The sequence below is a fragment of the Quercus suber genome, unplaced genomic scaffold, assembly GCF_002906115.3.
Source record: "Quercus suber isolate HL8 unplaced genomic scaffold, Cork oak 2.0 scaffold_445, whole genome shotgun sequence".
Lineage (NCBI taxonomy): Eukaryota > Viridiplantae > Streptophyta > Magnoliopsida > Fagales > Fagaceae > Quercus > Quercus suber.
Window position 1 is genome coordinate 564158 of NW_027069896.1, and position 72089 is coordinate 636246.

Genomic DNA, 72089 nt, shown 5'->3' on the forward strand with positions numbered 1-72089 from the left:
TGTGGTTCACATATTAAGAACATATGTCATTCTTTTATGTGATTGGCTAATCCTTTGACAAAACGCACTTTACATGTAATTGAGTAGATGTAGGATGTGTTGAAATACTTCAAGAAACCATATTTCAAGATCAAGTGTTGAAACCTTTAAGTCTGTCCAAGAAAACAAGCTGAAAGTGCAAAGTTACTAAAGCTCGACAGCTAGCATGTGTCGAGGTTTAAAGAAGTTGTTCTGCCCGTGGCTTGATAGCTATCTTGACAGATGCTCGACAGCTTCTATCTGTGGAGGTTTATAAAATCAGAATTTTCGATTTGATTTCTTGGGATCTGTATTTATGTATTTGGGCTTTCTTTTCTCCTAACCCTAGACATATAAAAGGATTGTTTTAAGAGTCGTCAAAAAGTACACAAGTTGTGCAAGTATTGAGTAAAGTCTGTTCAAGCAATTTGTGATTGGAGACAAAGTTTTGCCTAGTTCATCTCTTCTGAAGAAGTTGCTGTGTATATGCACCTTTGGGTTTTATGACCAAGCATCTTGATCTTCATTGCAGATGAACTGAAAAACTTTACAGTCAACAACTCTCTCTAGTTGGTGATTGAAGTCGCGTACTGGGATCCGCGTAATTGGTTAGTCACGTACTTGAGAGCCATGCATCAAAAAGGGGAAATTATCACTACAAAACAAGTTCAATTGGGTATTGGGGTAAGGGTTCAACTGTAGGTTGGTAAGGTACTTGGGATTCCTTTACTTGTAACCGCTTATTGTAATAATAGTGGAATTTCGGGAGTGGTGACCTGAAAATCACCCAGCGGGATTTTTGCCGTTAGGTTTTCACCATTCGTAAATAAATCACTGTGTTATTTATTTTTCCGCTGCATAATTAGTTTATTGGTGATTTGTTTGTGCTACCACACGTTTGCATGTTAATTAACTTAATTAATTCACTTGACTAAATTAATTGGTTAATTTATCACAATGGGTCAATTTGATTTTGGCCTATCAAGATTCATCAGAAGTCACTTTATGAAAAGACTACTATTCATCAATAGTATTCTATAAGTTCCCATCGACAAATTAACTTGAGTTAACTTTATTAACTCAAGTTACTTTTGAAAACTTACCATGGTTCATTTCATCTATAAAAGGACAGACTCTGAAGACAGAAGTTAGGTCCAAAGTTTAGGTTCAAAATAGAGGTTCAATTCTCAAGTTCAGATTTTAGAAGTTTAAGTCCCAGAAAAAAGATAGCCCTCTCCCTCTTAGAAAAACTCTTGTAATTATTCCTCTCTTGTAATCCTGTAACCCTTCCCTTCAGATAGAATCTTGTAACCTTTCAGTTTCAAAAACAGATTTTATTTTGTAATCTTGTAACTCTTCAGATAGAGTTTTATTTTCAAAGCTTGTATCAAAGACAAACATTTTCAATTTTAATCAAAGATAGAAGTTTTTATTCAAGTAAGATTTTATTAGTTTCTGTTTTCATATTCTATATTCTGTTTTAACTTATTTTGAATATATTTATTTTGCTATTTTCTTTTTTATTATCTATTTTATCATTCTTTATGCTTCCATATTACTGTTGTGCTCTCTCCTGGGTAGTTATGGTATGGTATCAAAGCGGGGACCCATAATCCCTTGTACGAAACTCTCACTTCCCATACAAAAGTAAAGGAGAGCTCAATCTAAAACTTACCTAAATAACTGACAACTAATGTAATAAATGACAACTATCCCTTGTAGTTAACAAGTCATGTCAATTAAATTATATTTTATAATATAATGTAATCATATCTTCAAGGTTTTGGATATTTTTTTTAGTATTTGATATTTGAAGATGATTTTTTTTTTATATTGATTTAATCCCTAACATTAAACACAATTTTGTTAAATGTCACACCTCACATAATCTATCTAAAAATGACATACATTTTATTAGGTCAAAACTACATTGTTTTAATCAAATTAAAAAAATAAATAAATAAATAAACTATTGAGTTTGTTTCTTTTCCTCCCAATTTTCCCACACTTATTTTCATCCATCACACAATCTTTCCCAAATTTTTTATCGTACTTTACAAATTACATGTCCACAACAACCCACCACCACATCAAAAATCCATCAAAATAGTATTTTTTTTTTCCCGCTCAGTCAGTTTTGGGCGTAGGTGGAGATTGAACCCTAAATCTCTTATTTAACCATCAAATATTTTACTAGTTGAGCCAATTGGAACCCACTTAAAATAGTATTTTATATATCGTTTGTATGCAACCAACGTCTCATAATATATACGTCTCATCTATACTACTATTTAATGGACTTCCTTTATTTGGGATCCTCATTTTTTTTTTTTTTTTTGGGTTTAAAAATGCCCCAACACTCTTATATTTAAGTAGAGACTAAACTAAATGACAATCCAGTAAAATACTACAACTCTAACTCCCACTAAAATATTGCTTAAAAAATAGGGTCACTCTCCTATTAATTTTCAAATTGTTTTATCCACTTATAAATTAGATTCTCAAAATAAAAATTATATATAAAAAATAAAAACACATGTTTTTTTTTTTTGCCACAAAATAGGACCACTAAGCCCAATGTTTTCAATATTTTCCCCCTTTATCAAGACTTAAACGTTTCTCTCTCTCTCTCTCCTTTTTTGTTTTTTTTTTTTTTTTGGGTTTCCTTTCTTCTAAATTCTAATCTCTTTTTTTTTTTTTTTTTGGTTTTTGTTTTTATTTTTTCAAATATCTTCTTCTTTATTTTTGAATTATTAAAAAGAAATCTCACGTTTTTTTTTTGGGTTTTTGTTTGTATTTTTTTTTTCAAATCTCTTCTTCTTTATTTTTGAATTATTAAAAAAAAAATTCCTCCTAAAACTTCCCATTTACCCACTTATAGCCAATTACTCTCCATCCTTATCATCCCAACATTCCCACTTACAGCAGTTCTACTACGTAATCTCCGAGTACTTATCCACTTTTCCTCTCTCCTTTTCTTCTTAATTAGTATTCCAATCTAAAAAATTAAAATAACTTACAACACTGCTCCATAATCTGATTGAGTATGGGACAAGCCCAGGGCATTTAAACCTCTTCAAAAATATGTGTATAATTCCCACCACAAAAAAGTGTATACATTTTCTTTATTATGAAACTAAACCACAAAAAAAAAAAAAAAAAAAAAAAGCACGTGTGATGATATTAGTAATATATAAAATTCACAAATATGTAATTCTCATGCAATAAAATTTCTAGTCCAAGAAGACCCATTGCGTCTTTCTTTAGAGACCCACAACAAGGCCCAGCCCTAATCGGGCACCACCCGAGATCTTCTTCCATACGAGTCTTCATATAGATCAGGCTGGGCCTTTGGCGGGAAAAACGAAACAGTTGTATTATTAATTTTCCTTCAAAAACTAAAAACTTCATCAAAACTTTACTTTTCTAGTTTCTAACAAATTAGGGTTTCAAAATTTTTTTCTCTCATTTTCTCATCAGAGAAGTTGAAGATGGAGAAGGAGAACGATATCAATAGAGGAAGAAGCAATAAAGGAGGAGGAATTGCAGAGAACATTTTGGCTTTTCTTGACGCTTCCGTGACTAAAGACACTCAGGACGCCAATGATGATAGTATGTACTTTTAAATTCTTTGCTTATTCTCTGTTTGGTTTCCGAGAAAAAACCGCAGGCACTTAAAAAAATAGGAAGTTGGATTTCAATTTTATGTTGGTTTCCCGGAAATGGACTGTTGAAAATTCTACTGAACCTGCTTAGTATGATTAAAGTTGAATTTTCTGAAGTTTATTGTTACGATTTTCTTGCCAACCAAACAGAGGCTAAAGAGTATATTTTGTTGATTGATGATGCATAGGGATTGCTTTTCTTGAAGCTGTTTTTGCTGCTTCGATTGTTCCAGAAAGTGGATTTCCTCCAACCAAGTAATTCTCTCAGAGCAATTTTTTCTTCTTCTTTTGATTGATTGTGATACCAACTAATGATATATATATATATATATAAAATAAAAAATAAAAACCATATTCATTATTGTTCTTTTCAAAATGGAGCCATCATGTTCCTTATTTGCATAAATGCCAATGGATTGGAATGGAAAATTTTCACTTCTTTATAGTAAAATGTGTTTTGTTTCTCTTAGCCCGAGTATATTATATTTATTTTTGAAAATTTTGAATTTGGTTGTGAAGCAAAATGAGCGAGGCGGTGTTTCAGATATTGAGGCTTGGTAAATCCCTAGAACTGATTATGGCAAGTTTTCAGCTTTTGAATGAGTTAGATAAGGTGTATCTTCGATCCCTTAATTTTAATTCAACTTACAGTTTACTTCTCAGATGCCCCATAATTCTAACGAGAACCATTCTTCATCTGGTGTGATTTTTTTTTTTTTTTTTCAATGCAGCGTTACCCTTGGGTGTATTTTCCAAATTCATCCTCTAGCGCTTCACTTGACTTAGTCGTGGTTAAAGAGGTATAAGATTGATTATGGTTGCTTAATGTGTCCCTTATACTTGTGATTAATATATATATATATATGTATATATAATTTTTTTTTAAATTTCTTTTTTTTATAATTCAGTAGTTACAATTGGGAGGGGGAATTTGAACCTGGTTAAAGAGGTATTAGATTGGATATGGCTGCTTAATGTGTCCCTTATACTTGTGATTTATATATATATATATATATTGATAATTCAATAGTTACAATTGGGAGGGGGAATTTGAACCTTGGATGTCTGTTAGAAATACTAGGAGGTGCTAGTTGAGCTAGAGATGGCTGTATTTTTTAAATTTCTATGTTGTGTATTATAATCAATTCTCTCTGTTTGCTTTTAGGCTTGGTTGCCATTTGTTCTTGGCTTGGGTACCAATGATAGTGAGAGAGAAGCAGCACACAAAAAGTCTGGTGCAACACTTGACTCCTCTGTGAGTTTGATTTGCTGTTCTTGGCTTTGTTGTTCTGTTTCCTTTAATTTGTAGTTCATAGACATTAGTAAGTCGTATATTGCTCACTATGACCAATCCACAATAATCTGCACTAGTGTTTCTACTAAGAAAGCTATTTAATTTTTTCTCAAAAACTCTCCTCATCTACAATTTCTAGGACTCCATTTGGATAGCAAGGGAGATAAAGAAAGTAGAAGTACTTAGAGGTGCTTAATAAATTAAGTTTATTGCAATTTTTTACTTTCCCTCTTTCTTTTGTGTTATATATTATGAACTTTTTATCTTAAATATTTCACCTGGTGAATGAAGTTATGAATCGTGTGCTAATGTCTATAAAAAGTAACCTAGTTGTAAATATCAATTGTGCATTTCCATGTGATTCTAAATCAGGTTTTTGCATTCTATGGGCATGTAGACTTTTTTGTTGTGGGGAGGATGTGGGAAGTGGTGGTTTGTGACACATAGGTATAGAGTAATGGATGTTATGTAGGATCTTTAGATATTCAGCACTAAATTAGACTCTTGATGAGATTTTGAATGTGTTGATGGCTGTTTGATATTAAATCAATGAATACAACATGAAATAAAGCAAGATAAAATACCAGGCAATCACACCTAGGATTTCCTAAGAAATCAAACTTAGGTTGGAGAAGGCAATTACACCCTCAAAACTGAGAGTAAGCTCCTGGAATTTTATTGCATTAAAACCTTTATATAGGTTATAGGTTATTGTTAAATCCTTTACTAGAAGGACGGAGACTTCTAAATAACCTATTCCTAGAATGATTAGAATTATTAATAACAAAGGAAAAAGTACATAAGAGCGTCTAAACCAAATAGGAAAAGGGCTCAAAACACAAAATAAGAGTGATTGACCTTTCATACAGCCAGGGACAGCCCATTCTAGAAATATGAATATGACCAGATTGCCCTTATTCTAGTAAAACTTAATTCAAACCTTTATGCAATAAAAGATAAACAGAAACAAACAGTAAAAGAAAACTCAATACTCTAAACTTAATAAGCTAGGTCCTAAGAGAGCTCTCCATCATCCAAAACATCCGAAATAATGCTTGAGCATTAGAACCAGCTTTCCCTCGCCTCTTATAACTTATAAGTCTTTAAAGGGGGCCACCAGTTATGTCCCCCATCAGGCTGACAACCTGAATCATTTTGACAGCAGAGATGCTTCTTTGTTATATGATGGAAATATTAATGATGGATGATGCTGTTAGTTCCTACATCTTACTATTCTGGAGTGTTTGATTGTTGAACACTTGAACTTGATTTTAACTGTCTTAATTGCTGCAATTCCGCCTTCAAATAAGTGTCATTGCTTATCTCAGGGTTTTCATCTTCTGATTCAAGACATTGCTGCAGTGGCTGGTGAAGAAAAATTTCAAGCATTAGACACGAAGGTTGGTTTACTTATTTTCTGGGTTCATTGGAAGGGCATGGCATATTTGATCATAGGTCATAATAGTAAAGAAAAATATGTTAATTGTAGTCACATGAAGGTATGGACCCTTATTTGGTTGTGATTCATTTGTAGAGTGTACATGGATGTTGCTTCTAAACCCTATGTTTACCTTGATAAACTTGGAATGCAAAATGTAAAGATCATTTTTGGGAAATCAAATGCAAAACCCAATTGTATGCATAAATTGAATATAGATGCAAACATGAACTGGTGCTGTGTCTCATTATTATGGTTTTCGTCTCATATTTTCCAATCCAGTAACACTTCTTCCTCATGTTAAGCCTTTTGTAGAGGCACATATTTTAAGTTTGTAAGTTTAAGAGAATAATCTAACTGCCAATTAATATTGAAGCTTTCACATCATTCATTAAATAAAAACAAGTTCCGACCCTAAAGATAAGAATGCCCTTAAATTTGTCAATCTTTTTTTGCTTGTTAAACTAATCATGTGATTTGTTTCTCAAGTCTGGGATATTATTTTCAGGTATTGGATCTTATCGTAATGCTTCCTTCCTCACCTATACTTTATTATTTTAAACTTTTTAAAAAATATTAACTTTTTTGCTTGAAATTGTGTATAGTTTAGAGAGAGGCTCATGCTTTTAGAATTGGGGCGAAAATTACAGATGGGATTGTATGATTGAGATAATAGGCCCATTTGAGAAATAGGTAATTGTGGGATGATCCAACTATGTACAACAATAACAACAACAAATTCTTAGTTCCAAAATTGTCCTTAAATATGAAACTAATTTAAAGGATTTTTTAAAAGAGGGGGTGGTGGGGGGGTGGGGAGCCCTGTCCGTTAGGATATGTTTGATTCGAAGTAAATTATTAAAGATTGGAAAAGGGTGAGGGAATAAGTTTTACCTTGTTTGGTTAGGGAAATTAGGAAGGGGAGGCAAGTCCAAAGGGTTCTTTTTTTTTTTTTTTTTGATAAGTAAGAATGTTATATATACGAATGGCTACTCTATGCATGAAAAACATAGAGCAAACCCAATTTTTTTTTTTTTTTTTGATAAGTAAGAATGTTATATATACGAATGGCTACTCTATGCATGAAAAACATAGAGCAAACCCAGAAAATACAAGAAGAAGAAAAAAAAAAAAACCAAAACAGATTAATTACAAAAGAGAAAGAGAGCTAAGAAAAGAAGAGAGAGAATCACTAGTCGTGAGTCCCCAAGCCCGAGACCAATCAAAAAGAGTCCCACTAAAAGAGGCAACCATCTGAACACCTGAACTATCCAAATCCTCAAAAGTCCTCCGATTCCGTTCTTTCCAAATACACCATAGGATGCACAATAGAACTAGGCTCCAAATCTGAGACAAATGCTTCCCTAACTAATTCCACCAGCCAAAAAACAAATCTGGGATCAATCTAGACATAACCCAAGACAAACCAAAAGTTATTAAGACAAAACTCCACAACTGATAAGCCATCTCACAATGAAGAAGTAAGTGGTCTACTGTCTCTTCACAATGCCAGCACATAATGCACCAGTCTACAAAATCCAATCCCCTCAATCTTCTCAAATTATCACCCATTAGGATCTTATTCCAAGCTACACACCAAAAAAAAAAAAAAACTCGCCTAGGAGCCTTTACTCTCCATATTCCTTTCCAAGGAAAGACAATTGAGGGAGAATCCCGCATTTTGTTATAATACGACCGGATGTCAAACTCTCCATTAGGCTTCAACTTCCATCTCATCCGGTCTCTAACCTCCATAGGAGGAGTATTAGCTCCTAATATATGAAGAAAATGCAGCCCTTCATCCATCTCCCAATCATTAAATTCTCGAATAAAACAAACATCCCAAATTCTTCTATCCTCCAAAGGGTTCTTATCTAGAAAGGTTTTCTATGTTACCTAGCCTCCAAAACTTTCAAATCCAATCTTAAGTCAACTCAAACCCCATCAAAAACTCATAATTTATCCCTAACCAAATCCATCTGAGCGATCGTTAAAAAATTCCCAAACACCATCATCATACTGAGCTTGGCAACACTGAATGATTCCAAACGGTCTAGATCACAACCCAAACAAACCTAGGGCCACCTCTCATCCATTTGGGTTCTCCCAATTGAGCCTGTGACTTTGCCTACAGTAGATTGTGAAGATTGCAATTGTGAGTCCCAAATGCTACCGCCCAAACTTACCCTTCCGTTGTCACTATAAAACCTATCGTAGCCCATGTTGCTGATTTCACCTTAACTGTCATCGAGACCAAAGCAGTATCCATTCATCAATCAAAGTCCTCATGCTTGCTATAACAAGTTTCTACTGACAATCCCACATGCAAAAGCGGGTCCTACATTTCTGTCATCATCACATCATTGCAATATTGCCAATGGCATCTTTATTCCACTAAGACCTCACTGTAAACAATTTCATTCATTGAAGCCGAGCCATGCTGCCCCGATTGCTTGACAGGTTGCTCAGCGGCCATTACTCTGTTGGAAAATATTGACTCATTGCCATTGGAGCTGTGCCAATTCTACCACTGCTTGGGTTGAGGTTCATTATAAAGGATCTTTGTTTTACTTGTTTTGCATGCCTTCAACCAAACAGTGCAGCTTGACCAAAATTAACACACTCCCACCTGGTCTTGTGAATTTCAGACCCAATCCATTGTAAATAAAAATTGAAGGCCTGAAACAAGTAATGATGCGTATGAGTTTGCCCATTAGCCCGTGTAATTAATTTAGCTGAACATCAAGTTGTACATGTCCCTTGACCCATATGTGCTTGTCAATTGCCAATCAAGGTTCAAAGCACAGCAACGTTTAGTCCATAACTAGGTTTTGTCAAGATGAAACTCATTAGTAGAGAAAAAAAAAATATCGGTAGAGTGTGGAGAACATCTCTTTATAAGGAACAAGCATACCATAGCTATTTGGTTAGATATGATTCAAATGAAATAAAACCTCAGAAAAATATGACCTCATTCCTATACTCCTATCAAGAGAAACCTCTACCTCAAATCCTATTTGGGTGACTTTTAGATCAAAAAAATATTTTGAGGCAGGAGAATATAACTTCAGTCCTGCTAAGTACTTAGCACAATTTGAAGAATACAAGATGCTTGTTCATATTCTGAATCCCAATTGGTAATGGAGCCCACTTTGGTATCAATAAAAGCCATACTGAAAGCCATCTAAGACCTGTCTACGAGGATCATGTTAATAAATCCTTCCTTTCTACCGATGACCACTAGCAATTAAATTGTAGCTTCCCACACAAGAGGCAATAGTGTTGGTTTTGAGATTTTGGTGAAGAAACATCTAGACAACTGGAAACTAGTGTTGAAAGAGAAGTATAAGTGCCAAAAGATGTTACTACAATTCTAGACTAGTAGTGAGCAGAGCATTCTGTGGAGTCTAAATAGTGAGTTGGAATACTTGAACTGTGTTTAGTAGATTTAATGCAGCTTGTTAGAGAGTCATATATATTGCTTATCACTGTGAATAGAGATATCACATTGCTCTTAGTATGGACAAAAAAAAAAATAGCAGAAAAAGGTGTTTTGCAAAAACGAGAGTGATGTGACATGAATCAGGAGCGAAAGGGGTTTAATGATCTGATAGCATGTTAAGTAAAGAGAATAAAAGATGGAATTGTACAGAAAATGAGGACCTGTGTTCCCAAGATTCCATCCCCAAAACCATTCGTTCATTCATTATATATGGGAAAGTTTGTTATAAGATGGAGAATATTTTGATGGTGACAGCTGGTAGGGATACCTCATCAGTTGAATCTTCTAGACTTTTATAGAAGAGTACCACTCATATAATACAAGTGTACAACCCAATATTATCTCTATAATTCTCTAATAGTGGTCTTAATTTGTGCTCTCATTCAAAGCCTTTTGATGATGGCATATGCCACAAATCATGTACTAGATAATGGAGATTATTTTCCTAAATGAGTTCACTATTTCTTGGTTGTTTGTGTGCATGTGTAATAACATACTAGTTTGTGATCTCATATGCAACAGATCATGTACTTGACAATGTAGGTTTATTTCCTAAATGAATTCGCTACTTCTTGATTGCATTTTCCTAATTCAAATGTTTGAAAACATTACTAATGAAGTAATTTCCCTAGAGACATGCAATGCACCATTAACAACAATCAAACTGTAGTCCCAAAATTCTGAAGTTGGCTATGGATCTTTAACATGCTAATCAGGGTGGATCACATTCACATGTATTCTTTTCCGTTATTCATTGAAGTCATACTCTATGTTACCTCTTAAACTGACATGTCTTTTTTATTATTATTTCTACTAATGCTATTCTATGACCTTCTTCTAACGTTTATCTCATTCCTTCCCTTTGACTTGAATCAACTCACTCTTCCTTGCAAGTTCCTTGATTACTCTTCTTTGCACAAGACCAAGCCATTACAAGAGACTCTCCCTCATCTTTTCATTAATATGGACCACCCCCTATTTTTAAGTGAATTTCCTCATTTTGAATTCCATCTTTCTTTGTATTTCCACTATCTTGACAATCTCATTTTTGCTACACCCATTTGATGAACATGTTGCTTCTTAATGGCCACATGGAATGCATCATCAATGCCCCTTATTGATATTAACTTTTGTTTCAGATTTTTTGACCTATAATTCCTTGACTTCTTTCAGTATAATTGTATATATTGTATCTGATGCTCTTTTATAATTGAGTGATTTATATCCTGTAGGTATTTTCTATCAATGCCTTGGCTTTATCACTTAAGCACAAATTTTGTTAGGTTCTTATTTGTTACTTCATCTGTTGGCAGTCCCTTGGGAGTATGTTACTGTTCCAGTATCTTGTGAATGTTCTCGAAGCAGATATACTACCTCGTAACAGTGTGTATGAAGGTACGCTGATATTTTTTTCTTTTATGCCATCATATCTTTGGGATGTTGAAGTAGTTCATTGTGTGCTGCAGAAACTATGAACTGGGCCCTACTGAGGGAATCTTTGCTTAATGTGCTTCTGGTATACTCTTGTCCTTAAAGCCATGAACACCGAAGATTTAACTTCACACTCCTGCTTCTTGGAGACACTATTTAATGTTTATTTGAGAGAATGTGAGGTGGTTTAGACTAGATTTCTTTTGCAGGCAAGAAAATTAAAATCTTACAGTACTAATACTTTAATCATCTGTTGATGTTCTACATCATGGCTCTTCTGTTGTCTTTCTTTACAGAGATTTAACTTCAGACTCCTGCTTCTTGGAGACGCTATTTAATGTTTATTTGAGAGAATGTGAGGTTTAGACTAGATTTCTTTTGCAGGGGTCAAGAAAATTAAACTACAAAGGCTTAGTGAGAGATTGCTTGACCATTATATGTGGACTATGTCAAATTCAATCTGCATTCAGTAATGATAAGATATGTCTGGAGAATTACATGGCAAAACCATCTGACAGTTGTGACACTGCTGTGGCAATTGCTTTGCCTGAAATAGGACAGAATACCTGCATTGCCATTCAGAAACTTCTGATACTAGTAAGTTCCAAAATATCCTCTAGTTCAGGATATTTGAATCAGTCTCACCATGGGCTCTAATAATGTTAACTCTTTAGATTATGGAACTTGATATATCAAAGCAGAAAGCAGATATGAAAGGTTTGACTACCAGAGCTGATGGTGTGAGGTTATTGTTTCTTTTCCTCAAATAGTGAAATTTTAGGTATTGGTTTGTGTTCTATAGTTGTTGAAAAATAATTGCATTGCTGGAATATGTGCAGGACCCCACTGGTAGAGGTAATTCTTGATGAACTAACTTACAATAAGGGCCTACTTTCCCCATTTCTCCAGGTATTCATCCAAATATTTTTTCTACTCTCATTTGCAATAAGTGTGCATTTCTGTATTTATATGTACACAAACATGTAAATACGTTGTTTAATGCATTGTAAAAGATGGGGATGCTTCAATAGGCACTTGGCTTTATCCAGAAAATAATGGCATAGGTGTTAGCTGCAACTCTGACCACATACCAAAAAATCCATATCCCTTATCAAATATTGACAGCGGGGGTTCATTAGTGCGTAGTTTTACTTTTTTATTTTTTATTTTTTTATCTAGGAAATTCTTAATCTACTATGATATCAACTTTTTTTTTTTAAAGGAAAAAGGATCTTCCCATTTGAAATATTTCCATTTCATGGTTCTTATTAAATGGTTACAAATCTAAATGTTTATCATGTGCAACATTATTTTAAATCTCCAATTGAAATTGATCCATTTCATGTTTTAAATTAAATATTACAAATCTAAAGGTGTTTGCCACATCATTTGAAATTTTAAATGACATAGCTGGTACATTGTAAGACCTAAGAAGTAAACTCTAAAACATGGAATGGATAGAATCCTATTCCATTGTTTAAATCGTAACGTTATGTCTACTTTTTGGCAAAATATATTTTCTGCATTTTCCAATGTTGGCACAGCTGAAAATCTTGATCAACAGAAAACCTTTTCCGAAGTGAATAAGAAAAACCCAAAAGTGACAAAATATGTTTTCGCCCGTTCTTTTGGGCCCTATCTCCTTGCATTCCTTTGTGCCACCATTACCTCTTCTCCTCTCCCCTCACCTGCATCATTACTGCCATCGCCACACCACCTCCGATGCCACCACTGCCAATGCTACTAACATCATTGTTACCACACTGACACCATCACACCACCATTACTAGGCCTCATGGAGTGAATTTGTGGAAGTCTATTAGGTGTGGTTGGCCATTTTTTGTTCGTCACATCCAATTTGAGGTTGGGGCCAGGTTTACTGTGATTTTGGCAGGACATTTGGTGTGGGGACACTTCTTTGTGTGTGCTCTATCTGAGACTTTTTCCTTTAAGTCGAAATAAGGAGGCCTATGTGGCTGATTTGATGAAGTTTCCAAATGGTGTTCTTTTTTGGGATCTAAATTTTAGAAGATATAGTGAAGATTGGGAATTGGAATCCTTTTACAGTTTAATGTCTAGAATTTATGGAGCTTCTTTGAAAGGAGTTGGGGACGATAAGATGTGTTGGAAACCTGCTATGGGAAGAGGTTTTGCTGTTTGTTCTTATTACTAGGTGCTGACAAAAAGTTTTGATCAGTCTTTCCCTTGGAAGATTGTTTGGAAGTCTAAGGTCCCTTCTAGAGCTGCTTTTTTTGTTTGGACTGCAGTTTTGGGGAATATTTTGACTATTGATAATCTTAGGAAATGACAGATTTTGATTTTGGATTGGTGTTGTGTATGTAAAAGAAATGGGGAATCAGTTGACCACCTCCTTATCCATTGCCCTATTGCTTTTGATTTAAAATCTATGGTGTTTACTTTGTTTGGCATTCATTGGGTTATGCCGAAAACAGTGGTGGAGCTGTTGGCTTGTTGGCAAGAAAAGTCTGGGAGGCATCGGAGTTCTGCTATTTGGATGGTTGTGCCCCATTGTTTGATGTGGTGCATTTGGCAAGAGAGAAATAACCGACATTTTGAGGATTTAGAGAGATCAGTTTCAGATCTTAAACTCTTCTTCCTTAAGACTCTTCTGGATTGGGTTACAATGTTAGGCGTTCGTTCTTTTTCTTCAGTCCATGGTTTCATGGACTTTTGTACTTTATGCACTTGATTTGTTTTTGTCCTTGATGTGTACTTCCTGTATACTTAGGTGACACCCCTCTTCTTTTTAATATATTTTTATTACTTATCAAAATATATATATATATATATATATTGGAAAATGTTTTTAGGATCAATTTCAAGGTACCAACCAAAAATAGAAAAAACAAGTCATTTTCATGTCCCAGAAAATTATTTTTTGTTGAAACAAATGCAGAGTAAGTTGGCTAAGTTTTTCTGATTATATTTGTTTCCTAATTTTTTGCACAATTTGTATTTGCTATTACTTTGTAAAGGTCCATGTTTCCATAGTTTCAAGTGATTCTAGTTTCTTGTTGTGTCTTGGTAAGTTACAATTTTCTAGTAGTTATTTTTATGGGAAAATACATTGTTAGTCTCTAAACTTTAGTGCTTAGCCCTTGAAGATTAAGTGATTGCTTTTAGTTCATAGCAAACTTAAAATGGTTGCTTTAGGTCCTTTCGTTAACATCTGTTAAATCTCTCTATGGAACAATGACGTGCCCTAACTAAAAATTAACACGTCATCATTTCGTTAGACACGTATGGAACTAAAAGCGATCACTTTAAACTATATGGTCTAAAATTGCTCATGGCCCATGGGCTGGAAGTTCAAGGACCGACAACATATTTTGGTCTTGTTTTATTTTTAAGAATGCCAATATTTTTTTTTAGTGCCAATAATGGGAATGGTTTGCAGGTCTTCAATGAACCCAAATGGAAGCTGGATATAATTTTGCAGTATTTCTGGAAGTACATAGCAAAAGTAAGTTGTTAGATTACTGGAACCTCCATTTAAATTGTCCCAAACGATTTATGTCTATGATGTTTGCCCTTATATATCAAGGCTTTTTGACTTGGGGGCAGAACTTTCCTATGTTCATCCAACCTACTAAATGGTGACTTATCTGAGCAATTTTAGTTACATGACATATTAAAGTCATGTGACTAATTTAAATGACTTAATGAATTATCTAAAAAAAAGTACATGTGGATGATCAGTTGAATTGCCACATAATGGGTTATTGGAGATTCCTTTAATCCGGCTTAGAGGAAAACTGCCCTTGACATAATTTTAAAGGTAATACGATATGTTTTTCCTACTATTGTATTATCTTCATATGGTTAATTGCCATCCCATTTTGCACAGCCTTCTATTCGTACTCGAAGATCAACTGATTTTGTAGATGACGAAACTTTCAATGGAGCTTTGAAGTGCTTTTCAAATGGTAGTAGCACAAAAGGCATCATAAAAAGGATTGGTATAAAAGAAATTCAGTTGCTTTTAGCACATGGTTATAAGGTGATTTTTCTTGTAACTCAAGCAACATTTACTTCTTGATTCCCTACAGCTACAGGTTATTGTGTTTTACGACGACTCATTCTTTTAGTATACCTGTCTTTTGATTGACTAATATGAATTATTTTCGTATCTATCTTGACATATGAGGTTAATATATAACACGCTTTAACTTGTTATGCTTCACCTTGTTTATAGTTAATTTCCTTACCTTAGAATATCATTATCTAGAAACATTGGTCAATCTCTTGTTCAGTAGTCATCTGTACCATTTTTGGGATAGAACTCCCTTTCTTGCTGATAAGTTCAGATAAAACTCTCTTTCAGGCTCAATTGTTGCTATTGTCTGAACAATGCCCTGCTGAAGCCATCTCAGATTCCAAGGAAGATGTGAGAGGCAACTCTCTTGTGGAAATAAGCAAGAATATGATCTCTGCTTTCAATAGTTTGAGGAGAACTGATGAGTAAGGCTCATAGGCATTCAGCAGTTAACTTGCTTTTGCTTGTTCTCTTTGCATGAATTCTAGTAAATTACCACTTAACCCAAAAACTTATTCTAGTAGAAAATGGTGAATTTAATCATTTAAACCTTTCTTTTTCTAATACTACTCATGTATGAGCCCTAATCGCCCTCAATTAGTGGGGCTCAACTTGAATTTTTAATTTTAAATGAGAGGTAGAGTGGAGACAAAGTTGGAACCTAGGGTCACATACTCTAATTTACCAATCAATCATTAGAGCCCAAAATTATTGTGTAAGAAACTGTCAAAATCTATTACCTTGAGAAGTCAAATTATTTACCAAAGGGCACAGCGAAATCAACTTCTATCTTTTATATATAATTTTCCCTGAAATTCAACATGACATGCTTGTTTAATGGAAAATTTTATTACCTCTGATTGGTTTTTACTTGCATCATGATGGCAATATTTAGTTTTTACCCAAACTTATAATACAGCTTGGAAGTTACCGTAGTTCATTTTGAATCATGTCTATAACTACAGGACAGTAGTCTCAATATTGAACTGAGATTTATATCTCAAAAAACAATACAAAAAATAGTTTTTAAAAAATTCGATCTAAAAAGTCATTGTCCTTGCGGGAGCAGTAAACTGTGAGGATATCATGATATATTCCCTGGACAAAATAATTTTGTTTGATAGTTATATATGAAGTGTCTGCTGTGTATATCTGAAATTAGATGACAAAATCTTGAGTCTAGTAAATCAAGTGGTTGATTCGCTCAGTATCTTTCTTTTTCATGCTATTTGATGTTACTTGCAATGGTGTAGGTGCATGGAGATTTCATCATATGTTAAAGAAGCAGTGTTCACAGCAGCGACACTCCTCTCTAAAATGTCTTAGTGGCTTGGAATCATTGACCCATTCTGAAGGATGCTATGCTGTAGGTAATCTGATTGTTCCTTTCTACATGTATAGTAATGGATAGGCACTTGTATTTATTATCTCTATATTGACTTGATTGCCAGCCAGCAGCATATTTGTGTAGGGCTTTGCTGCTTTCATTTCGTTATCTATTTTCTAACTTCCCAACGGGAGTTATTGTTTTTACTTTTTGTTGTTTTCTCCCTTGAGTATAATTTTTGGTCCATCATGCTTATACCCTTTTTTTATTTGGCCAGTTACTATGAATTATGTCAATGTAATTCAAAATGGTTAGTTGTATATTTTGCTCAGCCTTGATGTGGATGGTGAACCATTGGATGAAACAATGGCTAGCCAAAATGTGTTTACTCTTTGAGATTTCTACCCATTATTTGTCCCTTCTATTTTTCTAATTTATCCTGTTCTGCTTTCTATTTTGTACTTGCATCTCTAATCCAACAAGCAAAATAATGATTTAATTACTTAGCTCCTCCAGAATGCAATCTCTACCGACTATTTTTTTTCTTTTTTAATGGTAGTTGTGTATGTTTAACATAGATGGCTAGTTTACATTTTTAGAGGTGATTCAGTCAACATGGATTTCTGTAAGTGCTGCCAGATTAAGATTTTGCAAAAGGACATAGTTTTTTCTTTTTTAATGCTTACAATTGATCATGTCTGGATTGAAATTGATTGCTCAAGAAAAGGATATCCGCATTCATATAATGTTGGAAGTTTTCACTAATAATTGGAGCTCAAAAAATGAAACTACTTCTAATTATAAAACACACAAATTATAAAACACACAAAAAGGGCACAACCTTAGTATACGAGAAGTATACAAAGGAAGAGCTCAAGCAGAAAAGAAATTAAAATAAAAGTAAAAATGTAATAAACATTATGAGATCGCATGGGTGTTCAATTTGGTATGTCCTCCCCTGGATGTTAATTGGTCAGCACACTAGTTCGCTTCTTGGTACTGGCGTTGTACTTGTAGCATCACCCTTCACAATTTAGTGAGTAATTTGTTGCAATTAGAAACAACCACAAATGCCTATGGTTGGTACTTGGGTGGTTTGCTTATCTATGCAAACATGGGAAGGCAATATTAGAGTCATCTCAATTCTCAACCTTGAATATAACCCTTGTAGCATGTAACTGGCAGTACTTCGTGTTCTGTCCAAAGTCCAAAGCAGCGCTGCTATTTGGATTAAAAAACGGTTCAGCCATTGCTCCGAATGGTCATGCAATAGTATTCTACACTCTTCTTGTACGGGGTACCTTTGGAGCTACAAAGCCTACAATCGAGTATGCTTGTCAAACTGATATGGCTTGCCAAGAAACTGTATTAAGATTGCTAGGTCATGTTATTATTGGTTGGGGTAAGCCATTTGGTGGTATTCCAGAGCAGGACGATAGCTCCCATGAATAACATGTTGGGGGTGAGTGAATTTGCTGTTTAAAATATGAGTTGATACCTTGTCCAACTAGATACTTCAAGTTAGGTAAAATTAAAAAGGGGATTCCAAGGGAGCTGTAGGTGATCCTGTTGTTTTGAGGATGTGAGATTGAGGTGAAACTAATTTAAACTTGTGGGTTAAAGGATAACGGAGTCACTGGTATCATATTTGTCTGGCTTAATGACAATCTTGTAGGATTCGTATGTGTTGTCTCAAAAGGGCATTTTGAGAGGTATTTAGTTCTAAGCGTATTTCTTTAAAAAGTAAATGAGTTTTGGAGACTTGGTATGACATAACCAATTCTAGGATGGAGTGGGGGTGAGGTTCAGTGAGACATTTGTAGTATTTACGAAGTGAATAGGTATTAGACGGTGAGTACTGAGTTCCAAATTTCATAATCCATGCATTTGTAATAGCTAGAATTAAGTCTATGATGTGGTGGGGGGTCCTTAGGGAAATTAGATGCAATTGTCAGTCTTTTAGATGATCTAATAGTTTTGCGATTGTGAATTTATGTTCATTGGCAGGGAGGGAGCCAATAAAATGTTGACAAAGTGGACCAACAGGTAACCAATTATCATGCCAAAAAAGAACTTGTTTCCTAGTCGTAATTTTTCAATGTAATGCTTTAAGTAATAATAAACATCTTAACTAATTTGTTAAGAATCTATTGCTAACCCTAAATTTTGGGATTGAGGCTTTGTTGATTGTTGATGATGTCCATAATGAAGATGGTTGACTATGCTAATCCCTGTCTTCATACCAATGAGGTCTAACTTGACTCGGATTAGGATGTTTTAGAATTTTTAGGTTACTTCACTATGGAGTTCTTAAAATCATACTTACCATGTCGCAATTAGTTGACTAATTTTGCCTATATCATCGAAAATTTAAATAGATACCAAAATGACAATAGTCAAAGTTAAAAAAAAAAAAAAAAAAAAAAAAAAAAAAAAAAAAAAAAAAATAAATAATAAAGGCAAAGATTTTATTTATTTATTTATTTTTTTTTTTTTGAGGGGGAATAAAGGCAAAGTTCAATTTTGTAATCTTCTCATTTATTTATTGGGAATAATGAGAAATTACACTTTCACCTAAACTAATGTCTATGTAACATCTTGCACCTTACCGTCTATTTGGTAGTTAAGTTGGATAGAAAAATTCATGTGAGTCGCATGTGTTACTTGTTTTTTTGACCAACTTAACTACCAAATAGACAACAGGGCGTAGAGTGTCACACAAGCATTAGTTTAGAGGGGTGATCATGCATTTTTATAATTCAGAAAGGTGAGTGTAAATGGAGTAATAGACTAGATGGTAAAATGTTAATAATGCATGAAAATTGAGTTTATAGATCCAATAGTAATTAATATTCGATTGGCAAAAAATTTGGCATGAGTGTCAATAAAATAGAAAAGATGAAATACAATAGCGAAATTTTCAAATTATTAATTCAAAAAAAAAAGTTATTAGGTAGTATAAGTTACACCAAATTTAACTTGAGCCTTTTTATGTGTTTTCCATAGGTGGAAGATTCTTGCAAAATAAGAATAATAATCAATGCTAAAGGGTTTAGCAAAAGAAATCTAAAGGTTTCTCACGATATTTATTTATTTTTGAATTATGAATTTCTCACATTATTATTAATTTTTTTATGCAAAATAGAAATTCTAATCTAACTTAGTCTAAGGGTATAAGTGTGTGAAGTTTCCTCTTGGAGGGTTGAACCTTGGCTTTTGCCCCCCTACACCTCGCAAACACTTATATTTGTAGAGTAATCATCGCGCCAAGAGTGTGCGGTGGTAAATTTCTTACATTATTAAGTATATAAAAAGGAGTAAAAAGGAGTGAGTCTACTTATTAAAAAATTTATTGTATAGAACTAATAAACTAGTTATAAAAAAAATAAAAAATAAAAAAAAATAAAAAAAAAGAGTAAAAAAATAAAAAACTAATATGTCAAATTTTAAAACATAAAATAAAAAGATACTTAAAATAGTGATTTACAAGCTATTGTGTCAATTTTTGTATTGTAAAAAGGCAAACAAACCATTTAACCGATAATCTAGCAAAATGGACAAACTTTTATAATGTCGATGACTGTCTTATCTCTCATTCTAATTAGGTCTTTTTATTGAGAAGTGGGAGATGACATTCCTTCTTATCGGCTTTCAATTATTTCTTTAAAGATATTAAAAATTACTTTTGAAAAAAAGGTTATATGCATTAGCTAGTGGAAGACATACAAAGGTGATATGCAAGTCTCTCCATAGAATAATTAAATGATATTCTAAGGAAAAATTGCAACTATAATTATGAAGTTTCCAGTGCCTCCTTAATTTTACACATTAATTGAGGGATGATTCTTTTGTATTTTGAAACCCTCGATTAAAATTGTTATCGGGGATGATTTTTTAATGGGCAAAAATGAAGAAAAAGAGCTCGAAATCCCTTTGGGTTCTTAAAAAAAATGCAATAATGAGGAAGTTAAGCCCAAAATTCAAATATTTTTTAATATAGGCTATTGGTGCTCTAAAATTACAAGTTTAAAGTTCTAAACAATAGAAATAATGGCACAACACATAAAATGCATAAGTTTAAAACTTTTCTTTACATATAACAAAAAGGAAAATTTTGAGAAAGGTGGTGAGAGAGAGGGAAAAGACTTGTGTGCGCCATTATTTTCACCCCATGACCTCATAATGTGGCTCCTATGTTGCTGTTGTATAGGCATTCACTCTAAAGTGAGGGCTTTTGTACTGGGTAAACGTGGTTAGTTCCTTTAGATTTGATAGAAGGACTTTATATCATGCTTTGAGAGCTCTTAGTAACTGGTCTATAGATAAGAAGTGAAGCTATTAACAACCATGTTACATAAGTAGAAAACTTCATATTTTTGTTTGTTTGGGTAAAATAATGGGTTACTTTTTGCATAAATGATGAAAAGGCTTGACCAAATGTGATTGGTTGCTCTTCCTAGCCAATTCAGCCCCTAGGGAAGCTACACTAAGCAATAGTATGTAGCCCAAAGTCAGCCAAGAAGTTAGCTTGTTCTTAGAGACTAAAAATGGTTCGTTTGAAGGTTTTAGTTACATACAACATAAACTACAAGTCTCTACTTTGGTGAAAACTTTGGACATGTTACCTTCTCCATGAGTACTAAGTCATACAAGTATCCTCAGCTTGTATTGCATGACCTATGTTATGTGCTCATTTAAAAAGTCTATTTGCACCATCCAAACCACACTCCCTTAAATCTCCCATTAAACACATGGAGCTTGGGTCATGCAAAAACTAATAAAATGAAATAAAATAAATGAATAGGGCTTGGCATGTAGAGGCTTACAAAACTTCTTCACGAAAATGACTATCAATAATTGTCGTATCATATTTTCTTTATAGTTTCATATATGTACACAATTATAATAAATATAATCTATTAATAATTATCATAATAAATATCTACTAATATTATGATAAATATCTTCTATTAATTAACATTATTATAATAAATTTTTATAAAAAACAAACATAAAAAATAACCCTTAATAATTACTATAATTATCAATGTGGGGCCCGTGGGCCTAATAGCCTCGGCCCATCGAATAGTAGGCCCAAGGCCAACGCCGAGGAGGACTGACCAGCCAAGGCTAGGTTAGACAAAGCCTCTTTTGTGACCCATGCCGAGGACCTGTTCGTCCTCGGCATTCTAAGGATAATTTTTGGAGGGGACAAGCTCAGAGCAAGCTGTCACATTCGCACTTAATGCATTCACCTAACCCCTCTGGCTGCATTAATGGGGATATAACCCCTTAGCAGGGTAACGTTAGTCAGAGTGAACCACTTGAGTACCGATAACGCCTCTGATGGGACAGACGACCAGAAGAGAGGCAAATGGATGATTAACGGATGGACGAAGGAGATAGGAAGATGAAGACTATATAAGTAAAGCAAGTAAAGTAGAGAGAAGGGGGGAAAAAAGAAAGAGAGAGAACAAAAAGGCCTCCTCGGCCACAGGCCGAGGAGCATTCCCCCAATTGTAAAGAAACTCTTAGTACTTTTTATAAAGAAAGTTCATACTTGGTGATCGACGGCCAGCGCCTAAACCTTTAACCCGCTCTCTAAAAATTTATTGTTTGGGTTTGATTGGGCTGAAAACTCATTCGTACTCAGGGTCAATCCAAATTGAGTCCCTACAATTGGCGCCGTTTGTGGGGAGATGGTTAGGGTGCTGGCCGCAGGCGAGTGTTCTAAGTATTCGTTTTACAGTAGGTTAAAAAAAAATATATATATATATATATATATATAGAAGATTTGACAGTAGAAAAAAAAAAGAAGAGAAAAAAGAAGAAAGATCTTGATTTTATTATTTCATGAATAGGAAAAGTACAAGTTACAATCAGAGGCTCAGGCATGTGTGTTTTACATACAAATTTACAAGCTAATACTACTAGCTATTTCTACAATCAGAGGCCCAGGTGGAGCCGCCCTAAGAAAAAACTAGCCGGTGGGAAGTGTCAAGCCGTCCCTTTATTGGTATAAAGAGAATGGGAGAGCTTGACAAGAGGCGGAGAAGGGGAAGGGCAATCATGTTTTCAGGCCACCAACAACTCCCTTCTCGGCCAGGCGGAGCTGGAACAAAGAGAAAAGCAGATGCAGGGGCTCCGGGATACCTTCCCCATGATGTTCCCTCAATTCTCTCCGATCCTCATGAGCGTTGGCCGTTGGAGACGGCAACACTCGAGCACCGCCCATGAGGTGAATTCGCACATCTTCCTCGTCGGGGGTGTGCTCCAAGGAAAGACGTTAGGTTCTCTAACAACACCCCTCTGGGACACCTCGAAGGGCGCCATCAGGGTTATGCCTAGACTCTACCGCACCGAAAGCCCAGTGGGGGCTGCGGCCATACCGGTTTTTGTCAATCCCGGTAACAATTCCGGCGGGGTTGTTAAAAGCGCCTAGGGAGTTGGAAGAATGTGTTTTGTTCTGTTTGTGTTGAGAGGTCCATGGATTGTGGAGAAACCATCTCCCCACTTTATATAGGGGTTGGGGGTTGGTAAGAATTAATTCATGCAGAGTTCGAAAAGAGAATTATCAGTTGGGATAATAATGAAGCCATCAATTTCCAAGGAGGCCGTAGACCGTTGGACTCGTGTTAATTCACGAGGACATTAATGAAAGCGCGTTTCACGCACCGAGGCGTCCAGCGCGGAACACGAACAGACAAAGGGCGCTTCATAAATGAAGAAGATGGGGCCTCGAGCTGGAGGCGAGATCAATGCCACGTGTAAAGATCATAATCTGACCCAAAGAGGAATCATCTCCAGTAAAGCGGTCTGGGGACAAACCTCCGCTTACAGAAAAATAGAAGTGGTAGACAGAGCCAAGGTATTGCATGGTCCTCGAACCCAAACTTATGGTAAAACTACACACACCATTATATCTGAGTACTAGACAGAACCAAGGTCTTGCATGGTCCTCGGACTCAAACCTATGGGGAAATTAGATACTTATAGAAAAAGAGAAGTGGTAGACAGAACCAAGGTATTGCATGGTCCTCGGACCCAAACTTATGGTAAAACTACACACACCATTATATCTGAGTACTAGACAGAACCAAGGTCTTGCATGGTCCTCGGACTCAAACCTATGGGGAAACTAGATACTTACAGAAAAGTAGAAGTGGTAGACAGAGCCAAGGTATTGCATGGTCCTCGGACCCAAACCTATGGTAAAACTACACACACCATCATATCTGGACACCAGACAGAACCAAGGTATTGCATGGTCCTCGGACCCAAACTTATGGTAAAACTACACCCACATTATATCTGAGTACTAGACAGAACCAAGGTCTTGCATGGTCCTCGGACTCAAACCTATGGGGAAACTAGATACTTACAGAAAAATAGAAGTGGTAGACAGAGCCAAGGTATTGCATGGTCCTCGGACCCAAACCTATGGTAAAACTACACACACCATCATATCTGGACACCAGATAGAACCAAGGTATTGCATGGTCTTCGGACCCAAGCCTATGGTAAAACTACACCCACCATTATATCTGAGTACTAGACAGAACCAAGGTCTTGCATGGTCCTCGGACTCAAACCTATGGGGAAACTAGATACTTACAAAAAAATAGAAGTGGTAGACAGAGCCAAGGTATTGCATGGTCCTCGGACCCAAACCTATGGTAAAACTACACACACCATCATATCTAGACACCAGATAAAACCAAGGTATGGCATGGTCCTCGGACCCAAGCCTATGGTAAAACTACACCCACCATTATATCTGAGTACTAGACAGAACCAAGGTCTTGCATGGTCCTCGGACTCAAACCTATGGGGAAACTAGATACTTACAGAAAAATAGAAGTGGTAGACAGAGCCAAGGTATTGCATGGTCCTCAGACCCAAATCTATGGTAAAACTACACACACCATCATATCTGGACACCAGACAGAACCAAGGTATTGCATGGTCCTCGGACCCAAGCCTATGAAAAACTAGATACTTATAGAAAAATAGAAGTACTGGCATAACCAGGGTATCGCATGGTCCTCGGACTCGAACCCATAGAGAAAATAACTATCTGGAGAAAAACCAAAACGCTACTTAGAGTGAAGCTATAATACGATCTTTAGATTTATATTTGAAGGATAACAGATGGTTTCATGAGGCAATAGAATACGAATATTGAGCAGAGTACAATAGTAAAGCAAATAAAAGAAAACCTCATTAGTCAGAAGCAAAGTATTAAGTATTCAGTTCAAATGGAAAGTATACAACTCCCTTACAACGCCACTGAGGCAAGAAACAAAATGAGATAAAAAAGAAAATAAACAAATTTATCCTATGTCATACACTAGTCCCCTCAATTCAGTGGGCAAATTAAGTCAATAAGTAAATCAAAAGGTTTGGGGCCAAGGCCTAAGGGCTTGGTTTCAAAAGGTCCGTCGGAGGACTTACCACGTCTTAAGGTATTTCCTGACCCTCGGTTACAACTTCCCCCAACGTTCTCTGGGGCTCAACCTCCTCGGATGGTTGATCAGTTAACGGTGCATCCTCGGCGGTCTTATCGTGACTTTCAACCGATGGTAATGAGGATCCCTCCTCGGGAGCAGCAGGTGCAACCTCGCGAATGGCAATAGAGTAATATACCCTATCCTCCCTTCTAAGATCAGATGAGGCATCAACCCCCGCTTGGTTGAGGGCTTCATGCCAGGTTTGAGAACAGTAATGCCTGCACACTGCAAGAACTTGAGCCCGAAGAGTGGCTTCAGTCTTAGCCACCCCATCTGCGAAAGCATCCTCCTCTGCCTTTTCCACAGAGCGCTCAGCGTCTATTTTCGCAAATACCGCCTCGTCTTTGGCTCTCACAGCCTTGTCCCTGGCATACTCGGCAACACCTTTCTCATGGATTGCCTTGGTCAACTGTTCCTTCATATAGGTAATGTCCTCTTTGACAGTTTGTAATTGACCCTCAACATCTTGCAAGCGATTAGTTTGATCCTCAGCTTGCTTCCTGGCCACGGCTAGGTCAGAGACAACGGTATCCCTGGCCTTCGTCATTTCTGTCAAATCATCGGTCGCCTTTTTCAGGTCAGCCTCAGATTTCTTAAGAGTATTGGCAGCCTCCAAGAACTTGTCACGCTCTTGCGCTAAGGCATTGCTATGGTCATCGACCTCCTCGCCTAACCTGAAAAGGGTCTGGATAGCCTCCCAATAAAAAACAGTAACTCCGTAAAGAGAAAGAAAGATACTAAGCGGCAAACTTTGAATAAAGTGAATAGGTGCCAAAGGACCCACCATTCCTAGATACTTCTTAAGGTCGAGGACAACCTCTACTCCAATCATATTTCTTAGCTCGGCCATGTCAGTGGAAGAAGAAGAGATTTCCCAGGGCCTCGGCTACAAGAGCCCCCTCGGCTCCTTGAGACTGGCCTTCTTACTCTTCCATTGATCACCGAGCTTCAGTTGCTTCGGAGGCCTGCGAAACCTACCCTCCTCGGGCGGGGAATGGGATTTGCTCCCATCCATTGGCTCCTTACCCTTGGAAAGTCTTTTCCTTTTCGGGTCATGAGACTCGGTAGGAGGGTCTGTTACTGTGGGAGCAGAAGACGACCTAGTTTGCACAGTTAAAATCTGGGGCGGAGGTGCTGGAGGCTGGGGCTGCGACTCTTCTGGTCCACCCTTCTTTGAACCGCCTTCGAGTAAGTCAAGAAGATTGGTTTGGGGTTTTCTTTTTAAACCCATCTCGGCTTGAGTACCAACTCTTAGGGACTGGAGATCGGCTTCGGACAAATGGGGTCTCCTAGGTCACCAGAGGGATCCTCGGACTGATCAGCTAGGTTGAACACGCTATATTCGTCCTCAGAAGAACTCAGTTCAACACCCTCCTTGCCTTCTTAGATAGTCCTTCCTCGGCCACCGTTACTTGCTGGGATGAGGAGGACCTACTAGCGGAATGCCTTCAGGTATATAAGACCCCTCAGTAAATGCAAAACCGCCTTCAACCACGGTGATCTGCGTAAGCCGAGGTCACAAGCTCTAATTACGTGCTTCGGGACTGGAATGATTTCTGAGTTGGGTCGANTTTTCTCATTCAAGATGTCTACGCACCCTAATATCCTAAACACATTCGCGGCACACTGGGTAGGAGACAGCCGGAAATGCCTAAGATAATTGAGGGTCACCGGCCTCATAGGGATCTCATCCCTCCTTCTACAAAAGCGAATATTGGGATCACAACTTCACCCTCTCTCCTCTTAAGGTACCACTCCCCTTCCTCACAGTACTTCAAACTCACATTATTGGGTATTCCATAGTCGACGATGAATTTGTTCATCATCTCGTCAGACTCAACCAACTTCTTAAACTTACCCATTCCCCAAAGATGACTAAAAGTTCTAAGAGAAGAAAAGAAGGAGTAAAATCAAGGAAATCAGAGATCGATAGAAAAAGAAGACTTACAGAAGTATGACGGTACTCTTCAGATAGTGTACAAGTCCAACCAGATTCAAATCATACGCGTCAACAATTGTAAGCGCGAAAATGATGAAATCGAGCGGTTCAAACAGGTACTTATACTCCCCCTTAGGTTCCCCAAATGTAACCGCTTGCTCATAAAAGCAAAAGATCATGCCGTTGAAAGTGGGAAACGTGGTGCCACCAAAATTTAATGTGGGCACCCATTAAGTCTTGAAACGCTAAAAACGCGCATCGGGCAGTCAAAAACCCGCCAGCGTTAGCACAAACCGAAGTAGGGCGACTCGTCTAAAGAGCCCGCAGGTATCAAAACCCTCCTCCCCGTTCGAGAGAACGTGCAGCAAGGTTTTGAGGGGCTATTGTGGGGCCCGTGGGCCTGATAGCCTCGGCCTATCGAATAGTAGGCCCAAGGCCAACGCCGAGGAGGACTGACCAGCCAAGGCTAGGTTAGACAAAGCCTCTTTTGTGACCCACGCCGAGGACCTGTTCGTCCTCGGCATTCTAAGGATAATTTTTGGAGGGGACAAGCTCAGAGCAAGCTGTCACATTCGCACTTAATGCATTCACCTAACCCCTCTGGTTGCATTAATGGGGATATAACCCCTTAGCAAGGTAACGTTGGTCAGAGTGAACCACTTGAGTACCGATAAGGCCTCTGATGGGACAGACGACCAGAAGAGAGGCGAATGGATGATCAACAGATGGACGAAGGAGATAGGAAGATGAAGATTATATAAGTAAAGCAAGTAAAGTAGAGAGAAGGGGAGGAAAAAAGAAAGAGAGAGAACAAAAAGGCCTCCTTGGCCACAGGCCGAGGAGCATTCCCCCAATTGTAAAGAAACTCTTAGTACTTTTTATAAAGAAAGTTCATGCTTGGTGATCGACGACCAGCGCCTAAACCTTTAACCCGCTCTCTAAAAATTTATTGTTTGGGCTTGATTGGGCTGAAAACCCATTCGTACTCAAGGTTAATCCAAATTGAATCCCTACAATCAAATTTTGTACATAATATTTCATATACAAGCACAATCAAAATAAATGTCTAATATAATAGCTATTGTAATGATCAAATTTCATATACAAATTAAAGAGGAAGAATTTCTTTTTAAAATAAAATTATATTTTATTAAATTTTCTTGTACATTCCTTAAGTTGTTGGTTAGTTATTTAGTATATGAATATTGATTTTTTCATATGTAATTGATTGATGATAATAGATTAGATGATTGTACATATCAACCATTCCATAAGATTTATGCTCCTATTTTTAGGATTCAGAGAATTATGATTTTTTTTAATTAATTTATTTATTTATTTTACAATAACCAATTCACTCATGTGAATATCCAATTGGATTGTGGCCAGTGGTGATGCTATTGTAAACATAGAGGTAAAGAAAAGAAGTTGATGTTATAGATTAGGAGTCTAATGGTTTGAGATTTAATTTTTCATTTGAAGCAAGCTATTCAAATGATTTTCAACCTCCGTTTTAGATGCTCAGTGCATGAGAAATTTCGTTTCATCTTTAAACATAGAAACTCTTTGTTTGGCAACTCACATTTGTGACTTGCACTTATATGTAATTTTTTAATAATGAGAAAGTTGTCAAATCACTTAACAATTATACATCATTATTCCTTCGGTCACATAGGTAAGGAAATTAACGGACATTAAACTATAGAGCAAAAACTTTTCAAACTTAATCTGTCTTGAAAAACCATAAAACGAAATAGGACGACTAACTTGATAAACTCTATTCTTATTTTTATTTAAAGTAATAACAAACAAGTTATGCATTTCATGTGGAATTTAATGACAAATAATATCAGTTTTAGCTATAGATTTCTTACAAAAAGCACATATCATAAAATTATAGAATATTCAATTCAATGTAGGCATGTGAAAATGAAATTAATAATAATTAAAATATAATAATTTAGCTCAATAATATCAAAATAAATGGGTAGAGAATCTAAACTCTAAACTTGATACATAATGACAATGTAAAAGTTACTCAAATATCAAATACATCAAATTAAATCAAAAACATGAATGAACGCCCACAATAGGCTAAGCTAACTCGCCCTTTAGCTAAATACATCCAAAAAAAAAAAAAGTATTTATACACAATATCCTACCCTCCCTATAATATAAATTTTTTTTTTTTTTTGGGTCACGATAGACAAAGGATAATCACTAAATATCATCAAAATTTGGAAATAAAAACCTATCACAAGAACAACTTATTTATTTATTTATTTTAATGAAAAAAGAAAAATCAACTTTGATTCCACTTCAAACACTACTGATTATTTTTAATATATATACTAATAAATTTAGTTTTTTTTAGTGGGCTAGCAAATACTATTGCTTATTTCAGTTTTAAAAATTTAATAATTATGGGCCCAATTAAAACGAGCATAGGCCCATACTGTTGAGCAGTGATCCAAGTCTGATCCAAGTCCAACTCTCTTTTGAGTTTCAAAAAATGTTACCGTTAGAGTTTAGCAATAGTCTAAAATCACGCCCCAACCCTGCTTTCCCATCTAGTTATAAATTGAAATCCCTCACATAAAGCCAGACTCTGTTTTAGATTTGGAAATCAGAGAGAGAGAGAATGGTATGGCAAAAGGGTGAGGAGTGCAGAGAGTGCTAATCTGCAACCCAGCAAAAATTGAATTCGCTTTTACTTCTACCATTGCTATTTACTTTTCTCGCAACTCTCCAGGTACGCTATTCAATTCCCCAACCCCACTGCCTTTCTATATTCATTATGTTCTATATTTTCTATGTAAAGGGTAACCCTATATGTATTCTGCGCATTGGTTTAGGGTAATTAGATTTCGTTTTTTTTTTTTAAAAAAAAAAAAAAAAAAAATTTTATTTTTTTTTTTTTTTTTAATACCGTGCTGTGTTTGAGGGAAATTGTGGTTCTTGACACTGAGATGAGTATGGATATGGATTGAATGATTCAATTTCTCTCTCTTATTATTCTGTGTGCCTGTGACTCTATTCTTATGCATTCCTTCGTCAAAACTCAAAAGATCTAGAGAAAGAAGCTTCACTTTGTTTGTTTGATCCATAGGGTGATGGGGCAAAAGGGTTTTGCTTTTTGCCACCGTCATGGGTTCTTTCACGTGTAATTTCCTCTTAATTCAGGATTTGGACTTTGATTTTCATGAATGAAAAGTTTCTATGATGTTTTGAGCAACTGATAGATTAATAATTGACAACATAGATTTTTTATTTTGAAAAATTGAAACTATTGCATGTTAATAGATTATTATCCCCAAGCTATATTCAAATGTTAAAATGAGATTGTATCAAATTAATTTTCTGTAAAAAAAATTCTCAAGAATAAACCAAACTCAGTAAATAATATTGCTAAGGATCTTGTGAAATTCCTAATATGCATTTTTTTTTTTTAATATTATCTTCACAGGATATTAGTGGGCTTATAAACTGGTTACTAATTAAAAATTTCCTTGTATCACAAGGTTTATCGCACATGGTCTACACAAGTGTAGTGCAGTGTTGGTTTGAACATTCACTAGGGAACTATTGGTTGTTGATATCATTAAAACTTATCAAGTGAGAACATGTCCTTACGCTGTAATTTCATTTTGGATACCATTAATGAGATTATTAGTAATTTCATTCAATGGGATTATGCTGTAATTTCATACCAATTTTTTTTTTTAATTTATTTATTTATCATTTTGGTGCAAATATACTAGCTGCTGCGGGTGCTGGGGCTGCCACTTCCATCACAACAAACCCATTGTGGGCTGTTAAGTTGGGTGTGCTTCTGTTTGTAATGCCTTGTCTCCTTTCAATAAAATTATATATATCTATATCTATATCTATATATATATATATTATTCTGTTTGCACTCAAGAGTCTGTAGTTGAAGCTGTTTTATATTTCATCTTGCACAACACAAACTTGTGTGTTGTTAGATATGCTTCTCTTGTAACTCACTCTCAGCTGAATTGCTTTGAAGTGAGTCTTGTTTGAAAATTGTCCTCATTGTTTTGTAAGTATCATAGTTCTCATTTTTGTACTGGCTTCTTTATTGGCACATTATGGATAAATAATTATTTGTGGTAATTAATCAGGATTTCCGGAAGAATTGGTTAATGATTTTGATGATAGTCACATCTTCTCGGTCTAACATAAACATAAGACGTTTTGAGAAAGCTACAGGCTCCACCGGGAAGGAAGGATTATTATCAGAGGGAAATGCTGCTTACAATTGGTGCAGGTGTTCTATATATCTGACTTTGATAGTTTGCTAAATATCATAGTCCATTGTTGCAATAACTTACAACAATTAAAATTAAATATTGCAGTTGCACTGAAAAGAAGACCCATGGTTTTCAATTTGGAAATTGGGATTCTTAAGAGCTTAATAGTCAAGGGGAAAAAAGGAATACTAGGTATTGTTTGAACTCCAAGAAACATTTTAAAGAAAATGATCTGTATGGTTTTTTTAGATGATCCATATGTTACACACACACACTGACGTAGGACAACCACAAAAACAATAGAATAAGAGATAAAACCCTAGGAGTCAGCACCTAGGGGTTGCTTGGAGTCAGCACCAAGCAAACTAGAGTCGGCACCAGTAAAAGAAAACACACGTTTTTTTAATAATCATCAAAACTGTCTTACAATAATCCCAAAAAGTTTTTAAATAGCTAACATAAAGAAACCCTAAAGAAACCCTAATTATTAAATATTTGGGGGCTTGTTGAAACTCAAGCCCAATGACTAATAGGCCCTAGCCATAAGGCCACAGGTTGGGTCATCTTCTTTCTCCTATACGTGTGTGTAATTGGGGGCTTGTATCTTGTGTCCGCACCAACTCCCCCCGGGTGAGAAGAACTCGACCCCGTCGAGTGAAAATCTGAAGAGCTCTGATAATACTCCAACAAGTCAGGATCCAATCGCTGTAGCTCATCTCGAGTAATCCAAGTACAATCAGAATCTGGTCGCCCTCGCCACCGAACTAGGAAACGTTGAACTCCTCCATCCCTGGTAGAAACAATCTGTTCATCTAAAATAGCATCAATAGATTCTTTATGTGCATAAGGTAGATGTAAGGGTAAAGGGGTGGGAATAGGGGCATCAATAAGATTAGGCAAAGACTCATCAAAAGGGGTATCAGGAATAGCTGTGGGACTTTTATAAGCAACTAGATCCTCAATATTAAAGGAGGAGCTAATACCATAATCAGGAGGAAGATCAATGACATAAGCATTTGGGCCCATTCGTTTCAATACCTTGAATGGTCCAGCACTACGAGCCTGCAATTTTTTAACGGTCCCAGAGGGAAACCGTTCAGGGCGAATCCGAATCATGACATAATCCCTTACCTGAAACTCTGCATGACGCCGATGAGTGTCAGCATGAATTTTATATTGAGAATTACTTGCTTGAATTTTTTTGCGAATCTCATTATGCAAATCATGAATATGTCGTGCAAATGCCTCAGCAGACTCAGACACCCTAACATGTGGGGACATGGGCAAAAGATCTAAGGGCTTCCTAGGTGTATATCCATGCACAACCTCAAAAGGACTAGCGCCTATAGACCTATTGACAGAGCTATTATATGCAAGTTGGGCTACAGGAAGAATTGAATCCCAATTTCTATTGGCTTCACCCACTAGACACCGAAGGAGATTGCCTAGACTACGATTAACCACCTCAGTTTGACCATCAGTTTGAGGATGAAATGCTGTGGAAAATTTCAATTTAGTGCCCACTAAATGCCACAAGGTCTTCCAAAAATAACTCATGAAGCGAACATCCCTATCAGACACTATGGTTTTGGGAAGACCATACAGTTTGACAATCTCATCAAAGTAGAGCTTTGCGATCTTAGAAGCATCAGAGGTCTTCGAACAGGGTAGGAAATGAGCCATCTTAGAGAAGCGATCAACAACTACTAGAATGGAATCATGCTTCCTAAAGGTGCGGGGCAAACCTAACACAAAGTCCATACTCACATCCTGCCATGGGCGGTCTGGCACAGGTAGAGGCGTGTACAGGCCAGTGTTTTGCTTGCGATGTTTGGCCAGTTGACAGGTACGACACTGACCAACTATCTTGGCAACGCCCCTCTTAAGACCAGGCCAATAGAATTGACGTTCCACTTCCTCAATTGTTTTGTCTCGGCCAAAGTGACCTGCAAGGCCTCCTGCATGTATCTCCCAAACTAGGAAATCTCGTACTGAAGACCGAGGGATACATAATTGGTTGGCTTTGAACAAGTAACCATCTCGAAGGGTATAATCATCCAGGACTGGCCGTGGGGCATTACTTAGGCTAATGTAGAGCTCCCCAAAATCTGGGCATGACTCATATTCATCCTTAAGTCGCTCAAACCCAGTAACCTTAACACTCATGACAGATAGCAAAGACACCCTTCGACTTAGTGCATCAGCGGCCTTATTCTCAACTCCCGCCCTATGTTTCACCACAAAGTAATAGCGTTGCAGAAACTCAACCCAACTACCATGCCTAAAATTCAGCTTCTTTTGAGAATGAAGATAGCGCAAAGCCTCATGATCAGAGTAGATAACAAACTCTCGGGACAATAGGTAATGGCGCCAATGCCAAAGAGCTCGAATAATGGCATAAAACTCTTTGTCATATGTGGAGTACTTTTGCTTAGCGTCATTCAATTTCTCACTGAAATAAGCAATCGGGTGGCGCTCTTGACTAAGTACTCCTCCTATACCAATACCTGAGGCATCACATTCCACTTCAAAAGGCTTGGTAAAATCAGGGAGACGCATGACAGGTGCCTCAGTCATCTTTTGCTTTACCTCATGGAAAGCCTTAGTAGCAGCTTTAGTCCAAACAAACTCCCCTTGCTTCATGCAGTCAGTGATGGGGGACATGATGGTACTAAACCCCTTGATGAATCGGCGGTAAAAGGAAGCGAGCCCATGAAAACTTCGAATTTCATGGATATTCTTGGGCTCGGGCCACTCCACAATTGCTTGAACCTTTTGGGGGTCAGCAGAAACTCCCTCAGAGGATACTATGAAACCTAAGAAGACGACTTTATCGGTGAAGAAAGAGCACTTCTTGAGGTTGCCATATAAACTCTCCTTCCTAAGGGTAGTACAAACTTGAGTTAGGTGGTCTAAGTGTTGCTCCCTAGACTTACTATAGATAAGGATGTCATCAAAGTACACAACCAAGAATTTTCCCATAAAAGGCTTGAGCACTTGAGTCATCACTCTCATAAAGGTACTAGGGGCATTGGACAATCCAAAAGGCATGACCATCCACTCATATAAACCATCCTTCGTCTTGAAGGCAGTCTTCCACTCATCACCAGAACGAACCCTAATTTGATGATAGCCGCTTTTCAAGTCTATCTTAGAGAAGATCGTTGCTCCAGCCATCATATCCAACATGTCATCCAACCGAGGGATAGGAAAACGATATTTCACAGTGATCTTGTTGATGGCACGACTATCAACACACATCCTCCAAGTTCCATCTTTCTTTGGGGTCAAGAGTGCAGGGACTGCACAAGGACTCATGCTTTCACGAACAAAACCCTTCCTAAGTAGTTCTTCTACTTGCCTTTGTAACTCGGCATGCTCTGCAGGGCTCATCCTATAGTGAGGCAAATTAGGTAGGGTCGCTCCAGGCACAAAATCTATGGCGTGTTGTATGTCACGCATGGGTGGTAAATGATCGGGGAGTTCCTCAGGGAAAACATCCTTAAATTCCTGGAGCACTAATTTCACTTCTTCAGGTTGCTCCTCACAGGTCTCTCCATGAACTTCCCTAGCAACTAAGACAAATACAATAGATTCTTGAACCGCTACCCTTTCGAATGCCTTAGGGCTTATAATGTTCAGGTCTTTCGCCTTTGGTGCTTCTTTCTTCTTGCTCATGTCGATTGGCTTAGGTTTTAAAGGATTGAGCACAATCTTCTTACCTTCAAACATAAATGAGCAAGAATTGGATCGCCCATAGAGGGTGACATCCAAATCATAAAGCCAAGGTCTACCTAAGATAATATGCCCTACATCCATGGGAATTACATCACACCATATTTCAGCCTTGTAGGTGAGGAATTGAAGTGGGACAACACATCTTTCTTTGATGGCTATAGAGGAAGTATCCACCCAAGAAACTCTATATGGGTTAGGGTGAGGGGTCAATTTCAAGCCTAGGCGGGAGACAACGTTAGAGGACACCGCATTAATGCAACTCCCACTATCTATAATAACCTTGCAAGTTTTGTCTCCACACTTAGTGTAAGTTTGGAAGATGGCACTTCTTCGCCAATCACCAGTGTCTCTCTGCTCCGTCAAAGCGCACCTTACCACATTCACTCTAGGGACACCAAAGTCCTTGAAGTCATCAACTTGGGGAGAAATGGCTCTAATGCATGCAAGGTAGCTAGGATCATCTTCCCATTCTGCCTCAACATCTTGGGTTCCTTCAACATTTGGATCATACACTAGCTCCTCAACATCTTCAACCTTTTCATCACCCTCTTGAATGACAAGGGCCCTAGAGGGACACCTAGCTGCGATGTGTCCAACCCCATTGCATTTGAAGCATTGGAGGCGAGAGCCTAATCTTGAGGGCTCATTGACCACACCTTTTCCTTTGTCCTCTTTTTCTATTGGGGTACTATTGGGGTTGACCTTAGGGGGTAAGGCAAGTCTAGGTCTACTACCAAAAGGTTGGGGGTTGGTGGGAACACTCCGAGGCTCAGAACGTCGCCAAAAGATAGATTTGGATGCTAACTCACAATTCCTAGCAAGCTCATATGCTTCTCTTAAGGTAGTGACTCCTCGAGTGATAATCTCTCCTAGTAGGCTAGCATTTAAACCTTTCTTGAACCTATTGAGTGTAACAACCTCTTCCTCGACTATTTGAATACGTCTCTTAAACTCCATGAACTTCTCTATATATTCAGCCACAGGAGTATTGCCTTGCCTTAGGCGATCCCATTCCTCAAGAAGGGAGCTCCTATAAGTTGAAGGAAGATAATTCCTCGAGAGTGCATTCTTCATCTCAAGCCAATCAGTAATGGGGGGCTCACGTCGTCGCCTAAGGGTTTCCTCCAAGTCTTCCCAAAAAAGGTCAGCTCTACCAATTAACTTCATCCTAGCATACCTCACTTTCTTGTTTTCAGCCCAATGGTAATAGTCAAAGAATTTCTCCATTTGACGCAACCAATCAGTGAAAACCCATGGGTCTAGGCAGCCATCAAAGGTGGGCGCATCTATCTTGTCCTTAAACATCCTATCATCAAAATCCCTAGGGCCATTGTGATTATAAGGATCAGGTTCAAAGTTTGGAGCCCTATTAAAGTAACCGAAGTTATGTTGCCTAAGCATATTATCTCCTTCATGGTTAATGGTCTCCCGTTGAGATGCCTCAATTTGTCCAACCCTATCCATTAAATTTTGGACATTTTTTGCTAGTTCAGCTATGGTTTCCTCTAAGGAGGTTCTAGACTCGGAAGTGGATTGATGTTCAGAGTTTGACATGATGCGACCACTACGTAGATGCATGCACACTATATATATGAATGCAATTGAGATTCACAAAAACTCAAGTAACCAATTCTCAATGTAAAATTAAGGTCAAGCAATAGTGTATGTAGGGATTGGATCAATGAATCACGGAATAAATTGCAGTCAAGTAGTGACAGTATTCACAATATTGAAAGATAGCCCAAATAAAAGTCAATTTCCAATAAGCTCCAAAATTAATAAAGAGAATCAGATATTTCAAAGAATTGGCTTTTTTTTTTTTGAATGGGTACTGAAAGAAAGCACAAATAATAAAATAGCGAACTCAAGCACAAAATGGGTAGGCCAATGGGATATGGTGGGACATGCACATAAAAAATATAAAGATAATATTTTTCAATGAAACAAAATTGAATCCACCAAAAAGAGAGTGAGAATTGTACCCCTATCAGTGGCCAACTTCTGGATAGTCACTGCTGGGCTCCTCAATTGACTGGTGCAAAGTGGACAAAAGTGAATCTGTGAAGGGTAATATAAGGCCCAGACGTAAATGGGCTGGTAGCAACACATTATCTTCTTCTTCTTTTTTTTTTTTTTTAATAAGAAATAATAAAAAAATAAAAAAAAGTACACGGACTTAAAGCTTGAAATAAAGCTACGGACTGAAAAGGGACTATAGAAAGTTGACACTAAAGAGACAAACACGGACTCAAACTAAAAAAGAAAGAAAAAAAAAAAAAAATTCTCTGTGAAGAGAAGTCTTCTGCTGGTGGGACTGACGCTTGGTGGCAGCGCGAAGGAGGCGCAGACAGCAGCGGGTGGCTGCTTGTCACGAAGCTCGGCAGTGGCAGCAGCTCGTCGGTCTCAGCAACGACAGCCGATCGTCGGTCGCAGCAACAGTGGGTCAACAATGGGTCTCGGCGGCTGGTCTTGTGGCGGTGATGGTGTCGGCGGCTGGGTCTTGTGGCGGTGATGGTGTCGGCGGCCGCTAGCTGATGGGTTTGTCCTCTGTGGCGGTGATGGTGTTGGCAGCAGGCGGTTGGTGGGTCGACGGCAGGTGAATGATCTGTGGGTTTCGGTGATTGGTGGGCTTGCGATGGTTTTTTTTTTTTTTTTTTTTTTTTTTTTGTGGGTGTGGGTTTTGTGATCAGAGGCGGGCACGGATGGTGGTCACCGGCTTGGGAGGTGTCACTGGTTTTTCTGTCGGCTTGGGGATGAAAAACTCATGTGGCGCTGCAGGATATATGCGGATTGCAGGGGTTGGTTTGGGCTTGTTCAAGATTTCATGAGGCAAATACTTGAAAGGTAATGTCATCCTTGGCTGGTTTGCTCTTTTGACAGTTTGGCTTTCACGTGGTTGTCTACGGTTGTATTGAATGGATCGGGAGTTTGCTCTGATACCAAAACTGACGTAGGACAACCACAAAAACAATAGAATAAGAGATAAAACCCTAGGAGTCAACACCTAGGGGTTGCTTGGAGTCAGCACCAAGCAAACTGGAGTCGGCACCAGTAAAAGAAAACACACGTTTTTTTAATAATCATCAAAACTGTCTTACAATAATCCCAAAAAATGTTTAAATAGCTAACATAAAGAAACCCTAAAGAAACCCTAATTATTAAATATTTGGGGGCTTGTTGAAACTCAAGCCCAATGACTAATAGGCCCTAGCCATAAGGCCACAGGTTGGGCCATCTTCTTTCTTCTATACGTGCGTGTAATTGGGGGCTTGTATCTTGTGTCCGCACCACACACACACAAAAGAAAATGAGAGGGAAAGAGGAAAGTTAAAGCTGGATTCTTTTTCTGGTGAAATGCTTGAAGCTACCTTGTTCCTACTTTTAATCATCACTATTGATTTCAGTCTAACACTTAATATCTGGCCATAAAAAAGAAAAAGAAAAAGAAAAATCCAATAGTGATTTAAGAACTTCATGTTCCTTTTTTTATATAACATGTTGGAAAACCAAGAAGGTTAGTCCGAATACGCCAGTGTCTTACTTTTCAGTGCATTTTTGAGACATTTCCAAGTTTAGTGGGCTAGGTCATCGTTTTCTCAAAGTGATATCTAAGTTGTTTATTTGCCTAAAACTGTTGAACTAGTTCAGAAGCATGTTAGCTTATATTGATAAAATTCACATATAATAAGCATTGATGACATGAATGCATACTTGGATTTCTGCGAAAGAGATGCACAATAATGGCATATGTGCATCTCTTTCGCTTTTGATGCAGATGTGTTGATGAACTGGAATCTCAATTCTCAAAGCATGGCAGCCTTAAAAAGCTCTATTTCAACCACCAGCACCTTACAGAGGTAATTTATTGCATTCAATTTCTTTAACTTGTTTGCTAGGCTCCCCTTACTATAACCAAAATAATTACATTGTTAGATTGATATAGAATTTATTTATTCTGTTAAAGTGCTATGTGTTGCTGACCTGGATCTTATATAAGTATGATTTGGTCTCTACATTCTCTCTCTCTCTCTCTCTCTTTCTCTCTCTTCCACAAAGATAAGTTTAACTTTATCTTCAATCCTTGTAATTTGCAACCTGCCATATGAGGTGAAGGGCTGTATAAGCCTGACATGGTAAAATGGGATACAGAGTCTATATATGTTGATTTGTTGATTATGTGATATCAATGGACAAATTGATTTTGGGAAAAGTGGTTAACTTAGATAAGGGTACTAAAGAAAAAATAATAGAAAGGTACCAAATTAAGGAAAGGGGAGCAATTAGAAGAATATTATCAACAAATTAACATATATAAACTTAGTTATATATATATATATATTCACTTTTTTTATACGATTATAGTGGATGGCAGTATTGTTTTTATTAGCGAATAAGATTTCCACCTATAGCCTGTCCTGTCCCACCATTTTTACGAACTAAACCTGGGGCCTTAAAATGGTTAGTAGCATTGTGGTTTATTGTCTTAAGTAGTCTTAAAATCTAAGGCATGAGCTGATGATTCTGTGCTTGAAAGCTGGTCAGAATATGTGTTGTCTTTCATTGAGGTGATCTGGATATTCATTTTTTTTCATCTTTATTCAGACACAGGGAATGAGGCAGGATGTATTTCCTTACAAAGGTATGCTTTCTGCATTGACAAGGATAGCACATGAGGAAGGCATCCGAGAATTGCATAGGTAAGTTCTTCCTTACTTTGATGTGTACTATGTGAGTTTGCAAATGAGTAATGCTACAGCCACAAACTATTTTACAATATTTCTACAAATTATTGATGTGACAAATTTTTATTAATTCTAATATGGGTCCACTACTAACATCATATTTATGTGTTTACCGATAATTATTTGAAAATTACTAAAGCTACATCAGCAATTTGTAAAAATGTTGTAAAATAATTTGTGTCTGTAACATTACTAAAATAGTTTATGTCTGTAGCATTATTCTTTGCAAATAACCATTATCTGGGATCCAATCCTAAATACATTTATGAGTAATTGTGGTAATTAATGCGGCTAGCTACTCTTTTACTTCAATTGGTTATAAACTAGTTATATTATAAAATAAAATTAAAAAAATTGTTAGAATGTGTGAGGAACATACACCATTTTGATTGATTCTCACTATTGCATAGAAAGGTTATATAATTCGTCCTAGAAATTATGTGAAAAATAAGTATTTGTGTTATTTTTTATTTTTTGGCAACCAGTGTTAAAGAGTTAAAATGAAAGAAAGTAGTTGCAATAAGAAAGAGAGAAAATCAATAAAATCTACAACAGAATGACTAAAATTAACATGTTTTATTATTCTCTTGTGAATTTCAAGTAACAAAAGGATAAACAAACACGTAATCATGAGTGTTCTTTGGAAATTCTAAAGCTACAAGTAGATAGATAACCGTTTTATAAGAAAACTATATATTCTTGAATTTGAATTGTAGTGAGGACAGAGTTATATAGATGATCAGTTTTGATTGCAAGTGTGTTTTCTTGAATTTGTTGTTTACAACTAGTGGTATTGAGCATTTTTATTGCATTCAATTTGTTTATTACAACTAATGGTTGGGTTTGTAGTGGGCCGATATAGATATGACATCTAGCTGTTAGATATGCATAGCTGACAATTTGTCTTCCCTTTCTGGTTGACAGCCTTGTTCAATGGGATTTGCTACTGGAAGAAAAACATTCTTAGTGTGTGGGGCGGCCTATGGCCTTAGGGCTGGAAGAAGTGAATGTGTCTTAATAGATATTACACTGCTTATATCTATCCTATCTTCCTCTGTTTGTCATTTGTCATCTCTATTTTCATGGTAGTTGGCATAGTCATCTGTTGCTCCCTGTAAACATTGTTTTTATTTTTATTTTTATTGACCATACTTCACAAGTGTCCTGTAGTATTGTCCATACCTCACAAGTGAACTAAGTGGATTATCTAAAAATTTAGAAAAAGTTGTTCTCCACTGTTGACCATACAAGGCCATGGCATGCCCACGTGCATGCTTCCAAGGCTATGAGAACTGCCATGGGGAAGTAGCCATGGCAAAGGTACACAGCCAAGATCAAGGCAGCCATGGCTAAGGCATGCAGCCAAAGCCAAGGTAGCTCTCTTGGGCACACTGCCAAGGCCAAGGCATGCTGGTTTGCCCAAATATTCTTTTAGTAAAATAACCCTCCATTGGGCAGGCAGTCAAGGTAAGGCAGTCCCTGTGGGCACGTTGCCAAGGACATAGCATGCCCACGTGCATGCTCCCAAGGCCATGACGACCTCCATGGGGAAGGCACATAGCCAAGATCAAGACAGTAAACCATGGGCAAGGACACCATGGCTAAGGCACGTAGCTAAGGTTAAGGAATCCCCTATAGGCAAGCAGCAAAGGCACGTGAATGCTCCCAAGGCCATGACCAGCCTCTATGGGGAAGCAGCTAAGGCAAAGGCACATAGCCAAGATCAAGGCAGCACCCATAAGTAAGGCCATCATGGCTAAGGCACGTAACTAAGGTCAAGGTAGCATCCATAGGCAAGCATCAAAGGCAAAGTAGCCCTAGTGGGCACGCTACTAAGGCAAAGACATGCTGGCCTGCACAAATAACTAAGGCAAAGTTCTTTTGGAGAAAACCCTCATTTGGGAAAATAACCCTCCAATGGGCAAAGTAGCCAAGGCAATCCCTGGGATAGCCCTTACAGGAAGCAACAATGGAAAAGGCACATAGCCAAGATGAAGGCAGTACCCCATGGCAAAGGCCGCCATGACAAAGGCACATAGCTAAGGCCAAGCAGCTCCTACGGGTATGCTACCAAGGCAAAGACATGCTGGCTTGCCCAAATCACCTCCTTTAGGGGAGGGGGGGGGGGGAATCTTTTGGGAAAATAACACTCCATTGGGCAAGTAGCCAAGGCAAAGGCAACCCCCGTGGGCATGTTGCCAAGGACATGACAGGCCCACATGCATGCTCCCAAGGCCATGATAACCCCTATAGGGAAGTAGCAATGGAAAAGGCACATAGCCAAGATTAAGGCAAAGGCCACCATGGCTAAGGCAGCCCCATGGGCATGTTGCCAAGGCAAAAAGCATGCAAACCTGCCCAAATAACTTCCTTGAGGAAAAAACCTTCTTTTGGAGAAAACCCTCATTTGGGAAAATAACCTTCCAATAGGAAAATAGCCAAGGCTAAGGTAGCCCCCGTGCACGTTGCCAAGGCATGGCATGCCCACGTGCATGCTCTGAAGGCCATGACAACCCTATGGAGAAGCCACCATGGCAAAGGCACTAGCCAAGATAAGGCATCACCAAGGCAACCTCATGGGTACATTGCCATGGCCAAGGCACGTAGTCAAAGCCAAGGCACCAATAGGCAATCAGCAAACACCATGGCAGCCCTCATGGGCATGCTGCTAAGGCCAAGACATTCTTACTTGTATTTACCCAAGAAGGGGGGGGGGCTTCTTTTAGATAAAACCCTCATTTGGGTAAATAACTCTCAAATGCCCCCAAGCCAAGGCATGCCCATTATAAGGAAGTAGCCGTGGGTCATGGGCAAGGCGGTATAGCCAAGGTATGCTGCCTACCCAAATAAACTCATTTGAGAGAGAGAGAGAGAGAGAGAAAACCCTCCAATAGGCAAGCAAGGCCAAAGCAGCCACCATGGGCACGCTGTCAAGCCCATGACAACAACAGTGGAAAAGTAGCCATGGCAAAGGCATACTGCCAAGATCAAAGCTGCAACTAGAGGCAAGGCAGCCATGGCTTAGGCACGCAATCAAAGCCAAGAAAGCACCCATAAGCAAGCAGCAAAGGCANAAAGACATCATCCATAGCAAGGTAGCCATGGCTAAGGCACGAGTCTAAGTCCAAGGCCCAATAGGCAAGCAGCAAATCACCAAGGCAGCCCCCCATGGACAGCTGCTAAGGCCAAGGCAAGTTGTCCTACCTAAAAATAATCTCCATTGAGGAAAAAAAAAAAAAAAAAAAAACCTTTTTTTTGGGATAAAACCCTCATTTAGGAAAATAACTCTTGAATGCTCCTAAGGCCACCATGGCTAAGTCACGCAACAAAGGCCAAGGCAAGCCTACAGGAAAGTAGCAAAGGCCAAGGGCAGCCCTTGTGGGCACGCAGCCAAGGCCAAGGTATGTTGGCCAGCCCAAATAACCTTATTTAAGAAAAAAAACCTTCTTTTAAGGGGGGAAAAAAACCCTTAATTGGAAAAATAACCCCATAGCAGCCCCCATAAGTATGCTGCTAAGGCCATGGCATGCCCAAGTGCATGTTCCCAAAGCCGTGACAGTTGTAATGGGGAAGTAGCCATGGCAAAGGCATGTAAACAAGATCTAGGTTGCATCCAAAGGCAAGGCAGCCATGGCTTAGGCATGCAACCCCCACGGGGAAGCGGCCACGGCAAAGCCACATAGCCAAATTCAAAGGCATCACTCATGGACAAGGACACCATGGCTATGGTGCAAAGGCAGCCCTCATGGACACATTGCCAATGCCGTCACATGCCCACCTACATGCATCCAAGGCCATGACAGTCCCTATGGGGAAGCAACCATGGCAAAGGCACACAACCAAAATCAATAAAGTACCCATGGACTAGGCTGCCATGGTTAAGGCATGTAGCCAAGGCCAAGGCAACCCCCATAGGAATTCAGCAAAGGCCAAGACAGCCCTCGTGGGCACGTTGCCATGGCCATTGCATGCTGACCTGCCCAAATAACCCCCTTTTAGAAAAAAAAAAAAAAGCTTTATTTGTAAAAATAACCCTCTAATGGGCAAGCAACCAAGACCAAGGCAACCACCGTAGGCATGCTACAAAGGCTATGGCATGCCCACCAGCATGCTTCCAAGGCCATGACCCCATGGCAAAGCAACCATAGCAAAGGCACGTAGCCAAGATCAAGGCAGCACCAATGGGAAAGGCGATTGTGCCTAAGGCACGCTGCCAAAGCCAAGGCAACTCCCTTAGGCAAGAAACTAAGGCAACCCCCTGTGGGCACACTGCTAATGGCAAAGTAACCATAGCAAAGGCACGTAGCCAAGATCAAGGCAGCACCAATGGGAAAGGCGATTGTGCATAAGGCATGCTACCAAAGCCAAGGCAACTCCCTTAGGCAAGAAACTAAGGTAACCCCCTATGGGCACACTGCTAAGGCCAAGGCAACTCCATTAGGCAAGAAACAAAGGCCAAGGCAACCCCATGGCAAAGCAACCATAGCAAAGGCACATAGCCAAGATCAAGGCAGCACCAATGGGAAATGCAGTCGTGCCTAAGGCACGCTACCAAAGCCAAGGCAACTCCCTTAGGCAAGAAACAAAGGCCAAGGCAACCCCGTGGGCACACTACTAAGGCCAAGGCATGATGGCCAACCCTGGCCAGCCTAAATTACCTCATTTGAGAAAAAAACCTTTTTTTGGGAAAATAACCTTCCATTGGGCAAGTAGCCAAGGCCAAGCTAGCCCCCGTGGACACACACATGTTCCTAAGTCCATGATAGCCCCCATGAGGAAGTAGCCAAGGCAAAGCCAAGATCAAGGCAGCACCCGTGGGCAAAGTCGCCACGGCTAAGGCACGCAGCCACGACTATGGTAGCCCCCATTGGCAAGAAAATAGCCAAGGCATCCCCTATAGGCAAGCAGGAAAGGCCAAGGTAGCCCCCATGGGCATGCTGCCAAGGCCAAAGCATGCTGGTAAGTCCAAATAACCTCTTTTGGGAAAATAACCCACTTTTAACCTATTTTGAAAAATAACCATCCAATGGGCAAGCCAAGGCCAATGTACCACCCATGGGCATGCTGCCAAGGCCATGACAAGCCCACGCACCATGACAGATTCCATGGGGAAGCAGCCACGACAAAGCCAGACAACCAAATTCAAGGCAGAGCCCATAGGCAAGGCTACCATGGCTATGGCATGTAGCCAAGGCCAAAGCATCCCCTATAGGCAAGTAGCAAAGGCTAAGTCTGCCCCCGTGGGCACGCTGCCAAGGCCAAGACATCCTGGCCAACCCAAATAACCTACTTTGGGAAAATAACCCCCTTTTAGACGGGGAAGCAACCATGGCAAAGGCATACACACAGCCAAGACCAAGGTAGCACCCATGGCTAAGGCCACCATGGCTAAGGCACAAAACAAAGACCAAGGTAGCCCCTGCAAGAAAGCAACAAAGGCCAAGGCAACCCCCTTAGGCATGCTGCCAAGGCCAAGGTATGCTGGCCAGCCCAAATAACCTTATTTCAGGGGGAGGGGGGGAACCCTTGGAAAAATAACCCTCCAATGAGCAAGAAGGCATGGCCAAAGCAGCCACCATGGGCATATTGCCAAGGCGCCCACGTGTATGGCAAAGGCACATAGCCAAGATCAAGGTTACACCCAGAGACTAGGCAACCATGGCTTAGGCATGTAACCAAAGCCAAGGAAGCACCCATAGACAAGCAGTAAAGGCCAAGGCAGCCCCTATGGGCACGCTGCCATGGCCAAGGCATTTTGGCCTGCCCAAATACCCTCTTTTGAGAACAAAACCTTCTTTTGAAAAAATAAAAATAAAAAAAAATAAACCTTCAATTGGGAAAATAACCCTCCAATGGGCAAGCAACCAATGCCAAGGCAGCCCTTGTCTCACGTTGCAAAGGCCTTGGTATCCCGAAGCCATGATAGCCCCTAGGGGGAAGCTGCCATGGCAAAGGCACAAGCCAAGACGATGGCATCACCCACTAGTAAGGTAGCCATGGTTGAGACACGCAGTCAAATCCAAGGTAGCCCCTCATAGTCAAGTAGTAAACACCAAGGCAGCCCCCATGGGCATGCTGCCATGCTAGTATGCCCAAATAACCTCCATTAAAGGAGGGGGGGGGGGAACCCTTCTTTTGGATAAAAACCTCATTTGGCAAAATAACTCTCAAATGCTACCAAGGCCATGGCATACCCACGTGCATATTCCTAAGTTCATAACAGTCCTCAGGGGTAAGCAACCATGGCAAAGGCACATAAACAGCCAATATCAAAGCAGCACCCATGGGCAAGGCCACCATGGCTAAATCATGCAACAAAGGCCAAGGTAGCCCTCGTGGGCACGTTGTCGAGGACAAGGTACGTTGGCCTACCCAAATAACCCTTTCTTAGAAAAATAAAACTCCAATGGGCAAGTAGGCAACACCAAAGTAACCACCATGGGCACACTGCCAAGGCCATGGTAAGCCCACGTGCATGTTCTTAAGGCCATGACAGTAGCAATGGGGAAGTAGCCATGGAAAGCCATACGGAGAAGTTCAAGTAGCACGCAAAAGCAAGGCCACCATGATTAAGACACGCAGCCAAGGCCAAGGCATCCCCCCAAAGGCAAGCAGCAAAAGCTAAGGTTGCCCCTGTGGGCACTCAACCAAGGCCAAGGCATGTTGGCTTGCCCCATATAACCTCATTTTTGGAAAATAATCATCCAATGGGCTAGTAACTAAGGCCAAGCTAGCCTCAGTGGGCACACTACCAAGGCCATGGCATGCCACATGCATGTTCCTAAGTTCATGATAGCCCCTACGGGGAAGCAAGCATGACAAAGCCACCTAGCCAAGATCAAGGTAACAATAGTAGGCAAGGCTGCCACGACTAAGGTACACAACCATATCCACGGTAGCCCATATAGGTAAAACCAAAACCCAAGGTAGCCCTTGTAGGCATTCTTCTAAGGACAAGGCATGCTGGCTTGCCCAAATGAGCTCTTTTGTGGAGAAAAAAAAAAATAATAATAATAATAACCACATAATGGGCAAGTAGCCAAGGCCAAGGTAGCACCCGTGGGCATGCTGCCAAGGCCATGGCAAGCCACGTGCATGCTCCCAAGGCCATGATAGCCTCCATAGGGAAGCAGCCATGGCAAAGCCACACAGCCAAATTCAAGGCAACACAATAGGCAAGGCCACCATGGCAATGGCACGTAGCCAAGACCAAGGCATACCCCATAGGTAAGCAACAAAGGCCAAGCCTACCCGCGTGGGCATGCAATGCAGCACTGCCTGCCAAACTATGGAAACATGAACCCATTTGGAAATAACTGGCAGCAGAGCAGTCCAATGCGCATACAAGCAAGCAACACCTATGGCATGCTGACCTGCAATAACCTCCATTGAGAAAAATTATTAAAAAAAAAAAAACTTCTTTTGGAGAAAACCCTCATTTGAAAAATAACCCTCTAATGGGCAAGTAACCAAGGCAAAGTTAGCCCCCGTAGACACACTGCCAAGGCCATGGCATGCCCACCTTGCATGCTTCCAAGGCCATGACAATCCCCATAGGGAAGTAGCCATTGCATGCTGACTTGCCCGAACAACCTCCTTTTTAAAAAAAAAAAAAAAAAAAACCATATTTATGAAAATAACCCTTTAATGGGCAAGCATCCAAGACTAAGGAACCCCTCGTGGGCAGGATGCCAAGGCCATGACATCCCACTTGTATGCTCTCATGGCTATGACAACCCTCATGGGAAGTAGCCATATCAAAGGCACGCAGCCAAGATCAAGACAACACCCATAGGCAAGGCGACCATAGCCAAGGCAGCTTTCATTGGCAAGAAACAAAGGCCAAGGCAGCCCCCGTGAGCATGCTGCCAAGGCCAAGGTATGATGGCCTGCCTAAATGACCTCCTTTGAAAAAAAAAAAAAAAAAAAAAAAAAAAAAAAAACCTCTCATTTGAGAAAATAACCTGCAATGGGCAAGCAACCAAGGCTAAAGTAGCCCCCGTGGACATGTTGCCAAGGCCATGATAGCCTTCATGGCGAAGTAGCCATGGCAAAACCACATAGCCAAACTCAATGCAGGACCCATGGGCAAGGCCACCATGGTTAAGGCACATAGCCAAGGCCAAGACATCCCCTATAGGCAAGTAGCAAAGGCCAATGCTGCCCCCGTGGGCTCTTAACCAAGGCCAAGCATGCTAGCCTGCCAAAATAACATCTTTAGGAAAATAACCTCCTTTTAGAAAAAACTCTTATTTCAAAAAAAAAAACCATCCAATGGGTTAGCAGCTAAGGCCAAGCTAGCCTAAATGGGCATACTACCAAGGCCATGGTATGCCACATGCATGTTCCTAAGTTCATGATAGCCCCTATGGGGAAGCAGGCATGACAAAGCCACCTAGCCAAGATCAAGGGTAGCAGTCGTAGGCAAGGCTGCCACGGCTAAGGCACACAACCAAGGACAAGGTAGCCCTTGTGGGCATTCTGCCAAGGACAAGGCATGCTGGCTTGCCCAAATGAGCTCTTTTGTTGGGGGGAGGGGGGGGGGACTTCTTTGAAAAAAAAAAAAAAAAAAAACTAAGGCAGCCCCCGTGGACACATTGCCAAGGCCATGGCCTACCTACGTGCATGCTTCCAAGGTCATGATAGCCCCCATGGGGAAGCAGCATGGCAAAGCCATATATAGCCATGTTCAAGGCAACACCCACGCGCAAGGCCACCATGGCTAAGGTATGCAACCAAGGCTAAAGCATCCCCCATAGGAGAGTAGCAAAAGCCAAGGCAGCCCCCTTTGGCATTTTACCAAGACCAAGGCATGCTGGCCTACCCAAATAAGCTCTTGTGGGAAAGTAAACCCCCTCCCCCTCTAGAAAAAAACCCCTATTTTGAAAAATAATCATCCAATGCGCAAGCAGCCAAGGCCAAGGTAGCTTTTGTGGGCACGCCATTAAGGCAATGGCAAGCCCACGTGCATGCTCCTAAGCCTTGATAGCCTCCATGGGAAAGCAGCCACGGCAAAGCCACACAGCCAAGTTTAAGGCAGCACCCATGGCCACCACGACTAAGGCACATAGACAAGGCCAACACATCCCCTATAGGCAATCAGCAAAGTCCAAGTCTACCATTGTGGCACGCTACCAAGGCCAAGGCCAAGGCATGCTGGCCTGCCCAAATAACCTACATTGGGAAAATAACCCACCTATAGAAAAACCTTTACTTTAGGAAAATAAACATCCAATGGGCATGCTGCTAAGGCCATGGTAGCCCAAGTGGGCACATTGCCAATGCCATGGCATGCCCACGTGCATAATCCCACAGCCTTGATAACCCTTATGGGGAAGCAGTCATGACAAAGGCACGCAACCAAGATCAAGACAGCACCCATAGGCAAGCAGCAAAAGCCAGGGCAGCCCTTGTGGGCATGCTGCCTAGGCCAAGGCATACTGTGCCTACCCAAATAATGTCCTTTGAGAAAAAATTCTTCTTTTGGAAAAAACCCTTATTTGGGAAAATAACCCTCTAATGGGCAAATTCTAGTTTTCATTCTTTTATATGAACTGGAATGCGTTGATACGAATATGCTTTACTGAGTACTGGTTTGTATATTTTGTAATCACAAGCTGTGTTGGAATGGAATATTGACTTGAATGGAGGTTGAGTACCCATGCAAACTCATGCGTAATTATTTGCAAGACATGGGTTTAAAGTAATTTTTATATTCACAATATTCACAATATTCACAAATGTTAAGAGGTACTATAGTTAGTTTCTATATATCTGGCATGTGTATAGATATGGATCTCTATAAATAGAAGAGTTTACAATATTTGATTTGAACTCGAGACCATGGGATTGTTAAATAATAAAATCAAATAGTAGATTGTAAATAAATAACTGATAAAGCTTGCTAAAAACTAATATAATATAACCGGGGCTCAAATGATATCTCATTTTACCAATTTCAGTTTGTTTTGCAACAGAAATGAAATAGTGGATGGTAATAAAGTTAATATCAAAATGTTAAAAGTTAATATAAAATCATTGGGGCATGATTGCTATCTTCATTTCTGACACGAGTTTCATTTGAACCAAAAAGTGATTTTTTGTTTGATTTTGTTGCATTGAAATTTCTCAAATTACCTCAAATGTCATCCCAGTTATTTTAAACTTTATTTTATAATAGTAACAGCATCTTGAAATATCAGGCATACATTAATGTGCCCCATTGGGATGGTCACCTGTGAAATCTTGTTGGGAAGAAGCTTGTCTGTTGTAGTAGCTTGTTTGTGTGAAGGAACGAATACTAAATTAAAATGCATACAAATTGGTACTGATAGGTTTGCTTTGAATTGATATGCATGTGGCTCAATGCTCCTTAATTTTTTAATTTGATGAAAATCTCATATCAATATCCCTTTAATGTGACATGTATCAGTCAGTGAATATTTTTATTGTCATCTTTCTAAATCATAACTTGCATGTTTATAGTATTAATGCTTGATGGAATTGAATTTTCTTGTTCATGTAGCTTCTTTGACGGGCTTATTTAAGCACATTGGCTGTGTTGATGAACCAAGTTCAGACGAAACTATTCGTGAGAAAGTTCTGAGCTTTATAAGAGATAAGGTAAGAAGACCAGTTCATGTTATGCCTGTTGCAATTTTTACCTGGCAGCTCTTTTTAATATTAAGGGAAATAATTGCATCTGCAGGTTTTTCCTATTAAAGCTGAACTCTTGAAGCCTCAGGATGAAATGGAAAGGCATATAACTGATTTGATAAAAAAGGTGTTTTCTTGGTTTTACTACTTTCTTTTATCAATGCAATTTTTCCTTTTCCCATTTGAAAGCTTCTGGAATTATGAACTCAGTTTTGATCTTGTTATTCTACTAGAAGATGCATGAAAATATAATTTGAGTTTCATTTCAGAGTTTAGAAGATGTAACTGGAGCAGAATTCAGAATGTTTATGGACTTCTTAAAGAGTTTGAGTATTTTTGGAGAAAAAGCTCCCCCAGAACGCATGAAAGAACTTATTGGAATCATTGAAGGACAAGCTGATTTAGATGCACAGTTCAATGTGAGTGCTTATTTAATTGTATTGATAATCAGGTTTTTGTAAAAGAAGTAACTTTTGAGGCAGTTCACTACCCAATGTAAAATAATGGCGTGGACTTGCCTGGAGCTGATGTGATATTGCCTAAATCAGTCTAGTCAAATTGTGATATATGGATATGATGCATCTAATTTATATGGAGTTTAGGCACATTCTTTTCATAGTTCGCATTCATTTGCAAGAGCATTGGATGATTTTGTTGTCCCTTTAAGTGATGCCTTTTGCTGTGGATTTTAAATTAGAATAGGGGTGGGGATATATATTACTTGCTTCGCCCTAAAATATCATATACACTATGTTTTCCTTGTCTAGATGTTGATGACATCTGTGCTCTTGGGCTGTGACTTAGACGATGGTGCCTAGGGCTGGTGTAGATCTTATGTTCAAATCTTTCCTTGCTCTCTCTCTCTTTCCAAAAAAAAAAAAAAAAAAAAAAAAAAAAAGGGGCAGTTTATGTGTTGGGCAACTACTTCAATTTAAATAGTAATCAGGGGGTGCTAGAGGTACATTGATGCTTTAACAATGTAGAAGAGTTTAAGAGGATTAAATAGTGAAGTCATGCATTGTTCTCAAGGTAAGTTTGAAATATATAAATATGGTTGGAGATTTTGGGAAGTTGACAGATATCTTGAAAACATGAGTTTGCATATTATGTGTAAATTACATGATTAGGATTAGGACTATTATCATATCATGACTTTTTTGTAATCATGCTGCATAATATTTAGCATCATTGGTTGTCCTTTTGACTAATGTCTGTTTCTTCATCATTTTATAAGATTGTCTGGCCATGGAAAATAATATTTTTTACTTTATGATACTATGAATCCTTGGTTACAATTCTAATGACTTCAAAATGCAGGTTGCAGATGCCGACCATATTGACAGGTTGATATCATGTGTGTACATGGCTCTTCCATTTGTTGTGGTACGGACTGTATTTGATTTTGTTATTTTCTTTAAATGGTTCATTGTACGTTTGTCTGACTATGCCTATAATTAATAACACAGAGGGGTGCTTCAAGCAGCAAGTTCCTCAACTACTTGAACAAACACATCATACCTGTATTTGATAAGGTAATACTTCGCTTTCTGTCATGAAATAGTATGTAGCTTGAGTTTATTGGCATCCTGGAGATCTTTATTTCAATATCCTTGGATTCAGTTCTAATTTGTTCTTTTCTTATGCTAAAGGTAATACTAATTCTATACATATGTACTGTTGTACACACACGTCATTATTTTTTTGGAACAGATATATACTGATAGTATAGGAGCTTTCTCATTGGATCGTGTTGCATTTCTCTGTCATTTCATTGTAAATATCTTTTAAGTATTTCTTGGAGAGCAAAAATTGCTCTTGAAAATTCCCTCGTTTTAGAAGGGTCTCCGTCATAGGAGAATTTCTGGTGGCTTGATTATGTTCTAATATTATGCAAGAGATTAACTTTATTGGTGTTTATGTTTTCTAGCTTCCTGAGGAGCGAAAGCTAGATTTGCTTAAAGCACTTGCGGAAATTTCTCCTTACACAACTCCGCAGGATTCACGCCAGATTCTTCCCAATGTTGTTCAGCTATTAAAGGTATATATGCTGTTTAAAATGACAGTACAAATACAACTCCGTGTATTCAGAATTGCTACATTATTTTATATATATATATATATATATATTCTTAACTCCATCTTTGCTATTGAAATTGATATATGTGCATTCACATTGGTAGTTTCTGTTGCTTTTTTTTACGCTAAATAATTTGTTTGTCTCAATCTCATAAGATGTCTCTTGTTCCTTCTCAGAAGTACATGCCACGGAAGAAGACTGGAGAAGAGATGAACTTTACTTATGTTGAGTGCTTGTTGTACACATTTCACCATCTAGCTCACAAGGTTCCTAATGCAACAAACAGTTTATGTGGTTATAAGATAGTGACTGGCCAACCATCAGATAGGCTTGGGGAGGACTTTTCAGAGTTAAATAAGGACTTTACTGAAAGGTAATTGATTATATTTTTTAATTTAGTTTTGTATTGTGTAATTTTAATAAAGAAATTGATTCTTTATTACTATTTCCTCTCTCTGGAGTATTTTTTTTTTTTTGGTTGTTATGGGCAGCGAATGTAAAATTTGTGAACTGATGTTGGTAGGAACAAAGCCTTTCAGCCTTTTCTTATTTTCTGTACTTTGGAAGGGTGAAATGCATCTTTGTTTTGACTTTTACACAGTAGCAACCTTTTCTTCTTACCATATATATACTTGACAATTTTAAAATTATTTGCAGGTTAAGTAACGTTGAGGAGTTAACTAGGGCTACCATGAAGAAATTAACTCAGGGAATGGCTGAGCACAACAAAGCTATGGCAGCTGCCAAATCTGATGAAGCAAAGGACAGCATTGTGAGTCTGTTCTCGAGAGATTCCGTGGTCTTTGGTGGAGCTTTTTTGTTAACATATATCTCATGACTATGACTTTCATATAATGTGCAGAAAACTCAAAAGCAGAATACTACTACAGGGTTGCGGACCTGTAATAACATTTTGGCAATGACAAAGGTGAAAAGAAACAAACTTTCTGCGTCTCTAAATATATGATCCTTTATGCTTTTACTGTAGAGATTGATTTTAATTTCTTATATGCAGCCGTTACATTCCAAAACACCTTCATTTATTGGGGATAAAAGTGTCAACCTATCATGGAAAGAAGCAACAAAACCTTCTGTTCCTGCTACGACAACTGCAACTGGGTAGAGATCTTCCTTATTCTGTTCTCTCTCTCTCTCTCTCTCTCAAAAAAAAAAAAAAACCTATATTTTTTTTACCTTATTTTAATATATGATTTCTAGCTTTCATAGTTTTTCTGTTTTCTTTGTTGAAAAATCTATATGGCTTCATTTAATCACATGAGCACGCAGGAGAGTAGTACCGGTGTATTGTTTTGTTTTTTGTTTTTTTGTTTTTTTGTTTTTTGTTTTTGTTTGTTTGTTTGTTTGTTTGTTTTTGTTTTTTTTTTTTTTTTTTTTTTTTTTGTGTGTGGGTGTCCTTTTGTCAAGGTTGTCCCATAATTGGAAGTGTAATTTTCACACGTCATTCACTTTAATTGCTTTTCTGCAAGGTTTCATTCTGTTGAGATGGAACCTTTTAGGGTGAATACATATATGTTATTTATTTATTTTTAGAACAGAATACAGTTTTTATTTTATTTTATTTTATATGAACTTTATGTGCAGAGGGAAACGACCTGTTACTGCTGCTAATGGATCTGGCAATGTGGCATCCAAAAAGGGCCGTGGAGCTGGTGGTTTGCCAAACCAGCTGGTTAATAGAGCATTGGAAGGTTTGTCTCATGGTGGGAGAAGTGGGACTAGGGGCAGAGGCAGGGGTTGGGGTGGGCGTGGAAGAGGAAGAGGCTTCCGGTAGCCTAGGTGTGTGCCGACAGAGTAAGAAGACATTCAGCATTCAAAAAGTCAATATGTACCAGAAGTATACCCCTAGAAGCCCCTGATGTATTGAAGTTCTCTCTGTTGGAGCTAGTTTTGATTTATAGAGGAAGCTGATGAGTTTCTAGATTCATTTGTGGGCTAACACTAGAAATCATATTCCTCTGAAGCATGTCCAGTAGATTTAGTGCTTTGAGTTCTTAATTATTTCAAATTTCGCTGATCAAAGCGGCAGTCGGGATTTAGGAATCTTTGCATGCCTGTTACTTTGAGTATGCACGTGTGTGTATTTTAATGACAATGAACTTGCATTCAAAGGAGTGATTTAATAATTCTGACAATTTGTAGAATCTAACTTATGTTTGGTTGTAGGAGAACTTGAGATGGTATTGTTCTAATAAGTTTGATTAATTTGTAGAATATGCCTGTTTTTAGAGACGTTTTATTTACAGGATCAACAGTCTATTTCAATATTTCTTCAAAGAGCAAGACTTGGGTATAGTACTTAAATTTTGTTCTTTAGGTTCTTTTCTTAAGATTATGCTATGTGGATTTTTTCTCATAGGATGAAAATGTATTTTTTAGTTAAATAGTCACATGGTTAAAATTTAAGATGAGAACTTAAGGAATAATACTTAAGGTATTGTACCTAAGTTTTGTCATTCTCGAAAATAAAAATTGCTGTTGCCCCGCAACGCAAGGTATCTTTAAAACTTTTAGTAATTGCTATGATACATGGCATGGAATGCTATATAGGAGAATGGAATGCTATATAAGGGAAGGTGCTTGAGGAATATCTAAGATATCTTGCAATACAATTATGCATTATAAATCTTAGAGTGTTTGGTACATGCACTTAAAAAATAAAAACATGTGCTTGAAAAATTGTATGGAAATATGTGTGGGTGAAAAGATGCGTGAAAATATGCATAATGTTGTTTAAAAACTGAAAACATGTGTTTGAGTGAGGGTACTAAATGAGGCCTTAATATCTAAGACAACATTCAAATATTTTTGCTTTTTCCTTAACAATCAAGAGTTAATTGCAATTCAATTTCTGCTGGTGGGGAGGACTGAAGGTGCTCTAGTATCAAAAGTTAAACTGAATTCTTGACTTGAAGAATGCTCGTTTACATCTGATGTTTCTGTTGGAGTTGGAACTCTTCCTTGAATTTTGATATGAAAGTGTTTTAAAAGTCTCACTACTTTCTTCAAAGTAGTGTCTTCGTCTAGAGATGGAATTTCATTTGAAGTATCTGGATGTTGACGAATTATGGGTAAGAATAAATTAGGGATAGCAAAAGATAATGAAATAAGTGGCAAAAGATAAGTGGCATAAGTGGCAAAAGATAATAGAAGAACATTGAAGCTCTGGAGGCCTAAGAGCAACCACATCAGTTAGTGTATTTTACACATATTTTTACACTAAAAACCTACTTTTTCTATTTTACACATCTATTTCTACAAAACATCCACATCAGTTCATCTATTCTATCACTTATTTTATTTAAATAATCAATTTTCTCAATTTTTTTATTATTTCCCCCAACTAACCCCTTTATTATACGCGCGCTTTCTCTCTCCCTCAACCCATTTTTTCTGATTTGCTGCTCTCTCTCTATAACCATCTCTCTACCCATAACCCATCTCTATACCCATTTTTGAATCAACTCTCCCTTTTGGTCTAATCCACACCATCTTTGTCACAAGCACCGATCCACAGCTCCGATCAGGTAAGCACCAATCTCCTTAGCTTCCGATCCATAAGCACCGATCAGATCCAACTCGATCAAATTTGACCGAGATCTCCCTAGCTCCGATCCACAAGCACCGATCAGTTAGTGTATCTCCCTAGCTCCGATTAGGTAAGACATATACACGAGCTCCGATCAAGCGAGACCCACGAGCTCTGATCAAGCAAGACCCATGAGCTCCGATCGTTTTGATAAGCACCGATCTGTCACTTTGTTATTTGTTCGTTTGGGTTTATTTGTGTGTGGGTGTGTTTGTGTATCTTTGTGTGTGTGAAAAAAAAAAAAAAAAAAAAAAAAAAGAGCAAGTGTATCTATGTGTTGATTTGTCTGTGTGGATGTGTTTGTGTGTGGGTGTGTTTGTGTGCATCTGAGGAAAAAGAAGAAGATGAGGAGAGGAGAATTTACTGAGTTTGTTGAGCATGGAGAAGAGAGAGAAAAAAAGGAGCGAACAGGAAATTAATAAAATAATAAATGGACGACAGTAACCGTGTATATTTACACAGATACTGTAGCTCGTGTAGAGATATACACATTTTTACACAATTTTAGAAGCACTGATGTGGAGTATTTTTAAGGAAAAATGTGTAAAAGTGGTGTCTTTTTCTATTTTACATAATTTTGCATCTATTGATGTGGATGCTCTAAGCACCTATAATTGGGGGAGTTAAACCATTTTTCCTCTAGGGACATTATGGTTCTAGTCTTTGATAACTTGAGAATTGCTTCAGTAAATCCCTTGCAATTGGCGAGCCTTTTTGGAAGAATTGGGTGGGAAAAAAGATAAGTTCTTTATTAGATTCTTTGGGGAGTAGAAACGATTGTTAGTTTCTTTCGGAGAATGGAACTATAATAATTTTGATAGGTTTCAAAAACTTAAGCGGTTTCATCATTCATTTTCATAATTTGCTTAGGTTGTGATTTTTTTTAAGTGTTTGGAATAGTTGAAAAATTCGTCATGGTCGTAATAGGTAAGGCTTTGATACCTTGAAAGAAGTCCAATAATGGAGAAACATTATTATATATCTCTCTTTAGGATATAATTAGTTGCTAACCTCTGCATCGATTCCAAAAATGAAATATTTATGAAACATCTTAAATAGTTTTTTTTTTTTTTTTAATAAAAAAAATTTAAATGAGATAGAACTCCAATGCTTATGCTTAGTTATTACATAGTCTAGAAACTATCCTATAGGATATATGCCCTGCCTATTTCACAAAAAGCATGAATTTGTTCTAACACATCCAAAATCTCCTTCAAACATGGTTCTTGCAACCCAATTGATGCCGGTAACTGTGAGTTGGCAAACTCTGCAATCAAATCCCCGATTCATAACTCGTGACAAGAGTGTAACACTCAATAGAGCATGACAGCCATGCACAATGGGTTTCCTTGGCAATGAATTAATTTAGTATGGACTATAATTGGAGAACCATGACTCTCTCTAAAAATAATGCCCAAACCTGCATAATAGGTGGTTTTGAAAAAAGGTCAGTGTCATGTCCAGTTTTGAGATGAGGAGAAACAAGAGCTGCAATTGTTGGGCTCACTTAATATTTTAGCTTATGTTTTTTTAGCACAGTAGAGTTCAAAGATATTTTGGGTTGGTAAACAATTAAAGATATTTTGGTAATATGTGGGATAAAAATAAGTTGTCATTAGGAAAAAAAAAAGAGTAATAGTATTGTATTTATACTTATTTGTGAGTATTAAATATTTATACTTATCAATTCCATTTGAATGGTTCAACAATCTTCTCTTGCTCAAGGCCACATTTCGTCTTTCCTTGACTGGCTTTTCATCCACCTCCTTAAAGAGAAGTTCTAATTTCATACAACATTAGAAATTTCAAGTAGAAAAATAGCAAGCATATCTTTGGAAGTCTATATTCAATATCTAAAAAGGCTAGTGTTCATTGATCTTTAAAATAGAATTACAAAACCTTATATGAAAAACATATTAGTCCAGCAACAATTGACAGTGCACACTTCGATGCAATGCGCATTCCTCATATGACCAAAATAAAATAAACAAACAGCTACTCAAAAACAAAGCAGCATTGCAAGAGCGTATTTGCTACATTTTTTTATTTTTTTTTTATTTTTACACAACCATAATTGAGACATGTTTTTTTGTTTGGATAAAATTGCCCACCTATAATTTAAATACATACAATATCATAAGCCCTTTGTTTGTTCTTTGTACAGTACTTTAATTATTAAAAGTAATACATAATTTTTCGTTGGGATAAGTAAAAAATTAAATATGTAAAATTCGGGACCTTATCTCCTACAATTGGTGAATATATGCAATACCTACAACGTATCAACTGTTCCAATAACAAAGTGTGAAATAATTAAAAAAAAAAACAACACACACACACACACACACACACACAAGCTCCAACTGACAACTAACTTGTCAAACCCTAAAAACATTCATGCATTTATCGTCAACAACCAAACAACTCCAACTCTTAATAATCATGACCAAAAAGCGCCTACCAAATTTGGAAAAAAAAAAACAATTTTCCTATACACCTTTTTCACGAGAAACAAAGAAAAGAAAAGTTGTGATTTCTGTCCATAATTTTCTCTCCGATTTGTTATACTAGTGACATATATTCAAGCAAAGACAATGTATTGATGGACTAAATAGGATCTATGACACCAAGTGGGTAGAGATTGTCTATGACATTGGCATTTACAGACATGATTTTGAAAACCAGACCGTTCAAAGAACCGTACAAAGTAGAGGTTTAAGGTTGTTAAAGTCAGACTGAGGTCGAACTATGATGATGTCATAATTAATTTAATAATTATTAAATAAAAATAAATAAATAAATAAATAAATAGATTAAATTAGTAAAAATATAAAAATTGACTAAAATAATTCAAATAAATATAAATATCTATATTTCAAAATTTATTTATTTATTTTATATATATTATCACTTTCATAAGACAAATAAGTAATATTAAATCATAAGCAAACATAAATAAATATTGAGTATCTCAATCAATTGATATATATATATATATATGAAATGAATATACTTAAACTTTTTGTTAGAGTTTAATACTCTACTTATTTTTATGCAAGTCTTTATTTAAATTATCTTAAATCATGTTTAGCCCATTTGATTACCTGATATTTTTTTATTATGCCCAACCCCATTTGTCACTTATGAAATTAAAAAAAAAAAAAAAAATACAAAAATTGAAGAAGGGCAGGCATTGGTTTGTCTACACATTAAAAAATTGATTAAGTAAAAACACAAGCCCTATGCAATTTATGAAAGAAATAAGTGGTTGACGGCTTGCAAGCATTTGATACACTATAAAGTGGTTGATAGCTAAGCTTGCCTAAGCATTTTGTGGGTCAAGCACAACTAGTCCATCTTTTGCAACAGCCAAAACCTTCACTGTGATAGTCAAGCAAAGAAGACCTACAGAAATCGTGAAAATGCAGTGAGAGCGAGAGAGACAAAGATGAAGAAGAAGAATAACAAGAAATAGTGATGCGATCTCATAGTTTGATAGCACTCTCTCTCTCTCTCTCTCTCTCTCTCTCTCTCTCTCTCTCTCTCTCTCTCTCTCTCTCTCTCTCCACTTGAACCTATGAGAACCAAATTAAATATTGTTCATGCAGTTCTTCACGTTGATAATGTGCACCTAATATGGATTTTGATTTTTTTTTTCCAGCATAGTGGCAATTGAACAGGTATGAAGGAGTGGTTCTATTAAATGAGGAGAGGAAGAGACCAAGAAGGGAAGATAGAGAGTTTGGCGTTAGAAAGGTTGGCATTAAAACTATTTAGCTTGGGTTTGGGCTTTATGGTGGACAACCGTAAGCTTGGGGTTTATGGTGGAGATTGGGCTAGAAATCATTTCTTTTTAATAGTATTTTAAAATTATGGGAAAAATTTAGAAAAAAGAAGGGTAATGACATTGTGTAGATGTGTTCAATAGGAGCATAACAATATTAAATGCTACACTTCAACTTTTAGATATACTAACCGTGAACCCGCACGTTGTACGTGATAATTATTTTTATGGTGGTTTTATTAAAATTTTTTTTCTTACAATTTAAACTAATTTAATAATGAGTAATGTACATAATTTTATTTATTATAGGAACAATTATAAATATACTATAGGAACAATCATAAATCATAAATATAAATTTTGTCGTACCAAAATGAAAATAATACAATTTAATTTCTCAGAAATTCAAAAGGAAAGTTAATGAAAATATTCATTTTTTAATAAAAATTATTAATAAAATTTTGTGATTCATTAAAAAGAATATAAAATTTGGAAATTATTCTTTTAGTTTTAAACAAACTTTCTCAAACCTTATCTTTTCTGCCAACAATCCAAAATATTGAAAAACGTAACTAAAAAAATTAATAAAATTTAACAATAATTAATTGGACCAATTAGGAAAAAAATTTGTTATTGATAATCTATTATGGTTATTTTCTTTGCAGAAATTGTAATTTCGTCCACCCAAAACATATTATCAAATAAACAATTATTAGCAAAATCTAAGAATTAAATTTCTATACATGCATTGTTATAAAATAATAATAATAATAAAAATAAAATTTGTCACCCATCCGATTATTTTTGTTTGGCTAACCTTGCTATTCTCTAAATAAATGGCATTATAGAGTACTTCTAATGCAACTATTAAGAGTACTTTGTCTACCACAAAGGATTAAAAAATAAACAAAATTAGTATAGTCTTATAGTTTAACATTTAAATTGAGCACTATAAAAAAAATCATGCTCTATAATAGAATAAATGCTAGATTACAATAAATACTAAATTATCCAAATCATGCTATCTAATAGAATAATTTATATATTTTTATATGCTATATTTAATTCTTTATAATGTAATAGGATAACATTTAACAAACAAAGAGAACCAAAAAAAAAAAAAAAAAAACTAAATTGCATTAACCCAAAGTAGAGTTTTAAAGAATATAAAAAATTATCAACCTAAAGCATAGATGCAAGAAAAATTTAAAAAAAATCCACCAAAAAATTGAGAGAGAGAGAGAGAGAGAGAGAGTTTTTTTTTTTTTTTTGGTGAGAGAAAACTATGCATAGAATGGAAGAGATTGTGACAAATTTATAGTAAGATGGTGTGAATAAGAAGAGACAAAAATAAAGGAAAATGAAGGGAAAGAGGAAGAATGGTATTAATGTAGAGGGTAGTGGAGAGATGAAAAGGTAAGGGAGGGTTAAAGGTTAGAGAAGTAGTGGGGAGATGAAAAGGTAAATGGGGAATAAAGGTTAGAGAAGTATAAATATTAAAAAAATAAATGTTAAAAAAATTATAGGAAAATTGAAAAGAAAAAAGATAAGGACGTGGACGCTAATATGGCTCAACTGGAGCATAACAACAATAAATGCTACACTTTAGTTTTTAGATATATACAAATATATAAATATAGATGTGATTACATCTACTTTTATAATATAAAAGTCTTAAGTCTCTACGTAGTAAGAATCATAAAAATGCTCAATCAATTATACAATAAGGATGTGTTTGTTTGGAGGTGAAATAGGGTGAGAGAAAATAGAAAGAGAAACTTTTTTATGTTTGGTTGGGTGGAGAGAAAGGAAAATAGATAGTCGGGCCCAAATATTTTTTCTCCGGACTCACCAAAAAGTTTTCTCTCTAGAATGGAGAGAAAATTGGGAGGGAGAAGCTCATGAAAAATACCCCTCATCTTGGAATTCACCTCCAAGTCTCCAACGTGTTGGCGTCCCCTCTTTCTCTCTTTGTTAATTTTTTTTTTTAAATTTTAATTTTTTTCAGTTTACCAACTAACGTGCTGGCTGTTTTTTTTTTCCTTTGATTTTGTCTAGATGAGTGGGTTTTTTTTTTTTTTTTTTTTTTTTTTTTTTTTTTTTTTTTCCTTTGATTTTTTCTAGAAGTGTAGCGTTTTGTTTTGTTTTTTTTTTTTTTTTTGTTTTTGTTTTTTGTTTTTTGTTTTTGTTTTTGTTTTACTTTAATGAAGTGTCCATCTATATACATTTTTTTATTTTAAGTATAATGTATTATTTTTTGTTTTATTTAATAGGGACATGATGGTAAATTTATACAAACTTTATTTTCAACCAAACAAAAAGGTTTTTCATCCCTCTAGTTTTTCACCCTCCCAACTAAATATAAATGGGGGAAACTAAATTTTTTCTATTCTCCCACTTTTCCATCCTCCCAACCAAATGGACCCTATGAGTAAAATATTAGAAGAGATCACGCCATTGCTTCCTTAGAGGGCTCCAATAGTAATGATGGTTGACTAAGACCAGATTTGGTATCTTGGGAGTGATTACTTGGAAGATATTGTGTAATTGTCTCCTTAGAACATCCCAACATTAAAGATGGTTGATTAGAGTCAGATATGGTAGTAATGGGACTAGACTCATTTGGTATCTTGCCTTGATTTCTGCTAGCAGTTTCTTCTAGTGTTTGAGCTGTCTTTATATTTTTTATCTGCAAGTCTTTAACAAGTCTTATTGCTCTCTTGAAAGCACTCTCTTCAACTAGATTTACTTCTCCTTCTGAAGCATCTTGATGCTGCTGACGGTTTATTGGCAAGCATATTAGGGAAAGTGGCGAAAGATGCTAGATAGAGAACCTCAAAACTTTGGAGGTCCAAGCTTCCAGGTTCTCTGGAAGCTCCTTTGGGTACGCATTGGGGAATCAACTATTCATTCTCCAGTGACCTTATAGTTCCATCCTCCCATAGCCGCAGAATTACATCAGAAATATTTCTTGCAATTGGCAAGCCTTTCTGGAAGGCCTGTGGAAGAAAGATAAGATTTCTATTAGATATTTTTTTGGGAGTAGAAGCATATTAGTTTCTAGGGTACATTCTACTAACATACCTTGAGGTTTGACCTAATGCCAACCAAGTTCAAGACTTCTCAAAACTGGCTAATTTGGTCTCTAAAGCCAGCTTAGTCTCCAAGACAGCTAAGAAAAAAAAGACTAACTTGCTTAATTGTGTTTAGAGACTAAGCTGGCTTTAGGGACCAAATTGGCTAGTTTTAAAAAGTTTTGAATTTGATTGGTATTAGCCGAAATCTCAGGATATGTTAGTTGAATTTACCCCAGTTTTTAAGAGGATTCTTGAAAGCTAGATGTAAAGTTGTTATTTACAACTATATGTTTTGTTGGCTTATATTCCATGCCAAATTTTATTGTAATTATTTCCAATCTGTTGTACCCTGTATTTATTGTGGGATTTCATTAAGGGTTGTGTGATAGAGAGAGTAGTGTGAAGACTCAAGCATTTGAAGGCTGAAGAAGGTTTCACGGATATCTCACAACTTAGCATCTCGCGAAGTATATTATGTGCCCTACACATGCTAGAATGCGAAGAGTCAGGCTAGATGGAGATAGCTGTGTCTCGCGAGTATCTCGCGGGTAAGGCCTTCCCGCGAGACACCCGCGAGGCATTCTGTTCTGCTAGCCTGTCCAGTCCGATTCACACTTTTTGTACCTACACTATATATACTCACATTACTCACATTACCCACAATTGAAAAGGAGAGCTTCTGAGAGAAAACCCTAGCCAAATACCTTGAGAGTTAGAGATTGTTATACCCACAATCCTTTACGCATTTGTTTTGGGAATTTCATCATCTCCTACCTCTCCATTTCCATACCATTGAGAGGTTGATAACTCAAACACTTACCACACCCTTTGAGAGTGTCAAGTGAAGTTTTGGTGTTGTTAGGAAATATTGGAAGAAGCCTAGAATGGCAGATGTAACATGGAGCTTGTTGCGGGATCCGGTGAACTAGACAAGACACGGTTTTGAGAAGCCTTGTTGGAGTAAGAGCTTGGAGGGCTTAGGTACAGAGGGTAGATTAGGCTTGGAGGGTCTCTTGCTCACCCTTGTATTCCAACTAATTGTTTAGTGGATCGATTTCTACTTGGAGGGCGGCAGAGAGGTTTTTCACCGAGTTCTTCGGTTTCCTCTTCGATAATACGTCTCGGTGTTATCTGTGTTCGCATCTCTCTTCCCTACTCTTGTTTATTTCATTTTTACTATTGTGTTGCTTTAAATATGGATTAGAGTAGTTGTCTTGCTTATACACTTGTGTTTATACTATTCTGCACTTAGTATTAAGTTAGTGTAAAATCAACCAAGCCGTAACTTTATTTTGGGGGTCTAAACAGCTCGTGTGTTTTCGACACATTTCTGAGCTTTCACTAGAAAAGGAAAAAATTTTAATTTTTTAAACCTTAAGCGGTTCTTTATTGGCTCACCTTGAAAGTAATACGCATATGTACACAACATATTTTTTTACAATTTTTCAAGGTGACATATTGTGATTAGTATGTAGAAAGTGTAATAATGATGAATTCATATGCCTCAAATTACAAATTTTCACCTCAATAAGTTATGAAAAAAATTGTAAAATATTTTTTTTCTTCCTAATATTACTTATTGAAAACTCAAACAATAACAATATATGTAAGGAAAAGAAGGAACTTAGTGGAAACTCAAACAACAAAAAGGATACTACATAAGTTTTCAATTTGTTAACTTAAACACAAAAGAAAATTAATAAATAATTTTATTTATTATGTTATTTATGAGTCATTAAGTAGATTTATTGTCACGCTAATTTGTAATCTTTCTGTAATAAATTAATAGTAGCCTTTTTGACATACTTATCATACTATTAAATTATTTCCTTATATTTTGCATGCTTGTAAAATATTGTGGTGGGCCTTTTTGTAATGTTGGGCTGGGCTGCCTCCTGTCGTACTGGGCCCAAGTGTTCTGGATTAGGGAGTTGGGACCGGTCCAATTGTAACCCACCTTAGTTCGGCTTGTGCACAAACTATACCCAGTTGGCCAAAGCTTTGGTTACATGCTCATGACAGGCGGAGCTGCTATGGGAAAGTTATGATAGGCATATATAATAAAAATAACAAAAGAGATACGTTTGCTACTCAAACAGAAATAAATAAAAGGGCAACGACAAGAAAGTGCCCTTTTTAAGAAATAGAAGAAATAAATGACGAAGAGATAGTAATAAGTTTATTGAATCAAAGAGAGAAATGTCAGTTTGCCGTGTCAAATTATGTTACAGGGCCGAAGTCAAGAAAACCATTTCCTCAATGCGAATAATCTCCCCTAGAAGAAATTAATTGCTTTGAGGGAGCGGACCTAAAATGACTTGTGCCCAGAAGAATCTTTTACCTTTGACAGAGAGCATGGGCCTTAGAGGGAGAGAGGGGATCAACCTATTGGTGCATGCCTGCCATTCTATGCTTTCTATTTTCTTTTGTTATTTCTAACTTTTTTCTTTTTCTCTCTTCTTTTCTTAGTGTTTGCTCATTTGTTGCAATTCTGTCTTAGAGGTTATTATTACTGTCTTCCCTAGCCTTGTGTGCATGGTAAGAATCCTTTATATAATGCCTGTTGTGACCAAATTTTACTATTTTAGCCTTTAACTATCTTTGTCTGGTTTGGGTGTCCTTGTCGACCACCCACTAGTTTGTCAGTCGCCTAGCCACCACCACTTACCTATGTTGGCTGTGCCACTAGAAAAGAAGACTATTTTGTTTGTTTGTTTGCCGTTGCACTCTTACCTACTACGGTGTGGGTGCTCTCTCTCTCTTCCTATCCTTCATGGCATGTAACTAGTGGTTCCAACTCATTCTTGGTTTTTTTGGGCGGCATGTCATCCCAGCAAGATATTCTCCCAAAAGAGCCTAAGTAGGAACCCCAAAATAAGTTTTCCCCCTCTCCCCACTGCCAGACCATACCCTCTTACCTCTGACCCATGACCTTACCATTTCCTGTATTGGCTGGTACAGGCTGGTGATGTCTAGGCCTTGCGCGTGCTTCACTTCTGTGTATATCTAAAATCTACTTACTACTCATGCGTTCACCGTGGTCTGGAGGCTTGTTTACACATTCTGCCACCCATCCTTGACTTCTTATAATGTGAGCCATTTTCTAACTTCTCATTCTTTAGGGCCTACTCCCTTCGGGGGTTGGGCTTTGCTTGATTGTGGGCTTTTCCTCCTTCAGCCCATTCTTTTGCTCTTTTCTGCAGTCTTTGCATTTCCTGCAGTACTGCTCTGCTATTCTTGCTGTGATGTTATTTGACACAAGCTTGCTTATTCTTCTCTCAATGACTCAGTATGGTCATTGGGCTTTTTGATTACATTGCTTGCGGGCTCCTATGTCCCATTCATTTTCTTTAGGGCATCCTTGGCCCATTTACTTTCCTTGGGCATCCTCGGCCATTTCCAATTCTGTGTTCCCATAGGCTTTTACTAACTCCTTTGGGCTTCTTTGGCCCAATTACTTTATCCTTCATCCTTGGGACTCATGGACTTTTCATCAACCCCTTACTTTCTTTACTTGCATTACTTCGGGCCTACTGTGGCCCATTCTTGCTTTTATACATCACATATTGCCCATAGGTTTGCTACTTCTCTCTTTTCGGGCTCCTCTAGGCCCGTTTGCTTCCTCAAGGCCCATTTGTTTATTTTATGGCCTTATGATCCATTATTCCTGCCGCTTGGACTTAATGACTTTTCTATCTAATTACTAACTCATTTATGCCTATATTGCTGGGCTTCCCAAAATGAGCATCAACAAATATCAAGTTCTACCCATAGTTAGCATGTATCTCCCTGGGTCAAAATCAATATATATATATATAACTATCTTATTTATAATATATATATATATATATTATATAAAACTATACACAAAATACGAATATATGATATGACAGAAAATGATAACCAATTAACTTGAAATTTAGTTGAGTATAACAATGTTAATGTGTAATCCAAAAGTGATAGCTTAAAAATATTAATTTAATAATATGTTATTAAATAGTGTAATGTTGACAAAAATCATAGGTGTAATTTGATCCTAATTACAGAAAACACACACATACAGATAGGATGAGCTGAATTGATCCTTCATTCATATATTGTCTCTGTGGGTTGGGAAGGCAAAAATTTCACCTCCAAATTGCTTTGAATAAAAATTTCATCAACTCATTACGTGGAAATTTGATTAAATCATCCTTGTATTTGGCTAAAGATACAAATTTTCTTACAAGTTTTTTTTTTACAAATTACTAATATGGTGAGTGGTTATTAGTAAATGAAAAAGTGATGTTAATGGTGGGTTTAGATGAAAACCAATAAGAAGTTTGACACATCAACAGTTTGTAATAATGTTGTAAAATAGTTTGTGATTGTAATATTACTCTTGTACTTTTAATTGAATGGTATATTTAATAAGTCATGTAACTTGTTTAAATAATACATGTGAATACCACCATACACCTTTGCTGCAATGACCACTTTACAAATATAAGTGCTTATGGGGTGTGGGGGGTAAGGGCTGGGGTTCAAGTCTCCAAGAGGGAGCTTCACACACATATACGCTTAGATTAGGCTAGAATAGAATTTCTATCTTGAATGTTAGAGGAAATTCCTCCAAATCAATTTAAAGAAAAAACTTTATCTGATTGGGAGGAGTTTCTTCACTAGATTTTGTTTTTGTTTTTAATTATTTATTTTATTTTGATGAAATTCTTAGTAGTTTCCTTGTAATGTTTAAGTTAATACTCGCAAAGCCAAATCCTCCAAATCTATGGATGTTTAGTACGGTATTAGTGTAACCCTTGCCATACTTATTGAGGAAAACTTTCTCATTTGGGATTTCAAGAAAGGCAGCAGATATATTGCTGCTTTCCAATTCCACTAGATATTTGTGTTCGCTGTTGATTTCAATTACGGCATAAATGCACTTTTAGTCCCTACATTTTGGCATTTTTCTATTTTAGTTCCTACATTTTAATTTTACCACTTTTACTCCCTAAATAAATTATCGCGTTCTATTTTGATCCTTTCTGTTAGCCCACTACAAGAATTTTCTTAGATGGCAAACTGAGTGCATTGTTGGCACATTAAATGCTGACGTAGTCAATTAAAAAATAATAAAAATTTTTAATTAGCATTTAAAATTTGCCATGTCAACTTCTAAATATAAAAAAAAATTATTAATCAATTTTAACGAAATTAAAAAAGAAAAATCAAAATTAAAAACAATAAAATACATCAATTTAGATCTAATTCATTTTGAACAAGAACACACAAGAACACAATCACAGATTTAAACATCAACCCAAGAACATAAAGGACAAACCCAAATACAAAAAACACAAACTCAAATTTAAACATTAACACAAGATCACAAACACAAAGAACACAATAACAAACATAAACCAATTAAAAAGAGTAATTAAATTTTTTTTTTCTTTTCATTATTTTCGGAAGAACAAAGTAACATGTTCTTCATGTTCTTTGGGAAAGAACATGAAGGTTGCCTAGAAAATTAAAATAATCAATATTTTCTTTTCTTTTATTACATTTTCTCAGCAAATAAACATGCAAAAATTCATTCAAAATCCATTTCCTCCATCGAATCCTCCAACAAATTAAACCTATAAACCTAGAAAAATAATAAAATCCACATGAAAAAAAAACCCAGAAATTTAAAATAAACACAACAGCAACTCGAAACGTAGCCCGACATTGTTGTGCTTAGCGTTTTTGGTCAATTGCCTCATCGAAACCCAGAAAATACCTTGCAATCTGAAGCCCAAACTAACAACAAACCCAACCAATGATCACAGATTTGACCAACCAACCAACTACTCTTGCAATCTGAAACCCACATAAACAGAATCGCAGAAATAGGAAAATAGTAAAATACCTACATGATAAAATTGCTTGATAAACACAAAGCAAAGCAAATTCAGCTCATACCTCACATCCAACATGATTCTTAATGAGACGTTGCACATATTCAATGACCTCCTTCCTCTTATGGTTGGTAGCCAAAGTGGACTGATTCTACCCTCTATCACCTGAGTGGTTCGCTCGGCACTGGCCCAAGACTTCGACACAATGGAACAAGGATCGGGGTTCAACGCCAGCAATGGCGGCGGCGACGACGAGTAGAGTCAATCTTCGCCACATAAAACGATGCTGTTGTGTCTCGCTGAACACACTTTAAGATCACCCATCATTTTTTTTTTTTTTATACAGAGCATTTGATTTTAAATAGTATTACCACAACTACAAGAAGAAGATGAAAGAGAGAGGGAGATTTTGGTTTGAGAAAGAGATCTTTAGAGATTTTCATTTGGGTAAGCAAACCCAGATCTACAATCTCTCTCTCTTCACCCAACCTCCAACCCAATCAGCTCCCTCCAACCATTTCTTGAGAGTAAATGGTTTATGTTTGTTATTGTGTTCTTTGTGTTTGTGATCTTGTGTTAATGTTTAAATTTGAGTTTGTGTTTTTTGTGTTTGGCACTGGGTTTGTGCTTTATGTTCTTGTATTGATGTTTAAATCTGTGATTGTGTTCTTGAATGTTCTTGATCAAAATGAATTAGATCTTAATTGATGTATTTTATTGTTTTTAATTTTGTTTTTTCTTTTTTAATTTCTTTAAAATTGATTAATAAATTTTTTTTATATTTAGAAGCTGACATGGAAAATTTTAAATGCGAATTAAGATTTTTTATTATTTTTTAATTGGCCACATCAGCATTTAATATGCCAGCAATGCACTCAATTTGCCACCTAAGAAAATTCCGGTAGTGGGCTAATGGAAAGGACCAAAATGGAACGCGTTAATTGATTTAGGGACTAAAAGTGATAAAATTAAAATGTAGGGACTAAAATGAAAAAAAACCAAAATGTAGGGACAAAAGTACATTTACGCCTTTAATTAAATTGCTTAGCTTGAACTCAAGCACTTTCTCCAGGTAGCTCCTTGCAAATGGACCACCAGAATAGCCAACTTTGACGTTCTTTGACCACTTGATGTCATTTGATTGAAGTTGTCGCACAGTGAGCATTGAAGACAGACTAGCAGTATAGCTCGAGTTTAGGATCAATACCACAAAAAGCCACACTACAAGCACCAAACGTGTGAACTTCTTGTAGATTTTCTCTCCGGTAACATGAAACCGTAAGTTATGAGATAATTAAATTCAACATTTCTAAACAGTTAACATTTTTGAGATAATTGGAAATTCAAACTCAGAATAGGCTATTGATCTAAAATTGAAACTTACTATGTGCAAAAAACAGAGATGAGAAGATAAACCAGGGAGCAGTGCCAATTTGATTCTTCCATGAGCCACTAAATTCTGGATTGGACTGGGGCTCCAGGAAGCACACTATGAGCGTTGTGTACATCAAGATGACCCCAGTCATCACCCACATGTTCAAGGTGAAAGGCTTCGTGAACATCCATGCTGACCCTGTAGGTTTTGCTGGAACTATCATTGCAAAACCTGGCTCGACGAATGGAGTGGTAAAATCCACGTATTGCAACCGGTCGGCTGTTATGGTCAAGTCACCAATGGCAGCATCAAAAGTCCTTTGTTGTATTTGAACCACATGACAAGAATAAAATCCTACTCAGAAATAAATAATTGTAACGAAATACAAGAGTTATACAAGACAAAAATTAGGGACAAACAATAGTCAGTTTAGTTAGGGACGGAGCCAGAACTTGGAGTTAGGGTGGGGGGCTAAAGTACAACTTAGTTGTTGGTGCATGACATTGGTGGCTTAGTTGTTGGTTCCTTGTGTGTGGGCTTGGTGGCTGGAGTGCAAGGCAAGGCTGGGTTACTGTGATGATTGAATGCTGTGTACAAGACATTGGGCTAGTGGGGGCTGGTTGAATGCATGGACAAGTGCTAGTAAGCTGATGGTAGTTACTTTGTGTGTGCTACATGTGGGCATGCTGAAACTCCAAATAAGCATTCATCTAGAAGAGAATTGCTATTTTCACAATATTTTCATAACAAATCGTAAGTGATAGGTTATTATTGGTTGTTATGAGTGAGTAAAAAGGTAATTTAAGTTATGGATTCAAATTAGAACCAATAACAACTTACCGCATATGATTTGTTGTGAAAATGTTGTCGATGTAGCACTTCTCAATTTAGAAAGTTAAGCGTTTTTTTTTTTATTCGAACCTCGACAGATAGGAGGTGACGAGCAGATGTCAAGCTTTAAACTTCGACATATACAGCTATCGAGGAGGTGTCGAGCAGGTGTTAAGGGGACGAAAGCTTTCTCGATCGATCGACCAGCTATTGAGAAGCTATCGTGATTGCGATAAGAATCAGCTGAAGAGCTCAATAAATAACCTAGCTGTCAAGAGGTGTCGAGCAACTATCGAGCTTTAATGACAGACACTTTTTAGACTTGAATCTTGGACAAACTTGCATGATTTCAACACTTGAAATTGAAACAAGGTTTCTTGAAGTATTGAACACATCCTAGATCTATCCAAATACAAATAAAGTGTGTTTTGTCAAAAGATTAGCCAACTACATAAAATAGTGACATATGTTCTTAACAAATGAAACACATATGTCCTAAGACCTTTGAAGACATTACAAATCCAGACCTATTGGTGGCTCTATAGTGGTGTCTCTGATCAACTAGATGAAGAAAGGGTTCCGTGAAACCAATTGCTAACTGGTGTTTTAAAGGCTTACATAGGGGGATATGGGCTTGCAGGGTTCATAATCTTACATGCAATGCAACTATTTATGCTAGTGGATATTGCTTGATAGTTTGGTCAAGGGAGAGGTCTTTCTCCTCGGAAGCTCAAGTTTTCCTCTTCCTAAATACTTCTTGGTGTTTAGCTTGGTTTGGTATATGTTTCCGTATTTCCATATTGCTTCCTACATGTTTTAGTTCATATATGTGTGTGCATGTAATATGAAATTGGGTTAATCACTTACA

The 72089-nt window shown here is 37.4% G+C and overlaps 2 protein-coding genes and 1 long non-coding RNA gene across 4 annotated transcripts; all 3 read left to right on the forward strand.

Moving 5' to 3' along the window:
• Nucleotides 1-3289: 3289 nt before the first annotated feature.
• Nucleotides 3290-17169, forward strand: LOC112020108 (negative regulator of systemic acquired resistance SNI1). The gene is made up of 15 exons (XM_065762175.1): nt 3290-3630; nt 3872-3938; nt 4203-4296; nt 4415-4483; nt 4849-4938; nt 6306-6377; nt 11231-11312; nt 11384-11433; nt 11733-11945; nt 12023-12093; nt 12188-12257; nt 14767-14832; nt 15217-15369; nt 15694-15830; nt 16659-17169. Exons 1-15 carry the CDS (start codon nt 3510-3512, stop codon nt 16729-16731), a joined length of 1428 nt encoding a protein of 475 aa, XP_065618247.1. The 5' UTR covers nt 3290-3509; the 3' UTR covers nt 16732-17169.
• Nucleotides 17170-37362: 20193 nt separating this feature from the next.
• On the forward strand, nt 37363-41091 carry LOC112030341 (uncharacterized). Of its 2 annotated transcripts, XR_010624442.1 has the most exons (4): nt 37363-38034; nt 38919-39047; nt 39793-39887; nt 40857-41091. It is a non-coding gene; the product is annotated as an uncharacterized LOC112030341 (long non-coding RNA). The 2 variants fall into 2 exon arrangements; XR_002884857.2 differs by having other exon boundaries at nt 37379-39047.
• A 9323-nt stretch (nt 41092-50414) lies between these two features.
• On the forward strand, nt 50415-54897 carry LOC111997407 (apoptosis inhibitor 5-like protein API5). Its single transcript, XM_065762174.1, has 11 exons — nt 50415-50555; nt 50641-50715; nt 50858-51007; nt 51906-51971; nt 52055-52120; nt 52516-52626; nt 52842-53038; nt 53323-53437; nt 53528-53593; nt 53681-53784; nt 54268-54897. The coding sequence occupies exons 1-11, from the start codon at nt 50430-50432 to the stop codon at nt 54455-54457; spliced, it is 1266 nt and encodes a 421-aa protein (XP_065618246.1). The 5' UTR covers nt 50415-50429; the 3' UTR covers nt 54458-54897.
• The last annotated feature ends 17192 nt before the right edge of the window (nt 54898-72089 follow it).

What these genes read in the sequence shown, in the direction of transcription:
- LOC112020108 (XM_065762175.1), top strand. Translation starts at nt 3,510, where the DNA reads ATGGAGAAGGAGAACGATATCAATAGAGGAAGAAGCAATAAAGGAGGA. An exon ending in ACCAGAGCTGATGGTGTGAG is followed by an intron (nt 12,094 to 12,187) that starts GTTATTGTTTCT and finishes GAATATGTGCAG; the next exon opens with GACCCCACTGGTAGAGGTAA. An exon ending in AGTTTGAGGAGAACTGATGA is followed by an intron (nt 15,831 to 16,658) that starts GTAAGGCTCATA and finishes GCAATGGTGTAG; the next exon opens with GTGCATGGAGATTTCATCAT.
- LOC111997407 (XM_065762174.1), top strand. Translation starts at nt 50,430, where the DNA reads ATGGAATTGAATTTTCTTGTTCATGTAGCTTCTTTGACGGGCTTATTT. An exon ending in TGAGCTTTATAAGAGATAAG is followed by an intron (nt 50,556 to 50,640) that starts GTAAGAAGACCA and finishes TTGCATCTGCAG; the next exon opens with GTTTTTCCTATTAAAGCTGA. An exon ending in TGGCTCTTCCATTTGTTGTG is followed by an intron (nt 51,972 to 52,054) that starts GTACGGACTGTA and finishes TTAATAACACAG; the next exon opens with AGGGGTGCTTCAAGCAGCAA.